This window comes from Athene noctua, chromosome 2 (assembly GCF_965140245.1).
Source record: "Athene noctua chromosome 2, bAthNoc1.hap1.1, whole genome shotgun sequence".
Taxonomy (NCBI): Eukaryota; Metazoa; Chordata; class Aves; order Strigiformes; family Strigidae; genus Athene; species Athene noctua.
The window spans coordinates 70650299-70722387 of record NC_134038.1 but is presented as its reverse complement, the minus strand read 5'-3'; the positions used below and the strand labels follow the sequence as shown (position 1 = coordinate 70722387).

Sequence of the window (72089 nt, the reverse complement as noted above, 5' to 3'; positions counted from 1 at the left end):
TGTGGAGGATTTCATCAAGGCCTTATATAAGCCTGAAATATATTTATTTCAGTCTGTATTGAAAATATTTTGCTTGGCAAATTATCTTTATTATCTTTACCTGGTCATTTCATAATGCTATGAATCCTGGTTTTGAGTACTACAACCAGATGTAAGTCCCCTAAAATTATGAAGCCATATGTACTGTCAATATTAGTGCTATCCTTAAAAGTAGCTCTATTCTAAAAATCTGCCTCAGGGCCACTGTTCTGTACATTCATATTCAGGTAAAAAGATCTGGAAACTTAAAACATAAATCTATTTTGAATGTCTGTGATATAATATCGTTTAAGTATATCCTATGATTCTAGTTGCAAAACCACACAGTACTAGAGAACAAGAATGAAAAAAATTAAGATAAATGAGTTGGCTTGTTGTTTATACTAACTGATTGGGGTAAGATGGACTAAACAAAGGTGACTTAAAGGTTTAAGAAGCAATACGAACACAGATGCCTCCTATCTCACCCTGGTGTTAAGGAGTTCTGCTCAGTCGTTGAGAGCCACCTGGATCCATATTTCTGTGCTGAGATGGGCAAGGAGTCACCATGGCTCTTCACAGAAGAGACAGGATTGTTTTATTTGGGCTGGAGGGAGAAGGCCATCACTCTGTATCCTCTGTACCATTCTATATCTTCCTAGGACCCTGCCCAAAAGGCAGCTGAGTAGCTTCACAGCCAAGACAAACATCCACCACGGCAGCCTCAAATCTGTGAGAAGGAAGTTGAAATGCCTTTCCTGAGTGGGCTTCATCATCACAGAAGTGAGGTACTGTGATGTGCATTGACATATGAAAAGGTATTACCTCATAACAGCCCTACATCTATCACAGGTGTAGGCTGGTCCGTATCTTTATAGAAAAAGAGCATTTGCCACCTCTAGAATTTTGTATTGACTCTCAGTGTCACTAATGTACTGAATCATAAGTACCTGTACTGGAATATCTACACCCCACCCCGCGCCCCCCAGGCCACACCATCACTTTACCTTCTCTCTGCAACTATATTTCAACACTCTAAGGGACTCCGAAGACTCTCTTTCCTAGGCAATAGGAGCTTACCTTCCCTGAGTCTATTATTTTTTTACACTGAGATGAAACAAACACAGCTATGCTGGGGAACATGAGCTGCATAACAGTGGGAATCCTTTGGCAGCCTGAATATGGGGGTAACAAGATCCTGACATTCTGGAGGAAGTTCCACAAGCATGTCAACTTGTGATCCCTGCCAAGCATCACCTACACACAAAGAGAATGGCAGGCTCTTCAAGCACAAGGGCATCCATGCCTTGCTCACTGACAACTGAGCGGAAGACTCTTCCTGTAGTGACGGGACAAGGGGCAACAGTTTTCAATGGAAAGAGAGATTTAGATTGGATATAAGGAAGAAATTTTTTAAGATGAGGGTGGTGAGATAATGGAAGAGGTTGCCCTGGGGAAGTTGTGTATGTCCCATTGTTAGAAGTGTTCAGTCAGGTTGGAGCAACCTGATCTAGTGAAAGACGTCTCTGTCCTTGGCAGGTGGGTGTGGACTAGATGATCTTTAAAGGCCCATTCCAAACCAAACCAGTCTATGATACTATGTTTCCACATACCAAGTGATTGTGATTCAGGCCTGCTTGTGGGTAGACACTACTAGGATGTGTGACTACATCACTGAGAAATGCATAAATGCTTGTCAAATAAAAGTAATCTCTAAGAAACTTCTGTAGCTGGACATTTCCACAGCCACGTGTGCATGAGATTGCCCATGCTTACTAGGAATACAAGTTCTGTTAGTATAACCATTTGTAGCTAGAATTCTGGAAGTTTAGTGACTGAGCTGAAGTAAATGTTCACGACACTGTGCTCCCACCACTCCCTTTATATTTTGTCACCTCTTTTCCATTCCACTCACTTTTTTCCGCCTTTCATACCCAGTCTGGGAAATCTCCACATATTCTGGTGGTTTCCCTCATCAACAGAAGGCTCGTTTCCTAAGTAGGTTCTAGCACATGACCCATCAAGGTAACAATACATATGTCATTTCAGTCAGCAAGAAAAGGATCATTTGCTGCTTCCTCACAGAGAGCCAGCTGCAGACCCAGGACTGGCATTCGGTATGGCACAGCCAGGAAACATGAGGCTTTTTCCTCTATCCTTGCTCAAGGCTTCTGACCATGAGACACTCTGACCATGGCAACTCAGATGCAGACCTTCCTGGAATAGAAAATACTCTGACTTTACCTGTGGCAGGTGCTCTAGGTTGATGTGCAGCAGTAGGAGTACCCCATGTCTAGCATCCAACATATGCTAGTAGCTCACCAAGCAACACTCCCAGGTATGGCTGAAGAGCTGGATGGTGCCCAGCAGCAGCTCAGCTCACTGATCATCCCAGAAATGCCAGGGAGAGGCACTGAAAATAGCACAAGGGTTCTGATCCATCCACTGCTCAGACTACAAAGTCTAGCATGTCTTGTACAGGTGACATGACCAAGTCTTCTCATCTCCCTTGTCCCTTCTTCTTCAAACAAAACTAATATGTAACTTGTTGCAGAGCTGGAGCCTTTCTGTCATTTGCAGCTATCTCTTTTACTTTAGCTTTTTTACTACCTAAATATATGCATATATTTGTGTATATACTTGTAAAACTTTTCTTCATTGTCTCTTCTCAGCTTTTGTCCAAATAGTTCTTCTAGAAGATTATTCTAGATAGTCTAAGGCAAGAAAGTTTCTTGCATGGACATCCTCATGTACATTCACTAGCTTTGTAGCCTTGCTAGCTTTAGCTTTTTTTAATTGTTTTTAAGTTATATGATATTTTCCTTTTACACCAGAAAAGTGTCAGACCAGAATTCTAATATGATGTCTTCAAAACAAATACCTGCCTCTTGCAAACATTTCTGTTTTAGAAACTTGTTTTAAACTCTTTTTCAAAAGCATCTTTATTTTTATATACTGAAAGTCTAGGGCTTGTTCACTCCCATAGGATGTTGAATTTCAATATATTATGGCTACTATTACACCATGGCCTTTTTCTGTCTTGTGCATTCTCTGACTAACTGCAGCAAGAACCAGTCATCACTTTGTGTCCAAAATTCATTATGCCACTGTGCACAATTCATCCAGTTTACAGAGGGGTAGATGAACTCATCCGTTATTTCCAATTTTTCTCCAAAACTTCTCTAATCTTCCATAGCACATCACCTTTAATGAACATCCTGGTAAGTTGTAATATTGTCCCAATATTGAGTTTTTTAGACAGACATGGAATTCAAATCCTTACATATGTGATATTTAATTATATACTTAGTGACTTGGCCTTATTTAACTCTAACACTTTAAACATAGAAAGCCACTCCTTCACAAGCTAGATTGATCTGCATCTGACTACAATAGCCTACTGATATTTCTTCTACCAGGTAAAATCTGGCAATCCTGATTCATCCCCCTCACTTTTCTTAGAGTTGTATAGAGATACATCAGATTTGGTCTTAGTCTAGTTGTCCATTTTTACATTTCCTAAGAAGGAACTTTATTTATTGACATTGTTCCTGAATTCTACCACCTGTTTTTCATGTATACAGAATGTAGATAGAATTATAGAATCATAGAATCATTTAGGTTGGAAAAGAAATTTAAGATCATTGAGTCCAACCATAAACCCAAAACTGCCAAGTCCGCCACTGAACCATGTCCCTAAGTGCCATGTCTATATGTCTTTTAAATACCTCCAGGTATGGTGACTCAACTACTTCCCTGGGCAGCCTGTTCTAGTGCTTGACAACCCTTTCAGTGAAGAAATGTTTGTGAATATCCAATCTAAACCTCCCTTGTCACAGTTTGAGTCTGTTTCCTCCTTGTCCACTTGTTACCTGGGAAAAGAGACCAATACCCACCTCGTGACAACCTCCTTTTAGGCAGTTGTAGAGAGCAATAATGTCTCCCTTGAGCCTTCTTTTCTCCAGGCTAAACAACCCCAGTTCCCTCAGCCACTGCCAACAGGGCTTGTTCTCTAGACCCTACACCAGCTTCACTGCTCTTTGGATGCTCTTCTTTGACATCCTCTTCTTGAACGAAGAGGACATGTCACCCTGAAAGTGTTTTCTTTTGCATCTGCTGGTATTTTCTCTCCACTTTCCGACAATTTTCCTGACCATAAAAAATACATAATTGTAACTTCCAGCCAGTGGTTCTTTTTCCTTATAGAGATGGAACTTACATGGGAAATAAAATGTTTGTAAAAACGATGTTTTATCTGTAGATAGTTCATATCCAGGCTTACTATTATTGCTAATATTATTACTTTGCCACAAAAAGTTCCTTAATTTCTGAGAGTAGAGGCTGTTATACACTGAAGAAACTGAAACATACAGTCCATCAATAGCTCCAGGGCAATTTTTCACCAGAGGTAGTTGTCTGGAACATACTTTTTTCCTCTCTTCAGATTTTTTATTTTATTTTGGCAATTACATGAAACATTACTTCATCCCTTATTATTCTCTTGCCATTCCTAATAAGCTGTGTTTTAATTTAAAACAGCAATTTACAATTCAATTAATATATAACAACACAATCCATTGTAATCACAATGCGATAAATTTGTGTTTTAAGTAATTTTTAATGGTCATAGCAGCTGGATCTGTGAAGTGTGGAAATAGCTACCATTTTTCACCATGTGCAATACTGCCTGTGCAAAGCACCACTTTTTAATTATATCACCACCAACGCCCAGTGTATGGAAAATGGAGCAACTGTAATTGCAAAGGAAGAAAGTCTTGCTTATAATACACAGTTAATACAGAAAATATAAAAGTAATGTCAAGATATAATGAGTAAAACTGATATAAAGTGAATTACCTCATATAATCATTATTTAAAGATGTGTTTCAGACCGATATCTTTCAAAAAGTAAAGGGCTGTGATTAACTTACCTCAGCCAACAAAGAATTACAAGATTACTACATCTGACCAGAAACTTATTATTTAAAAATTGTAAATAATTCCTTAGTACTTTACTGGTGGATGTTTTTTTCCCTTTTCTTTTGTGATAGTCATATACTTTTTCAAATTTATGCACTTCTATATTATGCAGATAAAAACTCTCAAAGGACTAAGTCCTCGGCAAGTCGACGGTTCCTTTGACTTCAGTGAAACTACATTAATTCTGACATTTATTACCTATATTTGCCTGTAATTTAGATGTTAGATATGAACCATCATATGCCATCTGGAAAAAGTATATAAACCTTCTTCCAAGTTCCACTCGAAAAAAGGAGTGTGACTCCTCCAGGTAAATCCTCTCTTCTGCTCCTACCAAGGCCATTAGGACTTGCTGTGAACACAAGCTCTTGCTGCTACAGAGATTTATCAGGACGAGAGACTTTTCACACTTTCATCAATGTTTTTACTCTTTAAATCAGGAATAATCCTATTTTATTGAAAGGAACTGTAGTGCTGTAAATGTAAAATCATAAAAAGGTCTCACTATGTTTTCCCCTCTTCTGTTTAATATTCTGTAACCCCGGTTTACTTCTAAAGGAACTTCAAGATATCAGCTTTCCTTTCATTTCCCATCCCAATAACGTGCTCTATATCAGTTTGCTCCTGGTCACATGGAGAGTACTCATGAGCATTAATAATTCTGCTAATGAAACCTGCAATATAAGTGCTTGAGGATTACTGCTTTTGAAAATGGGAATTAAGTTGCTTTCACCAACCTTCCATTTGATTTAGCTGTATTTTTTTTTTAACTTTTAAGCTGTAGAAAAATGTTCCCAGAATTATGAAAGATATTATATGCAAAAAAATATATGGAATAGATATCCTCTCGTAAGTTACTGGATAACCAAGATCTTTCTTAACTAATAGACTTTGACATTTCTGAAGGCCAATAGGAAAAGGTAACAGTAAAAATCAGAAAATATATATTATATCCTGTAGCCAAAAGAGAATATACTGAAAATTGTCAGATGGGAAAGTGTGTCTATAAATCAGTTATTTTCAAAAGAAACATTTTTACATGGGCCATTTCCATGCTGAGCCTGTACAAATGTATATAAAATAAACATTCATATTCCTTTATGAATATTATACTAATTGAAAAATATGGTGTAAATGAAATGTAAATCTTTAATTACTGGAAACCTCTCCTGTATCATAGAAGTCAGTTTGAGTTTAGAAACTGGATTTACTTGGAACAGAATCATGACCAGGACCCCAAAAATGTAAATTTCCTACTATTCTTTATTCAAATGAAAAGATACTGTCTCTGGAAATTGCACCATAGAGAAAAAAAATGCTGGTTTTTGTATGTTATTACTGGCTTTTCAATTCTTACATTTGTCATTGATATATGTGGCATGAAAGTAAAAAATGCATACATAACATAAAGGCTGAGTAAATATACATTAAGGAGAACTAACCTATCAAGTGATTTTACCCTTATCTGCATTTGCAGGTTGGTTAGATCCATCAATGTATGTACCGCCAAACTCTATAATTCCATTATAGTGGTAGGAGGAAGAAGGTGGAAGCCTTTGAGGTGACGCCATGTATTGTATAGTAAAATCCAGCAAAGTTTCATTTTCAAATATCTGGTGGAGAAGGGGCAAAGTATCTCCAGTAATTTTAAGGACATTTTCCAAATGTTTATTTAGATAAAAGATAGATAACAGTAAAACTATAAAACCTGAAGCCAGATAACTAGGTTTTATTAATGACCTGCCATATACCGTGGCCGGATAATTAAAGTTCTCCCTCCCTCCTAACCCCCTCCTCCCAGAAAAGGAGCGAGTGGACAAATTTATTTGATAGTTTGATAACCAGGGGACACTGGTTGAAAACTATTGATATAATCAGGGTCCATTCAATTTGCTCACGACAGACACTCCTATCTGCTAATTTCACCTGTGAATAGTTAATTATGCCCTGGATGCATATGGTCGAGCCATTAATAAAATTTGTCTGTCATACATTTCTGTATTTTCCTTTTTTGTCATCTTCATGTGCATTTTATCTATGGGAATCTTTCCCCCCCCCTTTTGTTTTTTTTTCTTTTAACATTGCACAAGACAGATGTTAGTGGTATGGGTATTTCAGCAAGGCTACGTTATAGATGGCATGCAGCATGGATCAGGATTGCTCTTTTAGCCTGTGAAAGACTGGGCCTGTGTACATAATGAAGTTGCTGAAGCATGAATGATAATGGAGTTCTTAACCATTTCACATTTTCAAGCTATGCTTAGGGATTTTGCTTTCAACTAAACAAATGCAAGGGAAAATATGTCTTTTTTTTTTTTTTTTTGGCAGGCTCATGAAGATTTTACATATATAGGATGGTTGGTTTTACTTTGTTTTCTTTAAGTCTGGCTGCTGTCACTTTTCTAAGACATTTCTTTGCGTGAATGCAGGTATCAAACCCCAGATTTTCTCCCTCCAGTCATCTGAATTTAATAAAGTGAATATTGTATGCCAAGGCAATTTGTTTTAATCTCTGGAAAGCCTCTCAGGACTCAGAAAGCTTCTAAAATTCACATCAAATTTCCCTAATTCTGCCATTTCTTTCATTCGGGACAGTTTTCCTTCAGTCTTCCCTACTTTATAAAGAGATTGCTCAGTTCATCAAAAATCGTTTGTTTATTCATAATACTGCAGGCTAGAACATGCAGCTTTGTCTAGCATCTCTGAATAAAAGTATCTAAAGAATAGTAATAAAATTATCAGTAAGTAATTCTTCCCCAACTTTTGCTTCATATTTTTTTCTCCAAATACAGATTATTTAGTTCACATTCCAAATTCAGTCTTGAAAATTTCTGAGGGCTACTTTCTCCTTTGAGATAACACCTCTTTCCAGATAAATCCTCCTGGTTTCCTTGTCCAGCAGTTTTATTGGTTTCCCTGACCTATGCATTACCAGTAAAACCATGTCGTCTTCTTACTTGGGAAGATCAAGATGAAGATCACCAACAAAGGACAAAGGCTCTGGGCCTTGCTGGCCTCTCCAGCAGTGGACATCGTTCCAACATAGTCATAAATCCTAGCTGTACTTTAAACAATTTAACAGAAGATCACCCAGTTTTGATAGGGGTTGGTGTCTGACCTCCACAAGGACTGGTGAGTCTTCAAACCTTAACTTCAGCTTTACTTCTTAGGTCTTCTTGGCCCAGTCTTCTATATGATGACTGTGATTATCATGGTGTGGTTTTCTTAACAATTTTTTCTCTCTGCTAGGCTGCCTCAAGACTGAGTGAGTTTTTAATCTTTCTCTTACAAAGGGCTGAGCTGGCTTCTTGCGCTTTATGTTTTAGGAATTCTTTACTTCAGAAAAAAATCTAGAGATTCTTGCTACCAAGTTTTCCCTAGGTATACTTTTCATCCCTTCTTTTAAGGTTTCTAAGAACACTCTTTGCTGGTTGGAAGCTGAATGGTAAGGAGAAGCTTTGATTTTTTGCTTCTCTCATCACCCAGTCTCACTGGATGACAGTGCTAGATAGGTTTGGTAGGTTGCCTTGCTGTGTTCATCACAGGGGTGATCATCAGTGGGGGTGGGCACAGGAGAGCTGGAGAGAAGACATGGGGAAAGGACTGCTATTTATGAGTGTGTACAATGCCTAGAGCAAAGTAATTAGAGCCACACAACATCACAGACATAAAACTAAATTATTAAAGCTAGCTGGAATCTCTCTTTATGATTTTGGTCAAAATTGCATTTAAAGTTAAAAGTTTGGCAAAAGTAGTCCAGTTCTGACAGTAAAATTTTTCTAGTCAAATAAATGAAAACAATAACTCTCAGAAAAATGGAAATTAAGGAAATTTTAAGATGTCCTCATTTTCTTGAGTGGAAAACTGAGTTTCCTTCTGTGAAATAATTATTGATCTTGAGTTGAGTCACAAACGCAATTGACATTTTAGTGAAGGGTTTTTTTGTTTGAATTTCAGAGCTCTAACAGTAATTGTAGTTGGTGACAATGTAAATTGTCACCCTGAATACTGTAGTAGAGTCCATCTGAGATGTCTGAGAAGGTGCCTTGAGTTTCATAGGTAAAACTGTTTTGTTTGATCCCACTTCTAGGAACAGTTGGTACAGAAGGAGAAATGAACAAGTCAAGTATTTGCCCTCCACCATCCCACTTATTTCTGTGGAACTGCTTTGGGTCTTCCTGCTATTGCTGCTGTTGTTTTGGGGAAGGTTTCTGCTCAACTCCTAAAGGCTTGTTACCAAGCCCTAACCTGTTTTTTGTGGCATGGCATTAACAAGAGAAATTCAAATTAATGAGTTATCTTGCTCAGACATAATAACTTTGGCTTAAAAACTAATGGGCTGGATGGAAGAAGAAGCTAGGGTTTACCCACAGTCTAGTTTTGGAAACTTTAGGGTGAACTGAGGACACACTTAACTCAGTTCCCATAGTATGAGGCATAGAAATGTACTTGTTAAGATTGAGATTCTCACATGGCCTCATGCCTCCAGATGCCCAAACCTGGACTATGGTGCCTCTGCATTGGACCTGGAGAAAAAAACAGTCTCCTGGAGAAGCTTCCCTTCTGATCTGCTCACACTTCTGTATGCAGGGTGGACATAATGACAGTGAGTTATGCAGAAATTCAACCTGAAGGTCAGAAAAAGGACACTAAAGTGTGGTATACCACCTTCCAGCTTTCTGTTCCTTTCCTGTTTACTTGTAAAGTTAAATATGTTATTTCATATCTCTGTAACACACACCTTGATTATGTTAATCTGGATCCAAATATTATGTAAGTACTGGGACAACTATTCTGAGAAGTTTCATGATGCTTAAGGGCCTTCAATATGCTCTCAAGTAGATCTTACAGATTTTTGATAATGACCTTTTTAGACTCCTGGACCAAGCCTGGCCTAAGAACGTTTTTTTCCTTCCTAAATACTTTGCTGAACTTATTACTGATTGCTTCCCCTTTGTATACTGTAGATGGAGGTCCTAATAAGATACTTTCTATGTGAAATAGTTTGCTCTGGAAAGCATTTCTAGTCCAGAACAGTCTTATTTGTCTAGGCAGAAATATGGGTTTGTTTTGGCTGGACCTTGAAGAGAGACAAATGGAATTATGCAACGAAACGCATATAGCACTTGATTAGGTGTTGCTGTTTAACAGAAAGTAGAGTAAGTATATTTTTTGTGTGTTTTTTTCTAAATTGGCAAAATATCCAGACAGGAAGCAAGAGTGATGTTCTAGAAAAATGAGGAGTTGTTGGAGACGGAAGTGAGACCTCTTCTCTCCAGAAAGAGTCTTAAATCATGTCTCAATGTCTCATAAAATGAACATGACACCACAGACTGTATGGTCACCATCTTCTCTGGCTGAGCTCTTCAAAAGCTCGTACTGAATAAATCTCACACAATTGCTGGGATGGACAAGGAGTTATATTGTGCTGGAAATCTTTGGCCAAGGACTCACCTGAACTGCCCATGATGGCAGATCAACCTGAGTCCAGGAGGCTCATTGGTTTTGCATGTCGGGGTGCCAAAGAATTGCAGTTTTCACAGAGTTCTCAGTTAAAGGTGTTGAATATTTTAATGAAAAGTCGTAAGTATGAACTTAATACCAACACCTGTAATAATACATGTGCTTTCTTGCTTAATCAGAATCTTTCACTTCAGTGAATTCATAATATGAGCAGGAAGAACACAGACGACAGTGCACATGAAACATCTAGAATGACATTTTGAATGCTCAAGATTTAGAGATTGGTAGATGGATATAATAATTTTGCCCAACCTTAGTGAATGGCCAAAAAAATATTCCAGAAAAAAATATTAACTCATTTGTATTTTAAGCACTGTACTGTGCAAGACTTTCTTTTCGTTGCTGGACAAAGAGAAAATTTACACCTTTGTAATTAAACACAAATAACTCTTCTGTTTTGCCTGTTGTTTTGGGGGGATTTGTTGTTTATTTTTTTGAATATGTGTTAGTGATAAAGTGATTTTGTGGTAGATTTCTAGGGACATCTGCTCAGAACTTAGCTCTTATCAAAAGGCAAGTAGAACAGTAGGAACTGTTGGGACAGAAATAGAGAACAACATAGAAAGCATTATCATGTCATTATATAAAACACTGGTGTACAAAGGGATATTCTGTTAAGGTCTGGTCCTCTTCATCATAAAAAAAGGATATTATAAAACTAGAAAGTGTGCAGAGAACAGTGACAGGAATGGAATCCAAAGTAAGGAGTTATTTTTATGTAAGAAGAGATTAAATAGCCTTGTTCTGCAAATTGTTGGAAACTGGATGAGATAACTGCAGGGAGATACTACCCCATGCTTTTCTTTGATGCTTTTGCTCTAAACATCCATTCGTGGCCACAGTTAGAGGCACAATACAGAGTGAAATGGGCCTTTGGTATGACACTCTGCAGATGTTCTTATGAGTAGAAAGTCTCCTTGCACAGCCTTCCTCACCTATGGGGGGAAATGTGTGTGTTTTCATGTAACACAGAAGATCAGATCAAAGTGTGTAGGCTGTGAAAGGGGAGTATGCAGTGATAGCAACTGGAGAAGCTTTTGGCAGATGCTGAGTATTTGGTAGCTGTTGTGAATACTGTGAGCAATGACACTGGGCCTCCTTCCAGGATTAATTTTCATTATGCTGTGTAAGTGCAGCCATTTGTCTGTGCATCCTGCTCCATTAGGGAAGCGGGATACCAAACTGCTAGCAATGGGGCTCTTTCCTTCACCCCCTCTGCTAGCTGGGTTTTAGGTATGTTTGGTTTGAACATACCTAAGACTGAAGCAACTGCAAGTAATAGCTGGCACTTCTCTGGAGAGCAGAGCTGCCAGTAGTCAGCTGTGGAGAAAGCAGATGCTGCCTGTTAGAGGGCTCCAGCAACACAAACCCATTATCAAACCGCAAGACAATGCGATCTTTCTTTATATGAGCTCCTGTGCAGCCCTGAAACAGTGGCATTTGTCATGGGAAAATACTGAAATACACTTGTGCCAGCAAATGCCAGCAGTGAACTTGACTGGCTGCCAGATGCCAGAGAAAGGTCTGGCTAGAGGTCTGTGAGCCATGGGTGGTCTTGAAATTGAAAGGAACAGAGTAGAAGTGATCAAATAAACAGCAGTTAACATCAGCATTGACTGAGAAGTTTTAGTCTGGGAAAGTCAGAGGTATCAGGCCAGAAAGATGTCATACTCTAAGGGACAAAGAGGGGAAACTGAATTACCATAACCAGAAGTGTCTAGGTCATGTAGAGCTGACTCTTGGAGGCATGACATCTCAGCCTACCCATCTATGTCTTGCTCTGTTAGCTGGTTCGTGAAGCCAGACTACTGTCTATGGGGGGAAGTCCCATGTTTGGAAATACATCATACCGCTGCAGTACACCCTGCGAGACCCCCTCCCTTCAGGCAGACAGGCCTTCCTTTCCAGGAGGCTGCCAGATTTCCAGATGAGTCCTCCCTCTGGCTGAGGTCAAGTGACATGAAAAACTCATAGAAGATCATCTTCAGAGCTATTTTTGTGAGCAAGTGCTCCCCATGATGGGTGAAGATGAAGGATGGAGTGTCAGTGAGTACCTTCTTGAGTTTCTCAGCCTGGCCAAGGCATATGTGAGAAGCTGGCTGTGGGGCAGAAATGTGGGGCACTGAACATAGCAGCAAGAAGGCATGGGCATGATCAGGGTCAGTAAATGTCCTCAAATCCATGCTAGCATCCTCATCCCTGCAGAGCTTGTTCCCATCCCATTGGCCTCTTTATCCTTTCAGGAAGGTGATATGGTCTGTCTGCACCTCCTGAGAGCACATAACACGGCCATGGTAGGATGTCATACTTTAATATCCTTCCTTTGCATGAAGAGGGGTAAGAAAAGGCAGAAAGATCTGGCACTGTGCTCAGGACGTTTTTTTCTTAGCAGGGCTGCATTTCCTACAAAGAATGTGGCAATAAATTTTAAATGTAACAAATGTTCTCTCTCACTGAGATGGATTATGTCCTGAATAAAAAGTTAGGCTGAAAAAATTTGAATATTTATACTAAAAGATTGAGGAATCACTCTTTAGCAAATACAAATGAAAAAAACCCCTCCTCTTTCACACATGGCATTTGAAGGCTGCCCATAAACAACTCGAATTGTAAGACAAAACTTTGGCTTACCTTTACATGCACAGGTAGAGATGTAATTGATTTTTATGAGATACAGTTAATAAAACAAGTGATAATTCTGTTGAACAGTGAACTGCTTGCACACAACGTAGACAGACATGTTATATTTTGAACTAAAGCAAAACCCAACAATTAGATTGTAGATATAATTGTCCTAGGAAGAGTCAAAGAGGGAGTTTTTCCTATGAGCTGTTGTTAGGAGATTGGGATCTTCCCTTTCTCTACAAGATGCATTAACCTCTGCTGCAACTCGTTGTGCAAGTACAATTCTTCTTTTGATCCATTAGCAGAATATGCAGCAAGTAGGTCTATCTCACTGCCAGGCTTAGTCACATTAATCCTGGCACTTGTCATTAGGCATTTACATGCAATGTTATCCATCCTCTGCGTGTTTTGCTAGACGACAGAGGGTCCGAATACATATTTATCACCAAGGATAAGCAAATTCTTCCTCTGTTGAGCACTACTGTAGTTGAAATGAACCCTGTGAGACACATGCCTAACTTGATTGCAGTGCAGGTAGACATTGCAAATATCTTGTTGGACAAATCAGACTGGTTTCTTGAGACAAATTCTGTTACTATTTGTAATATTGTTTTAAAGTTTCTGTTAGTGCTAAGGAAAAGTGATGGTCAAAACTTTTGGATTCAAAGAATAACTCACCAGGCAGTATGAACAAAAGGTGCCTGCCTATAGTAACCCTGGTGTCAGTGGCAGCACTAGGATGAAATTCTTACAGTTGTCTTTCTTTTAGTTATTTCTGTAATCTAATCATTCTGTAAAATATAAAGTTTTTCACCACTAAAGAAAGGATTTCCCATTATCTCCAAATAGTTTGATTACATTTTAAAGCCATCTTAATATTTCTTTTAGCTCAAATAATAATAATAATAATAATAATAAAAAAAAACAAACAAGAGGAAGTGTTGCAACAGAACAGTATTAATCTCTGTATTTCTGAAAGCAGATTTTATGTATAAGCATCACAGCTGCAGAAATGGGTGAAATTTAGATGTGGCATCCCAGTGCACCACTTTGCATTGACTTATGCCTATTTGAAAGAAGAGCATCTTTGGAAGTGTTTACAGCCAAAATCCTTTCCTTTGTAAGTACAACTATCATGTGGCCAGTTATTAGCATTCAGAGGGGGAAAAGCATAAAACCTTTGTAGAAATGTCAGGTGTTACCAAATAGCTGGGTAACCAACTTTGTTCTGTAACAAAGTTCCCTGTGCCTGTGATATTTTAGATCAGAAGCTTTGATTTCTGGTAGTTTAATACGGCCTTAAAAAAAAAAAAAAAAAAAGCCAAAGATATTTTTATTAACTTGCAGATTAAATATTTTACGTATTTTGGTATTTAAATTGCTTTATATCGTCGCTGCTTCAGCAATACACAGTGCGCAACATGCACTTTGTGCAGGGTAACTGAGACACCCACCCATCAGATTTCTTTTCCAAAACCATAGTAGAGCCCCTGTCTCCTTCCAGGTTGCTTTGTTTCAGAGATATTTTCTTGGTTTGCTGGTGGGCTTTAACCATTCTTCTATAACAGAAAACCTTTACAAAGTGAAGGAAGCTGAGTTCATGTTGGCATAACCGTGCAGTGCTGCTGGCCAAAGTGACTCAGACTGGTCCTGTATCAAAGATGTGTCTCCAGTGTGTTCATTCTTTTGTTCCTTATTGATAATACTCCCACACCAATGGCTATGTTACTATGCCTGGTATCAACATCAGACTTAATAGTCTGTATTTATTCAGATCATTAGATTTTCCCTTTGAAAATAACCATACAACAGTGGTTTTCCCTCCATTCCCAGAACTTTTGTTACAGTTTCAGTAATTAAAATTATTAAAACAGTGTCAGCCTTTGCTCTCCAGGCACTGCCTTGAAATCTTGTGTAAATTATACAGAGCTGCTGATTTAATGCTTAAGTTCAGTAAGATACTATTTTTAATGTTGTCTTTAGGTAATGTTAAAAATAAGGACATGAACTCAAAAATCTGATAAGTATTTCTCTCTGCTTTTAAAACAAAGTTGTTAAGTGTCATACTTCTGACTATTCCTTGACATTTCCAAATTCCGTCACTTGATAGAAATGGATTTGTAATGGTTACTGGGATTTCTTTTGCTACTGTTGGATAGTTAGAATTGTAAGTTTTTCTCCTGAAACCAGATTGTGGAATAAATAAAACCTTCATTGATACATTCTTAGTATACCTGCACTCCTTGGCAGGTAAATTTCTTAGTGTAAAAATCCACATTATTAATTAAATAGATATTTTAAAATACTTTAAAATTAGTTTTTATAGTGTATTGATGATTTTGTCATTTAAAACAGCAGGACTATTTCATTACTGATTAATTATGGTTTTTTGATGGTATTTTGGGTATCAATTTTCATTCATACTTACTTACTGGAATTCTTTCTTCCAAACTTTTTTGTTCAAAATTATTTCTAGCTTTAGGATGCTAGCCTTTTTTACTATTTGCCTAATTAAAGTATCAAATGATTTAAATATGTGCTTAATTTGAGATATATAATATAACATGTAAATGAAGTTGAGTGTTTATGTGCTTTGTAGGCCAGAAGAGGGGCTGCTGAACTAGGCCAAGATGAGCAGTATGAATTAGTCTGGTGAAATCTGTGGTGGTTAATTAGCATCTTCTGGCAAGATGGTGCTTCAAGAACTATTTTGCTGCATGCTATATGATGAATCACAAACTTTCTATTTCTTGTTATCTCCATCTCAGAAATGCACAGTGAAAAAGGCCTGAACCCTTCTGAATTCCTTTTTGTGTGTTTGGAGAGTAGTTAAGCTTCATTTTACTCTTGATAAAAGAAAGCTATTCTTTAAAATGTTGCCTTTTATATTACACTTTATTGACAGAAAAGTCTATCAGGTTATAAAATAAGAAAGAAACATGATGTTACAAAAACATCTCTAGAACTGACCTAAGTTGTAAAATGTTAAATTATACTTAGTTCATTTGTCCAGATAAGATTTGTAAGTAATATTATTTATTAGAGCAGTGGATTTAGACTAATTTATATTACTTCCACAAACCTTGTTAGGCTGTTAAGGTTACAGAAAAGTATCATTTGGGTTTAAATAGTGTTCTTGGTTGGTTTTAAGTTTAAAGTTTAAATTTGAAGTTTTAAATACTTATTAAACTATTCACTATTTTTAAATTTTATTTCATTAAATATAAAAAGAAGAACATTTTTTGAGCCGTCCATGGGAGCAAATGTGTTATGGTCATGATGTAGGAAGAGAAAGTATTCAGTTTTCAAACGAATAATGCAATTAATTACTGGGCAGTTGAGGTTTGTTAAACTGTTAGACTGAATGCTACACAGTGTAAATGGATGGATGTTTTAAATGCCAAAATTTTGCACAGGTTCAAAAAGTTTTTAGACATAGTCATGGAGAAAAAATCTCACAGGGGCTATTAAATAAAAAAATTATCACCTCTAGCTCATGAAGCTTCTGAGCTGTAAATTTGAAGATATCAGGGAAATATTAAGGGGAAACATCACTAGGCAGTTGCTAGCCAGATACCACAATAACATGACTGCATGGTTCCAGGACTCACCATGTACATCCATGCTGACACTCCTGTCGGGTAACTCAGGGCTGTGAGCTTGGCTCACTCCCTGTTTCACTGTCCGACTCTGCTCCCATCATCATCCGTACTGCCCTCTTTTCTCCTGGGATCCCTTCTGGATGAGGCAGTGGTACTCTCACAGAGATATGGGTCAACTGTAAGGAAAACCAGTGCCAGACTCAGAAACACTTTGCGTAGGGCAGCTCCAGGATTTACGGTGGGAGGAAGGTAGGGTTGAGGAGAAAGGAGTGGAGATGTTGACTCTTGGTGATGCATGGTTAATGCCCACAGTCTTACTCTCGGAGTGGGATGAGCCTCTTGATTAGGGACAACCTGCACACGCCTTCTGTGACTAATGGTTTTTCAATGGACAGTCACTGCCTGCCCAGATAATGTGTGGGGAAAGAGGAACAGACTCTCATTACCTGTGTGAAGTGAGTGCAGGGAAAGGGAAGAAAAGCAGATGCAAATCATCTTTTTTGAATTTTGTAAGGGCAAGAGTCTGCTGAAATTCTGCTATGATTCTCTTTTGGCACTTGCTGGCCTCTCGTGTTTTGTTTGACATCTTACCTTCCAGATCCAGTGATGATGATGGTGCCAGACTGGGCACACAGAAATCAGAGGGCTGCAGCCTCTGGCCTTCCAAGTCTCTGGAAAGAGTAGTCTGTGTCCCAGAAGTGTTAGGCTAATGTTCCTACCAATCAGACACATGCCTTCATTGAGTGATGCTCCACCCTGGAGAAAGAATGCGTGGAAGCAGTGTGAGAAGATATCAATTATGACCACAGCAGCAAATGCAGGGTCAGAAGATGGGCAGCAGTGGGCAGGGTATTGACAGAAGGAGCATTAAAGAGACCCACGTGTCACCTTCTGGAGTCTGGAACAGTGGTTGTATGCAAGGCGCAGGGTACCTAGTCTTGACAATGATATGCCAGGTCTGCTGGTGAGCAAGCAAAAGGGACACCGGGGATATGTACTAAGGTGGATAAGGCTCCAAATGCTATGGCATGTGGAGAGGAACAGTCTTCAGAGACATGCAGGTTATGCTGTATTACTTGGCCTAGGAGGCAGAGATCACTCAATTCCCTATAGGTCACTATGTCGGGTTTATGCTTCCTGAAACAACCCAGCATGCACCCGATCAGCCCAGATTCATCTTTCTGGGATACAGACACAAAATTCCAAGTAACATTTCAGTAGTAGCACAGTGGGACTTGAAATTATCTATAACTAAATAACGCTATACTCTTTGTTTAACTAGAATGTCTTCTGCATGCCATTGGCATGTGAAGTTTGGAGGAAATATGAAAGAAAGCTGTTATTGTAATTTATATTGAAAGTTAGGAAAATTATTAATGAGCAATTTTATGAGTAAAATTCCTCCAAGAAATGTATAGATTGGTCAAGCTTTTAAAGAGCTTCATTTAAAAATGACCAGCATACCAAGTTTTAATTTATTTTTTAAATATGCAAAAGTTACTCTTTTTTTGAATTAAGAAATAACAACATTCAACTAAAATAAGTAGTCAAGGACAATATTACAAAGAAGTATACATACAGCTTTATAACGAAAACTGACTGCTATGTAAATAGAAAGGTTTCTGTCTTTCCTTAATCTCCAGAGAGTTTTATATTTCTATTAAAAAACAGAATTAAGGAACAGTTGTGCATCTTCTTAATTAATTGTCTCTTTAAACAATACTCCTGTTTCCTGTTTCACTCTATTTTCTTTCAGTGTTTATCTTGACCCTTGAAATTCCTTAGTATCTTGAAAAGAAACTAAGAAAAAGCAACTACTCCAAAAAACTCCATCAAACTGCCAAGGACGAGTTTTTAACTACTCACAACTTCTCAAAACGTCTAGGCTGAGTAAGACTAATTCTTGCATGAGTAACAGCTTTTTGATGCATGAAAACTTTTTCTTTACTCATTCTCTTAACCTCCTAGAATGAAAATAAAGACCCCATTTCAATTCTACCCCAAAACCACATTCATGAAAAGTTAAAGTTGAGAGTATAATTAATACACTAAAAGGATATAATAACGAAAACAAGCATTATAAACTTAAAATACTTAATTGCCACTATCATATGTGAAATAAACTCAGATGTCTAAAGGCATGGAAATGTACAGTCAATGCCACAAACCTTTGCTGGGGTCTGTATTACAGTATCATGATAGAGCTGAGATTAATTTTTCACGTTATGTTGAACATCACTATAAGCTATATAGTTTCACAAATTCTTTTTCAAAGTCAACAAAAACCTAGAAAGAAACTATACTATCAAACACATGATGCCAGGTTTTGCAAAAGGTCTTTGCAACAATCAGGAACCATTTTTCTCCTTGCTAGTTTAACTAAAATCAGTGTAGAGATTGCAGGTGTTTCCTCTGAGCTTACTTTGATGTTGGAGTTGATATTTCTAGGTTTAACAAAATATATAAATAAAAGTTAGTTTCAAAAGCTTTGTAAATGAAAATATTAACAAAGAAAAATGTCTGGTTCCTCTTTAAGGAGATAGACCAGACTAAACTGAACAAAACAAGCGAAAGACTCTATAGCGTAGCTTCAGCAGGCTTCATTTACATATGTTATAATTCTCCCCCCACCCTGTCATTTCTCCATAGTGCAGTCTCATCCTGTGCTGAGATTAGGAACAGTAATCAGATGAAGAAAGGATATCATGGACATAGCAAAATAGTTATGAAGTTCATGTATAACCATCATTTGTATATTAAGGATATCAAAATAATAAAAAGTCTGATTATACTGTCAGTTGTTCTGTTAAAAGCTAATAAAACCCTCTGCTGAAGCTGATTCATTCTTATATAACTAACTGGAAGCAGATTTTAACTATAAAGAAGTGTTATTAGTAATATTTATAATACAAGACAATAGTAATTTTGTATTCTTCATATGGAACTGTACGTATTTTTATTCTTCAGAACATCTGTCACAGATGAATATACTCCATTTTATGGATGAAATAAGGTTTCACATAATAGCTACATTATAATTATGATAAAACTTAGCATAAGATCTTAGAATTATGAAATAATGTAGGTCAGAAAGGACCTCTAGTGCCATCTGGCCTAAAACCCTGCTCAGAGCATGGCTGACTTTGAAGTGAGATCTAGCTCTGGAATTTGATCAGATTGGGTATGGCCTTTTCTGGTTGAGTTTGGAGCATTCCCCAAAGAAGGAAATTCCATGGACTCCTTGGGCAACCTCTTCTGATGTCTGATCACCTCATTGTGAAATTGTTTTCCTAATATCAAATCGGAATTTTCCTTCTTTCCGCTTAAGCCTGTTGCCCATTGTCCTTTTGCTGTCCACCTCCAAGTGGAGCCTGGATCTGCCTTCTCTGTAACGTCCCGGTAGGTAGGTGAGGACAGTGATAGTTCCCCTCTTAGCCCTCTCTTTTTAAGAGATCCCTTGATGCTTCATACATGCGAAGAGAGAATGATTGTTCCTAACTTCTTCTGAGCATACATGTTTCCAAAACTACACTTTGCAAGCCTTCCTACTTTAAATATCAGGTGGTACAGACCGTTCTATTAAACTTGTGAATCCCTAAAAGTGTGTAGAGCTAAGTAAATTCCCTTTAGTCCCATATTGGTAATCTAATGATGGTGCACTCAGTAGCATGCTAAACTTTGATGGCTGTACCTCATTTTGTGTTCAATAAAAGATAACATGAGAGATCATTAGAGTAACTATGTCAGATTAAATGTATTTTCTTGTACAAAAGTCAAGTCCCTTCAGGAATCATTGCAATTTACTTTGTCTCACGGAGAACAATATTTTCCCGCTAGACCTCAACACAAAGGGCCATTACAAAATGTAATTCATATTTCATATGTTCAGAAATGTTCAGCACAAATTACAAATGGAGACTTTAGTGAAGTATTTATGTTCTGTTACCAACAAGATATGTATAAGTAATATGTGTCCCAGGGCTCCAGCCTACAACACTTACATTTATTTGTTACATTCTGCACTTATGCTTTGCAGTTAAACATAAGGTAAGTCATGTTGCTTCTCTGAAAACATAGAAAAGTGCAGCGGACAAAAACATTATTGTTTCTGAGATTTTCCAACAGCTGCAGAATGAAGAAGGTGCTGTACATTGCTTAACTGTTAAAACAGCAATATCCTACCCAGACTTCAAAAGACTCTTCACAGAACTTCACCTCTTTCACCCTGAAAAACTTGAGGCTGTGTGGGTGCATTTAGAGACTAAAATGAAGTCCTTAGAGAGGGCCAGTGAAAATCATTCTGCTCTGTTTTGAGTACTGGCACAGTACTGGTAGTGGTACTTGAGTACTGGTAAGGAAGTGACTCACAGCTCTTGCAATGACACCCCCTTCCAGGTGGCATTTCCACTAGAAGGGGTTAGTCAGAGTTGAGTTTTTTGTTTGTGAGGATGCATTTTCAGTGTGGGGACAGCTTTCTGTAGTGTCTAGAACATGCAAACACGATGTCTTAAGTATTGAAAAGTGTATAGATCTTGTGGTCTTCGAAACAAAAACTACAGGTCAATAAAAAATTCCATATGACAAAGTTTTCCTTCTAAAGGGTTTAAACTCTACTGCATATATTGATAATTTTACCCCGTTAAACCTACTAGAGAAGCCCAGAGTGTTATCTTCTCTTGTAAAAGTTTCTACTTGATAGAATAGTAATATTCTGATAGACAGAATGGTTTTCTGTTTCAGGATTATTCTATACTTTTTATTACGCTTTCCTAAATTCACAGTTTATATAGTCTTACTAACAGGGCAGTCTGAAACTCCATTGACATTTGAGTTTTTCAGTTCTTGAATTTCACAATTCTTGAATTTCAATTTCAAACAATTTGTGAGCACTGAAAATTATAGCAAGACCAAGTCAGGAAAAGCAGAGTATCTGACAATTATAATCTCATATTTTCATTGCTAAGCAATTATAAATTCAAGAAAGTAGACATCTCATCTTGCAATATTAATTTTGACTCACAGTTACTTGCAGTTACTGTCACAGTTATTTTTCCTTCATTCAGGTGAGTCACCTATCAGGGACCACATTAATGTTTCTCTTCTAAGAATATGATAGTTAGCAGTGCAGCCAAGCAGCAGAGTGGTGCAGTGTCTAATTCCTAAATTTAATTCCTCATTTTACATTCATATTGCAAAAGAGAGAGAGACAATCCCTTCTGAGTTACGCCCCACTCCCACTCTGCTCCTTCTTCCCAAGGCAGCAGTAGTGTCTGTGCATGTGTGTGCATGTGAAATTACACATGTTCATGCACCATTTTGAAAATAAATCTCAGAGAGTCTGGATCAGCGTGGAAGCACAGCACAGCAGCACCATTTGTGACTGATATTTTTCATTTCGTGGGTGGATAAGGCCAAAATAATACCACTCTTTTTACCTGGGCATGCTGACAATTCTAGTGCTCCCCTCCCACACACATGCCAATAGTGGTAATGACTTGTTAATCTCCTATGAATCTTCCAGGAAAAATAAGAGCTAATAAGGCTGTTCAGTATAAATGAATAGGAAAGGAGCAAGTTGCACTAGAAATGGAAGTAGAACTAAGATTCATACCAAATTATTACCTCCACTCACACTGTCCATATTTTAAAAAAAGATGTGGGAAAACTGGAGAAAACAAGCAAATTCAAGAGCAGGAAAGAATACTGTAAAATATGAACTTTGAAGGGCTCAATTAGTTTACCAAAAAGAAGACTGACAATTGATATGAAGGCAGTATGATTAAAGGGAAAAAAAATCCAATAAAGGATTTTGCAAAATTCGGTGTGTATAATCAGGGAACAAAAAATGGGAGTTAAAATAGGCAAATTAATATTGCCATGGGAAGCAATGGATTATTCATCTTCAAAACTATAAAGGAGTGGTATTAGTCATATTTATAATACAAGACAATAGTGATTTTGTATTCTTCATATGGAACTGTACTGTATTTTTATTCTTCAGAACATCTGTCAGATTAATATACTCCAAAATTTATGGATTCCTTAAAAATATTCTGTTTTTACACAGGAAACATCTTGGGAGAGAGTTAAGTGGATCAAATTTCAGCGCTTTATGTTACAGGTGGAGTGGGAACAACATGATCTTCTCTTAGTCCCCCATAGTCTTAACATTTCTGACGCTGATAGAGTTGAGAAAGCTCAGTTGTTCCTATGCAACTGAAGTTGGAATATTTTAAAAAACATCACGGGTTACAGTTGTAAATTAAACGTGTTTACATTTTAATAACAGTAAATTAAAATGTGCTTACACTTCAGTACAATTTTCTTACTGAACTACAGTACCTATGCACAACTGCTACAGTGTAAATCCTAGTGCAACATCACAGTGGTGATTTCTGTCAAGAACATGAGATACAGACGTGAGATGAAACAGAAGAGGAAGATAAACAACAAAAATGTAGAAATAGCTAAAAAGTATGGTATGATACAGATATTCCATGTTACATGGAAACAAGCAATATCTTCCACCAAAGTGTCACTGCTAAAACAGGAGATGACACGATTTTAAGCTTCATTTTGGTTAGTGATAAGGACATGAAAGTGAAATAGAAAACACAAAGAAAAGTTTGTTCAGTGATCACAAGACAATTTATTTTTAGCTAAATGTAAGGCTAAATATGAACATACCTTTAGCTAAGAAGGTAAACCTGAACAAACAAAGGTTTGTTGTTTGTTCAAAGATAGTGAATCCAGGTAGAATGAAGTCTCAGGGCCTTCAACATCAAACCCAAGGTGCCAATGTTATTAAACATGGTTAGAGACAAATGGAAAAATATTCCTGGGAAAGAACTCTGTAGCTAATTGGATAAATAGTAATTTCAGGAAGGATGTTAAGGACAAGCAGAGACTTCACATGAAGAAGATCTTGCAAAGAACAGTAAAACAAATGACAAAAGACTAAAGAAGCAGCAAGCTGCTACACAGTGACTATTTAACCTCTAGATGGAGGACATTTTAAGTTTAGCCTCAAAACTAAGTGAATACTGTGATTCAGTTTCAAATAATATGGTGTTTTAGTGGGAGCAAAAGGAAGATGGAAAATGTTAATAAAATTATTGAAATATAAATAACTTCTACTGAGACAGGAGTAATACTCAAGAAATGTTATTGCATTCAGTCTGGGGGAGATCAAATAATCTCAAAGAACTAGCAAAGGAATCTCCAGTTAAAGCACTGCAGGAGAGACTTTTCAACAGTCTTGCAACCAGATGAGGATATTGGGGTATGAACTGGTGTTGGGATGACTGAGGATATGATAAAAAAATAGTGAATGTAGTGCCTGTTTTACAGAATGAAAAAAATGTGACCTAAACCTATTGCAGGCCTGGAAGCCTCTTCTCAGGGGTATATTATACTTTATGAGAATTTCTGAAAGAACAGATGAAAAAATATAAAAAGAAAAAATTATATAAAGTGCAATAAGAACGAATCAAAATAAAGTCTTATGGGACTGGCTTGTTGAGATTGACATACAGACAAACAGACGGAGTAGATTTTGTCAATTTGATTTGCATTAGTAGACCTGAAGAAGTGCCACCATGTAGGAAACCTCAAGCAAAATTGAGAAAATGGGAGTTATTGCAGAAAATTTAAGGGAGAGAGGAAGCAAGGAAAATATGTGAGCAAGGACTGGAACAAGTAGTGCTGAAAGGGGAAGGTTGAAATAAAAGGCTGAAATATTACTGGTTAGGCTCATGAACTTTGGAGTCGATCTTATTTAGTATTTTTGTGATTGAACATCACAATTGTGTCAGACTTATTCTGATGACACTGGTACAAAGTTAAAAGCTCCATCAATACTGACTACTTCTAGAATACTACAGGGATGGACAGTAGAGATGGAGAAGGGCTAGTGACATTGCATGTGGACATTGCATTTTGACTTTGCAAGGCTTCACGTAACATACTGCAGGCAATTCTTGTCACCCACGCCCAGAAGCAATGAATGGAAGCTCGAGGTGCACAGAGGGGCTACTAAGAAGACTAGAAAAACAGAGAACTCACCTTTATGGAAAGGACATTGCAGAAGGTTGACTTGTTTATCTAAGTAGATTGTAGTGTGGAGGAGGTTATAATTGTGATCTATAAAAATATCGAGGGTATAACCACAGAAAGATGAAATAACTATTTAAATTAACAAGCATTGTTAGTATACGAAGAAATAGACATAAAAAAGATTATAAATGCATTTAGACCTGAAATGAAAAGGTTCCTAAGCATGATCCTAGTTCTTCCAGAGAAGTCACTGCAGTTAACTTTGAAATGAAACCAAATACACTTATGAAATCAGTTTTAGGATACAGTTTGTGATATCAAGGACCAGGACTCAAGGAAGGTCCTAGTCCTGTGTTCCAGTGAACTGTATTTCAGATCTTTTGCGGTTACAGGAACAGAGTTATGGCTACAGGACAGCATTTATATGCACCTTCCTCTGTGTTTCTAGGAGTATCAGCACCTGCTATTACTGAGGGGAAGAAAGTAGATTTTTTTCCCCAGGGTGCTAAAGGCTAAAGGCTTAAGGCTAAAAAAAGCGCATTTATTACCAAAGGCATGTAGTCTCTGCCACGCTTTCTGCCAACTGCAGTTTATGAATGTATTTCTTTACATTTGGAGTTATTTGTAGTAGAAGTTTGTTCCACATGAAGAAAAAATGGCTACAAAGTTAAGACTGGACTGGGGAGCACAAGTGTAATGGTCAGACGGAGACATTTAGTACAGACATACGTTTGGTAGAACGTAGGAACTTCAGGGCCAGTTGTGGCTGATGATGCAGTTCCTGTAACTTTTATAGCAGAACCTAGAGTTTCTAAGTGGCTATTTTAAGATGCTTTTTCAAAATTAATTTCGAATGGATTAGCTTTAATCACTCCAAGGTCTGGCTTAATTCCAATACCACTGGTGCAGACTCACAGAGAAGTCAGAGCAATGCAGCACATGCCATTGTCTCCAGAGATGTGGCTTCTATGTGCACCTTCTCTGCTGGGGAACCAGCAAGGCTTATCCACCACACAGGGACAACATTTCAGTTTGTAGTTTGGTTTTCTCTTTGGGACAACAGCTGGGATGGTGTTGTGCCCTTGGCAGTTATTTGTGAGGAATTAATCCCAAATTCAGAATTGACTTTAAATTAACTAGAGTACTGTTGTTCTGCATTATAGAAGAAACATATCTTTAATCATTACCTGACGTCAGTGTTATGTAGCAAGAGCAAGAAACTGAGAGCCTAGGGAAAAAAAAAAAATGCATGGACCCTTTTCTTTCTTAATTTAGCTATATGGACGTCAGTTGAAATGAATACACCCACACATGGATACACACAAATCTTATATTGTTGTCTACCAGCTTAAATATGATGATATATTTACAATGGTATGTTTAGACAACTCATATGCTACCATTCTTCCTCTCTCAAACTGTTGGGATTTAGGATGGGAAAGTTTTAACTTTTAATAGCAATTATTTTAATTTAATAGTTAAAAGTTTTAACTTTTAATAACAATAATCAGAGATGGAGTGGAATTTGTCAGTCAATCACACAACACCAAGTTGCTGTTTCCTTCCAAAAGAGACAATACTGTTCTTGTATATGGAAAAGATGTTAGAGGCAGAGCATTAATCTGGTAATGCCAAGATGTAAAAAGAAACATGTTTGGTTAAATGACAGGTATTGTGGAAGGAGAAAATAGGTAAAAGAAAGTTTTGATGGAATAAATAACTAGGATTCAAGTGATTTACCTTTTCATATATCCCCTTCTTGAAGAAAAAGTTAATCTGAAGATGTTACTATTGAAAAGAATATGGGGAAGAAATTATTACATGGGGGAATGTGTGATTTTCCCATCTGAAAAATGTTTTGGTGTTGTTTCTCCACAGTTACCACATTTGTATTTTAATTTCTAGCTGAACTTTCTGCTTAAATTGTTAATGTAGTCCAAGCACGTGTTTGAGGACATCCGAATCATCAACAGTTTTAAAGGCAAGTTACTTATTTCGGTATTGAAATATGGGATTAAAAGACTATCTGTGGGCACATATGAAGAAAAGCAGGAACTAGACCTTGTCTTACACCAACCACAGGCTTTTGATTCTGCTCAAAACATTTCAAGCACTATTCTACTAAAGCTGCTATCTCTCAGGGCTACTGTACTCCCTCCCCCTCAGCCATATGCCATGCATTCCCTTCCACTCCTTTGCACGTGCAGAAGCGACCCTTTTCTGCAAGCTGATCTGCCCAAAATGTAATCACTGTTTTTGTAAAGTTTCAGCTGGAACTGGCTGTTCACCTGTTTGCATTAGTGACAGTGCAAGGCACACTGGCAGGAAGATACTCTCCGTTCTGCACCAGCACCAGGTCTGTTGAAATGTCCATGGACCCCTATTTGCACTGGTTCAGTCGTTCCCTTTGGCAACTGGTCATGTTCACACAATTGCCTTCTCTTACCATGTACAGACAAATCTCACTCTTAAACATTGTCTTAATCACTAAGAGCAGAAATAATTGGGAAATGGAGAAAGGACAAATTCTTGATTTATTCTCTTTACAGCATTTTTTTTTTCTAGCATAATCAAAAATTTTTAAATGCAGGTGAGAATGCTATGAACACTATGTATAGTTTGACTATGCAGGCAAGCACCCTCTATACCAAGCAGTGGAGGGATTCTCACAGGTTTATTCTTTATCACAGTGATTTCCCACAAAGTGGAACTGCTCCAACTGGGCACATGGAGAAAGCGGTGCCTCAGAGTGAATTGTAGGCTAATGGTTAAGATGTTCTTCAGTTGAGCACAAAATTCTAACTCATATACTTCACACATTAATACAGCAGGTGGTTATATAAAGTGCCTCATCTTTCTAAACAGTGCAAATATAATGACTCTTTTGTTTAGCACCCAAATCCAATGAACTATTCATTCTTTGTGAAATCATGATTGTAACAGGGCTAGGTGGGGAAAAATATTTCATGTGACTTTCAGCAAAATCAGCAGTGAGTTGTTTTGTTTTGTTTTGGGTTTTGTTTTTTGTTTTTTTTTTTTTTTTTTAAATGCCTCTTTTTTGTTCTGCTTTAGTGAAGAAGTGGCCTAATAGTGAAAAATGATCAGCTCGAAGGCAGCAAAATTAGAAGATTAAAAAAAATAAACGCTCCCTAAAAGATAAAAGCATATCTTTATGTTGGGAATGACTACAAGGATTTCAAAAGCATGGTCTGAAAAAGAGGAGCCAAACTATAAAGAACAACAGGGCACCTGTTTCAATCTAAATGATATAATGAGAAATGTAGAATATATTCCCATTATTGCCAAGGGAAGTAGTGAAGAAAGTGATATCAAAACTGGTTTCCTGGAGTAGCAGGGAGATGTTTGAGGTTTTTGGATTCTTCATTTAGTGTTCTGTGATCATTAGGTTGTGTAGATATGTTTAGGAGATGGTCTAAATTGATTCCTGCTATCTCAAGTATACAGAGGGTAAGAAGGAACAGGTAAAAAGCCAACTCACGTCAACGGAAAGAGTTCTACTGACTGCAGTGGCCTTCAGGTTAAACTCCAAAAATTTCTTTTAGGTGCAAAAAGAAATAGTTTATTTGGTAGATATTTTTGTCAATTTAGGTCTATAATGTGTAACAAAATGTTTGTAACTTTTTTCATTGTTATACTAATGAAATATTTCCCAGGTTGCGTACAACCTACCCAAATAAAGTAAAGACTTTTATGTATTCTGTGTGTTTAATGTTTCTCCTGCATGCCCTGCCCTCAGTATGTAAAATTGGTGCTAGATGTCCAAAATGACTGCCTCTAACTCTTCACGTGGCAGTCATAAGAACCAGGGATAACTGTGCACTGCTGCTCACTAGAGAATGCTCTCAAATCTCCCTGGTAAGACAGATAGTGGTGTAGTTACGTTACTAGAACTTGGGACCCTGTAATACAGAATGATGAAGTAACTGGGGTTTATTCTTAACAAAATTATAGTGAAAAAAAAATCAATTACTAGTTCTGCACCATTCATTCTGATCCAAATTGATTTTTTGTTACTTCTTACAGAAAGATCAGAATAAAGCAAAACTTTATTGAATAAATGCAGATTCCAGTAAATAATTCAATAAGCCTTGTTTCAGTCTCATGTGCATCTGCTGTATTAGTGTAGGGCCGAATCCTTTTGATTTTATCTAAGTGAAGCCAATTTTGGTTAGCTCACTGGGGCTATTTATCCCAGATTTCCCTCAGAATATATAATAAATGCAAAGTTCAACCTGATTTGAATGAACCATTCCTATTGGGAACTGGGAAACATGAAAAAAGTGAAAATTCAGTTCTTTGAAGGAAGAAAAAGAACATCTTAATTTTTTTGTTACATTCTTTGATTCAAATTACAGAGCTGTAATTAAGAATTATATTTTTTTAATCTGAAAATGAGTGTCTCTTTCAATGACATAAAGCAGTGCATGGTTTAAAGTGTGTGCTAAGAGTTCGTTTCATTGCATCACATATTTTAAAGCCTTTCTGTGTGAGTCTGTTTACTTCACACTTGTCCTCTTTCCCCTGCCTTTTTTGCATAATATATTGGTAAGTAATAAGAAGCAGCACTGTTTATTGAACCAGATACCCATTATTAATTTAACAACTGAATACAAACGCTTCTGGCAATCAGTGCAATAATTCTGTTTCCTTGATTACTTAAGGTTTGCCATTGGTTTCAGTGGAAGCTTAATCCAGCCCTCAGAGGGGAGAGGTGCTGCTTTTTAACACTCGTAAAGAAAGAACAAGTACCAGCCTAATTTGGTTACCCTGCGTGCATTCCCTCTGTCATATTTTATAGACATACACATCTCTCACATGGCTCTAGGAAGAGATTAAAACTGTTCTCTTTGTCATCATTTTCCTAATATTTTACAAGTCAGTTGGAATGAGAAATATGTGCAGTAAAGAGGCTAAAAGCAATTTTTTTGTAATGAGTTATCAGACCTCATGATAAGAGAAGAAAATTCCCATCTTTGTCTTGAAATTGTATTACCCACTTTTTCAAGCAAGCATTGTATCATTCAGATTGGAGCACTGCATAACGGGGCCTGTGAAGATGTGTGCATTTCAAAGCTAATCTGGGAAGAGAGGAGTTACACCATAGATTAATTTGGCCCAATGAGACTCTAGAGGGCAGTCTTGGTATAGTAAAAGAAATATATATTTTTCTGTCAATAGAAACTTCAATCATGTACAGTCAGTACAAGTGTTATTACACAGTTTAAAAACGCAACTATTTTTAAAGAGGGTTTTAACAGACTTGTTTAATTTTTTATGAAGTATGAATACTTTTTGATATAAGATAATAAATCACAATAATATAATGCAATTAAAAATTCAGTATATTTTTTTATATTGTTGAGTAGGATATCCATAGGGTATAATGAATGCCTCAGAACAAAAAGTATTATAAACATGGTTTGCATCTCAGTTTTAGCTGGTTCAAGCACTAGTCAATTCATACAATGCATTTCCTCAGCATTTTAAAGCTCTACCAAAAATCCACCAGAAGTCCTTTGCTTAAAGAGAGTAGAATAAAATCCAACATACAGTGTAGATGCAAATTTAATGTTAGTTTTTAAAAGATGTGTTTTACTTTATAAGTAATTAATCTTTATACACAAATTTTGACTATTGTTGGCAGAAATCAAAATTGCGTGCCTTTTAAATTTTTAATTGAGCAATTCTTAGATTGAAAAAATGCATTAGTCACTTTGACTATGTTTAATATTTTAGAAGAAGTTGTTCTGCAAGAAAACAAATCATTGGTAATGAAAAACAATGTGCAGCTTGTAAGTACTTACTATGCAAACTTTTTCAACATGTAACCTTTGTTTATTTACAGGTAAACAACATTTCAGACTTGTTTCAAAATAGGGCCTTACTTCCTCTCTAAGACTTTCATCTGCATATTTCAATGCATTTAGAAGGGAAAAGAGAATCATTATTCCCATTTTACAGAGGGGCTTTTCTTTCTCTGCTGCTTACAGCAGTCATATTGCAAACTAGTTGGTGTAACAAGGTTAGTCAAGTGACTGTAGCTTTAGCTGCTTTGGGTCACACACACAAGAAGGATGAAAGATTGGAAGAGGTGCTAGACAGATGAAAAGCCAAGCCGCAATCCCGTAAACTTCTGCTCAGCTGTCCTTTACTCCTCAAGCAATTAAACTTCCTAGAGTCCCCTGTCTTTGACCTTGAAAATTTTGAGGAGCAAAAAGTCTGTCTTCTGGTGATTCTCAAAGCAGGAGGTACTTCTGCTCCAGCTCTGCTTTTTTATGCTCATGCTTGAGCTCGACTGTGAACCTATTTGCTTCCTTGCCCATGTTACATGGGAAATTGATCAGTTTAGTCTTGCGACCTCTTTATGGATGGGATTTGGTAGCCAAAAACATAGCTTCATCCACTTAAAACACAGTCAGACAAAAAAGAAGCCACAGTTAAGAAAAATTGCCACCTGTTTCAGTGTCACATGCATCTGCTGTATTAGTGTAGGGCCGAATCCTTTTGATTTTATCTAAGTGAAGCCAATTTTGGTTAGCTTGCTAGGGCTATTTATCCCAGATTTCCCTCAGAATACATAATAAATGCAAAGTTCAACCTGATTTGAATGAATCATTCCTACTGGGAACTGGGAAACGTGAAAAAAGTGAAAATTCAGTTCTTTGAAGGAAGAAAAAGAACTTTTTTTTTTTTTAATTATATTCTTTGATTCAAATTTTAGAGTTGTAATTAAGAAATGCATTCTTTTAATCTGAAAATGAGTCTCTCAATGTGAAGTGGTGCATGGTTTAAAGTGACTTTTTTATAATCTGGAAAGTAGAGCATTCACCCGGTACAAAGAAGTTGGATTCAGTTCCCTCTCTGCCCAGGAGGCTTTAAAACAACTTTTTGTGCAAGCTTATTCTTCCTTTTTTAGTGGGATGTCAACCTACACTCAAAAAAAAGAAAAAAAAAAGAAAAAAGAGAGAGAAGATTCATAGGGCTGGTGGGAGAAATAGGGAAGAGCTTGAAGAAGGACTCATTGTAGGGATCTCTGTGCTAACCATAGGCAGGCTGGGACGCCCTACTTACCAGACCAGGTAAGAAGTATTTGTTGAACAATTCTGCCTTTTCTATGGTGTTAGTACCATTTTTAACACTGTAAGTCTATCCTTGGCCTATGCTGATGCAATGCATTAAAATAATAGTAATAATGATTTGGTATCTTGGAAGTCCTATTATTTTTTTCTGCTTGCGGATGTCTTCCACCTCTCCCTGGAAGTATGCAGAGAAGCTTTCCCAAGTTATGCGTATTTTTGGTTTGGTATTTGAATTCCAAAACTGGATCCACAGTTCCTGGTGACCACTGCTTAAGCTGTTTTGCAGTCTCTCTGAAACTATGCTTCTTTCTCTCATAAATTAAAAATATATTAAAAAAACCCACCAAACAAACAACAACTATGCCATTCTTTGCCTACTATAAAATGCCTTCAGAGTCCTATTGATGAAAAGGGCCCTCACAGAGATTTTCTTCTGATATCCAATTTCTTAATTCAAATTGCCATTGATTTTGTGTAATGCTTGATTAAGATTAATACAAAAGAGCATAATGTTTAAAATAAAAACAAGCTTGCAAAGTCTTCTCTGTTCTCAATTTTCTGCAAAGTTTGCTACAGACTGGAAGTGTAAGCAACTTCAGATACACTTACAGTTTTGAAATACATATATCACATGAAGCTACTAATGCTTCTTTTAAAACATAATGATTTAAAAAACAATGTAAGTAAGTTTTTATGTGCAAGTCTCCTCCAGTGAATAAAGAAAAAGATCTGTAGGAATATTTATAATTTTCACTTAGATAATTAACTGAATTTTTAAAAAAATACAATCCAGGAAAGCAATCTGTGTTTCATGAAAATTTACTTTTCTGTTACAATTCATATAATTACTACTAGTGCTAATAACTCTCACAGAAATTTAAATAGTTGAATACTAAAAGCAATTCTTATTCTAGAGAAACATAGCAGACAGTAGAGTACCCGGAAAACAGTTTCCTTTAAACAAATACTACATTGTCATTATGTAAGTCTTCATTCTTAAAGAATGTTAAAACAGAGAAACTTCCTTCAAAGAATAAAAATTATTAGTTTAAAAAAGTGATGCCTTCATCCAAACCAGAGCTTATTGCCTTATTCTCAGTTTACATAACATGTTTGTGAACCACACTGTGAATTTTTAACTGACAGTCTCAGTAGTAGTACTACCTGAATTTCACTGTAGTGAAAATTCAAGTGGAAAAATATAGAATTCAGAAGTTACTTTATTTTCTTTTGTGGGAAAACTGTCAACATAATAAAATCACTGTATTTATCATTCACAGTCTTAAAATATAGACTTAGAAATATAGATTATTTTTGCCTCTCACAAGCTTCCTGTTGATCTTTCCCTGCCAAAGGGAGCTCATGTACCGTAAGAAAAATCAGCTGGGCTAGCACAGCACAGATGAGATGGCAAGACAGCATACAGCAAGGGAAAGAAATGGGGAAGATCCTGAAACCAGTACCACCACTGGACTCTTCCAGTGGAGGCATCAAAGCAGAACAGCAGTTGTGTTCCTTGTGAAGTTTGTTGGGGGCTTTGTTGCTTCTTGTCAGACCTGGATGGAGGGTTCAAGACAGAAGATGTCAGTTGTCTCCAATCGTTTCAGCTGGTCCATTAAGACATATCACCTTTATTTACTAGTCTTAGTGGCAGATATATATCAATTATATAACAATTTAGACATCAAAAAAATCCCTAAATACATATGTAGTTTGCCTTAGATATATATATAATCATGAAATTCATAGATTTATTTCACCCAGATTAATCTTCAGTTCTTTTCCTTGTAAGTCTGTCTTGTGTAGGACACACTAATGTCTAATGGCAAAATTCATGGAAGTCTACAGGCCTCTAGGTGCCATAAATTCCTATAGATGGAAACTGAAATGCCTAAATCCTGATCATTCACAGCTCTAGGCATCCTCCTACCACCTGTCAAAATATCCAGAAAGGGAAGGCATATACTCCACTAGTCCCTTAAAATGAAAAAAAAAAAAAAAAAAAAAAAAGCATTTAGATACACTGAATTAATGATGAAAATGTGAAAGAGCTTAATCATATCTGAAGTAAAGGCAGAATTCCTTGAAAGTACTTCATCCTAAAGCAGCAGATGATGTGACAAATTTTGATGTGTATGGGGGGGGTGGGGTGTTTGTGCTGCATTCCAGACCCTTTGAAGAAGGGTTAGTTGTTTGTAGCAACAGCTAGACACAGTTTCTTGTAAAGAGGTTAATATGAAACTAAATCAGTACAACAGTAGTAAAAGAATTGATTAGAGTCTGTTGATCTCAAGTGGTAATTGTAAATGACAATACATAATCTAATGGTTATATTCTCCAAGTTACGTCTGTATTGATGGAACTGTAAACAATATGGTGCCTACATGGAACAATTGGATTTCTTACAAATTTGGTTTCAAACTATCATTATATGTTTTGGTTGACGAAGTGAATACACATCACTTATCACATACAATATGATAGGGAGGATACAGTGTCATTTTAAGGGAAAGGAAAATGCTGTGCATTAGAAAGCACCAGCTGAGAAGCATTCATATTTGACAAGAATAACCAATTGAACTTGAACACTCCTGTCCAATGTTGGGGATAAGAGTATATTTTTATAGAACTTCACAGACAGATATTAGACATACCACTTAGCCCATGTTCCAAACCAAGCAAAAATCAGTTAGCACCAAAATACTTGCTTAACAAAGTAGTAACTAGAGCCATGTGGCCACAAAATGCATTAGAAAGTGGAGCTGAGCTTGCTCATCCTCGCCTGAAAAATTAGAATATAATGGTACCCTACAGACAGTTAATCCGATCTTGGAGGGAGAGATCTACTTTTTCAATATATGTAAAAGAGGAAGAGATATTCAGTAAGTTTAAGGAGGTGCAATTTGAGACCACCCTCCAGCTGACAGCATCTGCATTCTAGTGCTCCATGGTCTCAAAAGGTGTGTTGATAAACCGAATAATAGAAATTTCTTCAAACATCATTTCTGTAAAATCAATGGTGCCCTATAAGGCAGTCAGCCCCTGCTTTAGCCTCTCCTCCAATACGAAACACCGTTCAGCAAAGTTTGCAGCAGTTGCAGATGTTTCTGCGTTTTGCTGGATTAGGAGCCAGTCCTTCCGGAGACAGCATCTCCAGGTAAGGGAAAGTACAACTTTGCAGGGTTGCGGTGCTGAACATTGTGTGTGTACACTGTCAGAGTACACTGAATAATTTTAACCACAGTTGGTTGTAATTGCATCAGCCTTTGCAAGAATTTCATTAAGCATAACCTTGAACTCCCAACATTTTTTCTAGTCATTATACAAAAATCACATGAATATAAACACTGTTGACTGCCTCTACGAGGGGGAGATCCTGTTTCTTCTCTTTTCAGGGAGGAACAGGAATATTTTAGAGACCTAGGTCCTCAAAGAGGAATGGAAACAGAATACACAATGCACCTGACTTCTATTATACACACACTTGGATACTAACATGGGCTGAAAAAATGGGTGCTTTTAGTCAAGGTCATTTACACAGTTGGGTGTGCTGAGACCTTGAGCTGCGGCAATGAATCCACGGTTTCCCCTCCTGAGTGGAATAACTAACAAATATCTACAGCTGAAGATATTCCAGTATGAATTAAGAGAGATGTAAATCACTGTCAAATTAACAAGGTTGACAAAGTGGTTCAGAAGTTCAGCACTGCTCTCCGAAAAGTGTGAAAACATAGCGCAGAGAATACAAATGAAACCTGCAGGACTTCTCTTAAGGGTCATTAATCTTCATACCATGTTAAAGCTCTACTCAAAGTGTGTTTACAAAAACTGCAAATAGACATTAGCTTTGATCTGTAGAAAACCTCAAAAAATATTTAGATATGCTTTTCTTTAAGATACTGGGGCAGGGGGCACCCAACAGACATTTAAGGGGCATTTGGGCCTGGACAAATACAACATGCTGGATCTAAAATGCAAGGGTTATTACTGGAGTTGAGACCTCTAGTTGGCTTTTCTCTGTACAAGGGGAACCTTAGCTGGCAAAGGGCTAAGGAATAATCTCTTCAAGTATAAAAGAACTGTCTCAGATAATGATTAATTGGGAAGGAGTGGCAATTCTTCTATCATGAACATGCTAGAGGATTAGGTGTCTTGCTCTTCCCTGTAAGGATGGAAGATTATTCGCGGTTGAAAAGACTTGAGTGCTAGCAAGGTCAGCATTATTACTTTTGTTAATCTTGATGTGGTGCGATGTTTCTTATTTAATGCTTGTTATTTGTATATCTTTATGCTGTGTAAAAAGGAGCTGCTGCCTTAACTTCCAATTGTGTGTGACTAAGATAATGTGAATGGGACGATGGGAGTGGGAGTACGGCAGCACTGATGAGTTCTTTCTGCCTTTTGCTGCTAAGCAGTTGTCATCTTGTTTATTCTCTAAAATTACTAATTGCCACACTGCAATCACATAAAAGCCAAATGAAAACAACACCCAATCACTTCCACAATTTTCTTTTGCTGGTGCATTCAACAGATGCATGAGTTAAGGCTCAAGATATTTTAGGGTCCCCTGACAGAGATTACAGTGCCTCCAAAGGAAGGGGTATTTTTAGAGCCATAAACATATGATGCTCTTCCATAGGCATTTATCTGTGACGCTCACTGCTGTAAACTCTGTGCCACACCTTAGAGTGGTCGTCCAAGCAGAAACAGTAAAGCATACCATTTAGTTCATTTTACGAACAGAAAGGTCATAACAAGGCACACAGCCATCTTATTAAGGGGAAGTAACACTCACTTTGCCACCAAAATGGGTAATTTTCCTGTCAAAGTGAACTAAAATGTCTGGACAGGAGAAAGTGGTGTAACCCATACAAAACAGTTGTTCTGTGAAGAAATTCCATTAATAAATTCTATTTTTCTAAGAGCAGACATAATTATAATTAACAATTTACTTCAATTTCTTAGTTGCTGTCTCAAAATAATGGAAAACCACTGTCATTCTAAATAAATTTGTGTCTTTTTGCTTATAAGAATTTTCAAGCATGTGTACAGGAAAGAACGTGTGCTAAATAGTGTAAGTGTGGCTTCAAATCATTAATATATTATGTGGAGAAGTTCTGACCTAGAAATTTTTAAAAGTGTTTACATATATGTGTGTCTATATATTTAAAAGTAACATTTTTTGAACCCGCCCAGAAATCATCTTTGTTCACTGACAAATTAATCAGATTTTTAATGCACATTCAAACGTGGCTGTTGAACAGTAAGAAAAACACCTGTGGGTATTCCTCATGATGATGCCACAGAGAAGCCCGAGGCCTTGAACATGCAGCAATCAGCACTTCAAGCCTAATGACTGTAAGTGGGAGCACAACCTGTTTGATATTCCATTAAATCAAAGAAGGAGTAGCTGATATGTTAATGAGGCCAACTATTATAGACAGAAAAATCTTTCTTTTCTTCTTTGTTTTTAATTACTACTATGGGATCATGATCAGGGAAAACACATGTGCTTCCTTCTGTTCTATACCGGTACCATCAGTGAAATAGTACTTTATTTTAATTCTGAAGCAATTAGTTCACAAGAAAAAATAAAGATAAAACCTACATTTTCTAGTCTTGTTTGAAGCATTTCAACTAAGTTCTGTATAGGCGGTTGGTTTGCTTTTTTTATTCTGCTGTATTAAAGTAATTTTATTTTAGGTTTTTAATGCTGCTGTTATTTGTAGCTTTGCTTCTGTTACTATCATATTTTCTCTATTTTTAAATTGTTACTTATTGGGATCCTTGGTGTTTCTTTGTTTATCTGCTCTTTGTCATTGTTTTTCAGTGTGTTCTTCAAAACCTAATTGAAACCAAGACTTAGACAATATTTCAATAATAACTGCCGGAATTTTACATTTATTTAAGATGTATCTATGTCAAATACCTTCAGAAATTTCTTGCAATTCCACTCTAGGTAGAAAACAGGCAGGATGCTTTGTAGCTGAAGAGGGAAAGTTGAGGATAATTTAATTATCATAGGGAAAAAAAGATGTTATGCAGCAGTCAAAGGGAGCAAACCAGAAGAAAGTATCCTATCTGTATTTTATCCTTTGCTCTGGAGAAGTGCTGGTATATCATACAACAGATATTAGAGAGGGAATAGGTATCTACATCTATGGAAATCATTCTGTTGTGCAAACAACAGAAGTCTCAAGTCTCACCTCTGCCCTGCTCCTTCTCCCCAGCACTGCCCTCACCATCTCCCCTTTCAACTGCCTTTAGCTCAGCTGCAGGGGGGTTTCCCCCACAGGCAGGTCCATGCAGACACCAACAGTGCAGAGGGATGCTGTGCTGTTCCTCTCCGTGGCTCCTCAGATGGAACCAGCTCAGGAGAGCACTTGTCTCCCAAAACATGCATGAGGGCAGTGGACCATGGATGTCCTCCCTACGAGGACGAGGGTGCCAGCAATGACTGGAAGAGGCTATAAGAAATTATGAGATCAGGCTGTCTGAAGGAGTAAGACCATTTTGCCCTGCATCCTGTTGTTGGCTCACTGCTTCCAGATCTTCTGATAACAAATGCAGAGACTTCATCTTCCCGGCAAAGCAAGGAAAGCACAAACCAGGGCTCAGTTTCCCTCGATTTTGGAGAGAGAATTATCCCGCACAGCAGCTGAGGGAGATACTGGGCCTTCTGCCACACACCTTAATGCGATGCACCAAGCCAAGCTGGCCAAGGCATTGCTGTAGTTCCCCCACTGGAGTCCTGTGAAGAGGAGACTTTGAAGAAGGACCCTCACTGCTGTCTTGGTACCCCAGTGACCCAGTGTGACCAGGATTACTTGAAGGGACTACTTCCCTCTCAGACCAAACACTTGGAGGTATTCTCTTGGGTGCTCACTTGTAAATCCCTGAGTACTAACCGTGGACCTTCAGCCCAGGGCACCTCATGTTCCCAACCAGGAAGTCCTCAGGAAACTGCGTGCTCCTTCTTGCAGGGAGCTGGGCTGTGCTCACTCTGCAGTTGAAGGCCAGCATTCATGAGCTGACTGAGTGACAAATATGACTTCTTGGCATAATTTTTAAGACTATAGAGACGTCATGTCACTACAGCATGGATACAGTTTGGGGAATGTGATCCATTCAGGCCGAACCTGTACTTTCTCAACCACAACTATTTTGATGATCTGTGCTGCTTCTAAGATCTTTCCTAACTGACTTACCAGGATAATTTGTCATTCAGCCATCTAGCCTTTGACCAAAAGAAAGTGATGGACAGGCTGAACCATGACTATTTTATGAGCATCTCTTCAGTCTCCAAGGGCTCTGCTATAATTAGCATCTCTTTTACATCCACCACAGGGTTTTCTAAGAGACCTTTCCAAGCTGCCCCCCTTTTATCAGGACTTCCTCAGATCCTGGAAATCCTTTTCTGTGATCAGGTCCACTATGACAACTGAGACAGGAGATTAAGGATTTCAAACAAAAAGTAAAGTATTCAGTGTAATGAAGTAGAACATTTTGGTATCAGAAACAAGTGTACATAAAATTCCTAATAATATGTAGACTCAAGCAAAAATTATACAGCTAATCCTTTAATATTTTTTTTTTACATTATGCTGTATATATTTTGTCTTTATTTCAAGGGGAAGGGGTGGGAAATGAGAAGAAAAGAGGAAATTTCTGATATTTTAACTTCAGAAAAATGTTGTTGAGATACTTTTCGCCTTGAATGAGTTTTATTTTTCTTGACTGTGGATTCATTAGATTTGGGGTCAATCGAGTTTCTGAAGGAAGAGAATTCCACATAAAAAACACTCTTCTTTGCTTGAGAAAGGCTTTTAACGCTTCTGTACTGTCAGCTATAAAATATGGAGCAAAAGGGTGGGAACATTTAATATACTGGAGCTGAAACTAAAACATGGACAATGAAGCATGAAATGAAGTATGCTTGATATCACAGAGAAACAGAATTAACAAATAGGTAAGACAGAGAAAGTATGTAAAAGAACAATCTTTATGAATAAAAGGACACTAGGATGATTGTATCTTGAAGAGGACAAAATTAAAGATGGAATGCGTTTATGGAGAAATAGGTTACAGCATGCGTAATCATCGGAACACTTAAGGATGTATCATAAAAATCTCTCTTCTCCTCTGAAATATTTCAAAAGTGATACATGACTGGATTGCATGAAGAACACTGAGTGCTTCAGTGGTGTAGGAATCTGAAGTATTATAAAACAAATAAAAATTACATTCATTACACTGTGCTGTTTGATGGCATTATATACTTGCCTCTTTTGAAGGAAGGATGCTCTTCTGTTTCCAGTGACAAGCTTTCTTAAGGAGAAACCATAACAACAAGAGAAACATAAAGAGTTTCTATAACCTTGTAATCACACATGTCATACACAATGTACTATTTTCCCTCTTTATAGCAGAAATGCTCAGAAACAATATATAGTAGATTCTTCAAATTATGTTTTCTGTGACAGAAGTTAATTCTGAAGTAAGTATTCCCTGAAAGAGAAACAGAGAAAACATTTTTACATGTCTATCATTTGTCCTTAGAGGACACAAAACAAATATGTTTTTTAAAGCTTGACACTGGTATTATTCTGTGTGGCCTCCGGCTATATGCTTTTTCCAGTTTGTAGAATTGAAGGGATAAGAAAACAGCTTTGCATTAAGAGGAACACATTGTACAGGTTAATCATAACCATGCAGAAATCAAAATGCTGCCAACAAAATAATGGTGTACTAGTGCCAAGGGAGTCACCAGGATGACTGTGAGGGAAGCTGTGGGAGAATAACAACTCCTTTGCATGTGGGGAAGTATTTCAGGCATGTGCTTCTAAATTAATTATTGATGTGGCTGAAACAGAAGTTTTTACTACTGTCGACAATAGCAAATACTCGTAAAAATTTAATTGGCTAAAAGTTAATTTCAGTGTTCCTCAATCATCAAATGCATTAATTGAGAAGAGCCTTTTTTAAGGTGTTTAAATTTTAAAAGGAAATAAAGCAGAAAAGCAGAGCCAGGCAAGGGAATATAACAAATGTAAAAATGTTGACAGAAGCGAGAGTCATTACTTAGTCAATATTGTATCAATTAACCAAATTAACCGTAGTCCCTGATGAGAACTAAGTAGAAGGGCATAATTTTCTAGTTTGTCTGACTCGTTCACATTATATATTATGTGTGTGTGTTAGTGTATAAAAATCAGACAAACTAAAAGGCAGTGCCACATAAAATGTGGAAGAATTAGACAAAATAGTGTTTGTAAGGATTTTAAGTGTTCTAAATCCATTAAATGATAAATAAATCATACACTGTACTGGTGACAGTTGCTACTTTTGAAGGAGAGTGGCTAGTCTGCTCCCAGCTACAAGCTTTCCTTAGGCAGCCATGAGAACATCAGAGAATCACTTGTCTATTCTCTAAACAAATAGCATCCCAAGCCATTTGTAGAAGTACTTAGAGCTTTTCAGTTTAACTAGTTAAAGTATAAAAAATAAGAAAAATGAACACAAATTCTTTGTTAAGATGTGTGACATCAGGCTGGGACTGACATGTGCAACAACAGTCTTTTTAGGTAATACTGACACTTTTTAATTCAGCATAGTTGAATAGCAGGGGTAGACATATTTCAATGATTGAAATAGAAACCTACATATCTTATTGGGGGGCAAAGACTGTAAAACATTTTCTTTTCACTTACTGAGTTTATGTTTTTAGCCCTGAGCATGTAACAACTCTATACCTCTGAGAAGCTGTTGAAAAGAATCTGTTGAGAGGAGACAACATAGAAGATAATAGCATGCAATTTTATCACTGGAGTAACAGGACAGCCTTCAGTTCCCTTTGAATATAGGGACTTGTGGGTAACCCAGGAAAAGCTCATGTATTTTCTATGCCTGCCAAGTGTCTGAACACAGCAATAAATTCACAGAAATACCTGAGAAGGCCACTCGCACTCCAGATTCCTCATATGGGAAGCTGTGCAGTAAAGCTTCCTTTGACACTGGTATGGAAACCATGGAGGAGCATAAGAGAAAGTGTTCACAACACTATGAAATTCACTGGAACTTCTGTATTTTCTCTTTCTGGATGGCAATGAGAGTGAAACGCTTCAGTGAGCAATGTTGCTGGCACACAGGATCATTTGATAATGTTGTGTCACCACTGTTTATATGGTAGTATCCAACAGTAAAAAATGTAAAAATTGTTTTATTTAGTCTTTTTAATATTAAGTCATAGATAGGGAGCCTAAAAGCTAACAATCTTATCATATTCTTACTGAACTTTCTCTGTTAAAAAGAATATAAAAAATATTATTAATTGGTAAGGCCCAGCTTTTCGCTCCGAGTTATAATTATTCATGAAAAAAAAAAATGTTTGGATTAAATTGTACAGAAAATTGTCCTAAAATCATTTCAGCGATGAGATTTACATAGATAAAAGACAACCCCCTCTAATGCTGAATTTTTTGGTGACAACTATGATCATCTAGCAGGTGCCACAATGCTCCTTCCCATTGTAGCTTATTCAAATTGATTACTGCAATGTACTACAGTTAATTTGCCCAAAGAATACCTAGATCACAGTCAGGTATGAGTCTTGTTCACTTTCATCCTACGGTTTGGAGACTTGCACATATGTTTATTTGTATTTAAAAATATAAAATTATAATTAAATATATTTATTTGAGTTAAAAAATTCAAACGATGTAAAAAACTACAAAAGAAGAATCAACGGACAATCTTTTGTTTGTATAGTTTTACCAACACTTATATCACTATAACTAGATCTAATCAATAATATTAACCATTGAAAATAAACTATGTACAGTGTGAAGTTTGGATTTTTTCAGAGCAAATTTTTCTTATGAAAAAGGCTACAATATATATATAGCCAGTGGTAAAAGCGTTAGGCAATATGTGTTTCTGTTTAACTGAGGCTGGATTACTTATTAAAAGAAAAGTCTCTGAAGGAGCTTGTTTGTACGGAAGCTCAAGATTTGGTCTGAAAAGGCTGCTTCATGGGTTAATGTATTCACCTATAAATAAAAGCAGTGACAGCTCTCCTGTCAGTACATGCTGATGGACGGTTCCTTTTTCCACCATTACAGCCTTGTGAATGTGGGAAAATTAATTTAAGTGGTAGTTAATTTCTAATGAATTCCATTCAAGCGGTTAATATGGTCCCTTGATGTTATGGTAACCTTCATGGATCATTGCATTATGTAAATAAATTCTACTTTATGCTGGTTTATTAAAAAAAAAGGAAGATTGGTGAGTCCAGTCAAACCTTCACATATACAAACACGCATAAAATTTCTGAAGAAATCACTAAAAATAGGATGTTGAAGAGGACTACACTTGATCTCCTACAAAGCATACCATTCATCTTTATAAGACATCTAATTTTTATATAATTTGGCAGGATCATCTATTATTTGGAGCTGAGAATAAGAAGACTTTTGGAAAGGAAACCCTCTTCACTCAAAATTGTATTAGAAATGCAGCTTGTGTGTCCTTGAGGGACTCTCCAAGCCCTTAGATCAGCTGTTTTGCACAGGCATGAATCACCAGACAGGCTTCACACATCTCAGCTCCCATCTTATCCCCTCTTCTGGGGAGAGACCTCTGACAGGGTGTGCTCTGCCAAGAACATATACACGGCATCTTTCTCCTCGAAGTCACTCAGCTTCTTCTCACTTACTTCAGTGGGGTTTACATCTGGCCTATGCTATTTTACTGAAATTCTAAAATCTTTTATTAAAAAAATAGCGTGTCATATACATTTTAAAATATAAATATATTTCTGTATCCAAATTCATGTACATGTACCTTTTAAAAGGTAACAAAGGGTTCTTTTTACTGTGTCATACATAATACTTGAAGGATATAAAACCCCTTGTGTAAGCACAGAGACTTCTGTGGTGTATGCACTGGGTAGCTAAGAAATGCCTGGAGTTTTTGACACCCCCAGTAATATGCAAAGAAACTAAACTTTTCTTGTTCTCATGAGTAACTGAGTATTTTAAAGGCACGTTGTTTTCCCTTGTGAAAACATGATGCCTTATATATGTCTAAATTGGGGGGGGGGGGGAAGAAAAGACAGCAAAATAGCCTTTGTTGTTATTTGCTGTTTAAAAAAACCCCAGCCCAACAGATAAGCTGTTGTTCAGTCATTTGATAGCCTTATGCAATCAAACCACTTGCTGACTGACAATTAGCGTGCACATAGGCATAAATACATCACAGCAGCTGGTCCAGATAACTTTTGGCCAGGAGACTTTAAGAGCTGGCTCAGGATACTTTTGGCCTACTGATTTCATATATTTTTTTTTAAATACTGAAATACCAGCAGTTGAAAGTGAATACCACAAGTCTGTAAGCTAAATTCCGCAATGTAAAAGGGTTTTGATATGGAACAAAAGTAATGATATGAAAATTAGCAGAAAATGGGATTATATGAAACACTATGTAGCATGTATACATCGTGTCAAATGAAAGTATCTTTCTCTGACTTTTTCTAAGAGATAAAAATACAGTAGACCTAATCTATCAGGACTTCAGGAAGACATGTGACAGTGCATTTATTCAGTTAATTAAAACAGAGAAAAGGAAGATTACCTAACGAATTTTAAGGTTGGTGAGGAAGTGACTAAAAACAAGGTGTTAGATGGGTGTGCCAAAACCCCAAACATTTATTGAGAAGTCAGTTGCATGTCCCTTCTGACCTAGCACAAAAAGCAGGATGTTTAATCAAACATGCAGGCAAGGTAGCAGTACGAAACCAATATGGAGGAAAATCAAAATATTGTATAGGATGAATAAAATCACCCATGAACTGAAGGAATGTAGACTGCTGGCTACTTGTAGGACCAAAACCGGTGCAGATGGGCATCACAAGTAAAGATGCTGAGGCACCAGTGTAAACTGGCCCATGAGTTGTTCAAAAGCAATCCTAAAATATCTAGGGTGATGCGTCTTTCCAAGAAACACAGAAATAGACATTCATCTGTCATACTGGCAAAACCAGAAATATTTGGGAGGACAGAATTGTATAAAATATTTCAGGAAAGATTAACTCAAAAGTTGTATGGTGTAGCAAATAATGTCTAAGAATGTATGAGAGGAAATGCTTGTAGGCAGAGGCAGTATCTTTTATTAGACAATTGAGACAGTTGGAAAAAAGCTGGTAAGCTTCAGGCATACATGAGAAGGACTTGTATACTCAAAAGTTCCAGCATTTTAACCTCAGTGTTCAGCATCGCTAAGCTTGATTCTGCCCACAGTTCCTGCGTCTGTATTTTTAAAAAGAAATGAGAGGAGGATATGGAAAACAGAATTATCCAAAAGAAAGAATATTTTATAGTGAGAAAACTAAGATGATTCTTCTGACTAGCTTATCAAAAGACTAAAGGGTGACTCAATTTAGTGACTCTGTACCTTCTGAAGAAAAAAATGCAGCACTAACAATGAAAGACACAACAAAATTCAGTAACTGCAAATTAAAGCAAATGAAGTCACATTTTTAACAGTGAAGTGACCGTATTTTGGACAAGACTCACCTATCCACCACATGGTCTCTGGCTGCAGCCCTCTTTTAGGCTTCATTCCTTTACCTCTGGTAGGACAGAATTCTTCAGCCTTCAGATCGAGCCCTGGGCTACCTTTTCAGATTTACTGTATTGTCATTCACTTAAATACCACAACTAGGTTCCCTTTTTATGACTATGCAACTGGTGATCAGGATGAATGACCAGACAACTTTCTTAAAACCAGCTTGGTATTTAATAGCAGAATGAGGATTCAAAACAAAACTGAAGTACTTGGCACACAATCTACATGCAGTGGTTCTTATCTAAAGCCCAGTGAAAGGGACCTGTTTTAAATATCCCAGTCACTGCTTTTATAAAGATTATCTTAGGTTATTTCCTTCATAGTCATGAGTCCCTTTTTAAACTGTATAGGCTCTGAGACCGCTTGTTCCCAGCCTTTTCCTAGGCACTGTCTATATCAATGTACATTATAATGTACAACAGAGAAGCTTACGCTATTTCCTGCTTGTTCCTTTGCTTACTTTCAAACACTAAATGGATTCAATGTATTTTTATAACAAACAACTTCACAAAGTTCACTTTTTTTTTTTTTTTCCTTTTTGCTTGACGTAGTACGTAAAAACAGGTGGATTCTTGAAAAATACTGTATTCACATTTACAGACCATGGATTTCAAAGTCTGATGCACAAGCTTCTAGGTGAAATGGTGAATCTTCCATTTCTGGAGGCAGGTGGATAACTCCAGCAAGTGACAGCTTCATCTTGGGTGCCAATATTCTCCCTGTACCCACTTTCATCATTTTTAGATCAGGTTCAATGTCTTCACTGTGATGAAGCTCTTATAAAGATTGCTGCCTCCACTACGAGTGGGATACTGAGCAATAACGAAACTGCTGCAGTTTATCTCCCAGAGGTATAGAAGTAAAACACCACCACTTACCGAAATAAACTGGGCTGTAAAGTGTGACAGTTCAATAACAGCTTCGTGGGCAGTTTAGCTATTCCTACAGGAAGACAAATTCAGTCTTAGAGAGCAGAGGAGACTGGACAGGCGAGGGCATGACCCCCTATAGGTGTGGTGAGTTAAACTGTCCCGGCTAGTTGGAAAGACCCCAGACCCTTCTCAGCCTCTGGGACTAACATGTTCGGCTGCATGCCCACCCCCTCCTCCCCGTGTAAACTACTGGTACAGATTTCAAGCTCCAAGTTAATAATCTGATGAGCTGCAGTGGAATGAATGCATGTACTTAAGTGTATAATCACCCTTATTAAACTGAATGGGACTGTTTTATCCTTAATTTGCATCTTAAGAGTAATTTGATAGTTTTCAGCAGTGTATACCAAGGTATGTCCATTCTTGCTGATTCAGAACTTTGGGGACACTGCAGCTACATGTAAACTAGCTTTGGTAATGAAACCTCATTAACAGCCGGTGCATGGAGCTCACTGAAACCCAGACAGACCTTGAAGTTACAGAGAACATATTCTGAACAGTACCTGCAATAGCATGTTGTGTTCATTTGCCCTGTTAAATAAATAAGAGAAAGCAATCTGCTTCTCACTTTCTTTTCCCTTAAGAGTATCTACACTTTTATTTTTCTTGTAAAATAATACTTCCAACTATTAATTTTCCTTTGTCAAGTTATAGACTCATGGATACTACAGAACAGAAGTCATCTACTTCACCTCTGCAAATAATGGAAAGTTTCCAATGTTAATACTTTGCAAAAGCATTAGCAATTGCTCTTAAGGTTTGCTCTTTCTTGTGCTTTTTTTCTGGTTATCTACATAGTATGATAAAATAATTGAAAAAGCAACATGCGGTGTCTACAGAGCCAAAAAATAGCTATTATTTTAACTGAGTCTGGGAAACTAGCTTTGGTGGTGTCAGAATCTAGAAAAGTCACCTGTTGGTCAGCTAACCCCATCATGTATGGCCTCAGTCTGAGCAGACACATCTCCCCCAGTACTACTGTTCCCAAAGACTTCTCCCTCACCTGTCATTACTGAAGAGCTATTGTCCTGAATTCAGCAACCAGTACTGTAATTCCCATACACGCAACCACAAAGTCTGTCAGTCATTAATGTACATGAGCTCTAAGATTCATCCTCCAGTTGACCTAAATACATCTCTACTTGTTGCATATGAGGAATCTGACAGTCTCATTTCTTAAAACAGTTCTGAGGAGTTAATAAGTTCAGTCACTCACAACTGTAAATTATTTTCATAACTGTATGATAGAGACAGTCATAGGAGGCATCAGTTGTCATGTTTCTTCTCCACTGTGGGGATTTAAGAATGGAGAATTTCTGGAAGGGGTAACCTAGACACAAAACGAGCAGGAAACCAGAAGCTGAAAAATGTAATTGGAGCCTGGATCTTATGTCAGTTTTCAGTGTATGGATTCCTCTTGCTGTGTAATTTGGTCCTATTTCTCCCCTAAATCATTTTACATTCTAGCTGCACTCTCTTTATCGTTCCCCTTCCTTTCATCTTCTGCCCACACAACATCTGTGGAGTGGGAAGAAATAAAAAGAAACACATATGATTGTGGAACTAATATAGATAGGTATTTTTAGTACTCCAGGACTACATTTTTGGCCTGGATAGCTTAAGTAGTATGTGTACCCTATCCTCTGAAAACAACTGTTTCAGTAGCACAACATTCAGAAAATCTGTAATGAAGGATGTGAATCCTTAGCTTACAACTACTAGCCTACTGGCTGACATTATTTCACCTTCTTATTTTGTAACTGTTGTAAACAAACCTAAAGTAAACATGTATCACCACCAGCTCCAGCCACTTTCCTCATGTCACCCAAATTACAGAAATCTATACAATCTGATTTTTTTTCAGAAAACCTCTGTGACAGTTTGCGGACATCAACTAATGTAAAAGGTACTTAGAAGTGTGAGATTTCAGTACTACTGCCTAACAGATAGAGAAATTGAAACAAAGGCAAAATTACTTTTTCAAGATTATACAGCAACTCAATGGCAGAGTACAATTACAATTCAGAGTATTCTAGTTTCTAATCCTATAATCCTCTTTCCAAAATCTATTAGCACAACCAAATACGCTGTTTCAGTGACGGCCATGAATGCTCCATTCTTTCGAACGCTCCACCCCAGGTATCACAAACTGACCATTCACATGACAACACATGAATAATTTATAGGCATATTAAACATCTGAATTCAAATTACTACACATCCCAAGTTTCTGACCAGCAGGACTAAACTCAATGGCTTTAATCGTGCAACAATTTTTCTTAATTATAAGTTGTTGAAATAGGTTGCTGAGTCAGCACTGTATAAAAACTTAAAAGTCTTAGGCTAAAGGAGGAGATTAAAACACAGTAATTTGTGCCCCCCTCTGCTGTATGGTAATCCTACCCCTAAATTTCACTCCCTGATGATGAGAGTAGACTGCATTTAACAGATACCAGCCTGGCATGAGTAAATCTGTCCGAGTCCCAGACACTACTGCATTCAAAACTCTGGCCAGAAACCACCTACTGCCCCTAGCCCTGGCCACACATGCTCACAGCTCTCTTCACCATCTTATGCTGCCCTTGGCAAGCAAGTCCTGGTTTGAACATCACCCCAGCGACCCACTGGCACACTCTGTCCTGTACCTGAGAGCTGCCTTTTTTCCTGACAGAACCAAGGGGCTGGACGAACTGTGAGGGGTGCAATAAGACCAGCTGTCAATTATACTTCCTAAAAAAATCACCTGCAGACCCTCACTTCTGATGGCTGACTCATTCAATCCACAGCTCAGTCCCTGCACAGTCCTCATCATCCTCCAGGAAAGTGGGTGGGCCTGGAGGGTTTTCTGGACATACATATAGTGTTTACCTTAAAGGTGTACTAATAGCTACACTCACAAGGTATCACAGGGGTTCACAGCACATAGGTCATAGGCTGGAAGAAAACACACCTAGAAATGTGTACCATTAATCCTAATCTAAGAATTAAAGCTTTTAAAATCTCCAGTTGTTTAGGCTGCTTAACTGGCAAAGTGGGTTAAAGGCGTAAAACTTTTCCAAGAAATTTCTCTGCTTACGTTTTATTTACACGCAAGGATATTTAGAAGCTGCAGATATTCAGAAAGTAGAAATTTCTATTTGTGAGTGCCTACATTTCAACTAAACCTTTTGAAGTACAGCAAGTTTTCCACTACTTCAAGGTTCTTTGGTTTTGAGGAAGCTTTTACATTTTGAAGTAGTCTCTCTCTAGTTAGATGAAGCTAGCCATTCCTCTCCCCCTTCACTGCCATGAACTTCTTTGATGTCCCCCTAAAATGGATGTGCATGTTAACTAACCTGCTCCTCTCTGCAAACCCACATTCCTGGTGATGAGATAGATGAGTGAAAAGACAAACTGCCTGACACATGGGAACCAGTCAGTAACTATTGCCTCTGGGTTGCTTAGACAGAGCTTTCCAGGCTTAGCTTCTCACTGTCCACCAAACACCTAGTAAAAAAGAGATGTAGTTATAACAGTTACTGCAATTTTAAAGTTGTGGGCTTATAACTGGGCAGAAATGTTCTTCAAGTCATCATACTATCCAATGTTACAGCAACCTCACCTTGCTCATCAATTTCACCCCTTCCAAGCTGGGGGCACTTACAGTACTCTGGCAAACCTGTAGCAGTAACTTGACAGTTGTCCAAAGGTTTAGTTTGGTACTTTCTGTTGAGAACTTGCGTTTCACAGGAAGACTGAAGACTCCTGCCTCAAACACAGCCCTATTCAGAAGCATGAGGAACACCTCTGGGGCTTGAAGCAATTTTGGCAGTCTAACTATAATCCATGGGTACCAGTCCATTAGTTTGCATCCAACAGTGTGCTTGGCTACGTGACCTCTGAGGTGTTACTGCCATGCTCCCCACACCTCTATTAAGATAGAGTTGTTCTACTGGACACAGGAAAAGTTGTATAAAGAAAAAAAAAAGGGTAATTCTAAAGCCTCATGATTTACATGAGGGAGCCTAAAGCTTTGCAGAAACTTAAGGCAAATTAGCCGGAATCAGAAATTACTACCTCCTTTGCTGTAAACACGTACACAAAATGGTTTACAAACTTCACCCAAAAGATAATGATTCCTAGGTAGTGCCTTGTTATTTGGGTTAAGGTTTGGGAAACTGTGGAACAGGAGGTACACTGGAAACATCAGAAGGGACCTGTCTGAAGGCAGATGAGGCTAAGAATACTTCCAAATACACTGTGAAGGGTCAATTTATCATTAAATGATGATTTTAGGCACTAAAACTTAAAAAAAGTGTTGATTACTTTATACTAATTAAAATACCAGCATCTCCCCTCAAGAGCTGCAGTGATAAGCAGCAAGGATTTTTTACATTTGCGTTACAGAAGCTACACAGGAATACAGAATCACAGAATCATCTAGGTTGGCGAAGACCTTAAAGATCATCCAGTCCAACCATTAACCTAACACCGACAGTTCCCAACTACACCATATCCCTAAGTGCTACGTTGACCCTACTCTTAAAACACCTCCAGGGATGGGGACTCCACCACCTTCATGGGCAGCCCATTCCAACGCCTAACAACCTGTTCTGTAAAGAAATAACTTCCTAATATCTAGTCTAAACCTTCCCCGGTGCAACATAAGGCCATTCCCTCTTGTCCTGTCACTTATTGCTTGGTTAAAGAGGCTCATCCCCAGCTCTCTGCAACCTCCTTTCAGGGAGCTGTAGAGGGTGATGAGGTCTCCCCTCAGCCTCCTCTTCTCCAGACTAAACACCCCCAGTTCCCTCAGCCGCTCCTCGTACGACCTGTGCTCCAGAGCCTGCACCAGCTTCGTTGCCCTTCTCTGGACACGCTCGAGTCATTCAATGTCCTTTTTGTAGTGAGGGGCCCAAAACTGAACAAGGAATCGAGGTGCGGCCTCACCAGTGCCAAGTACAGGGATAAGATCCCTTCCCTGTCCCTGCTGGCCACGCTATTTCTGATTACATCTGCTGCAATTCAACAGTCAAAAGACATTTCTACCTCACCAATGAGCCGAGTCAAAAGCTAGAACGTTATCTTTCAATGTAATATAGTATTATTTGCCACCTAGAAGCCCACCTGAGTTTGAAACTCTCGGTTGTTATCACAGCTTTCAACACCTAGGTTTGGGTTTTTTTAAGAACGATTCATTATATGTGGCAATAATGCACAATTACCAGCGTTTATTTTTATTTTGCTTTAATTAAACACAAAGGCATCTCCGATTATTCAGCTTTGCCCTTGCCAACTGAAGAGCGCGGCGATTCCGAGTAAGGCTTCATGGCCGAGATGACAAAAGGTCCTAAAATCCGCGGCTTCCCATTCCGGCTCCCAGCACCCGTGGCTTGCAGCTGCGGCCAGGGCCGTGAGGAACCCCGCCTGGCTCCACCTGAAGATGAGACCCCGCTACCCACGCCGTTCCGCGACCTGCGTGCCCAGCGGTTAGCGCTCGGAAGCCGCGGGGCAGCCCGACCGCGGCACTCGAGAGCCGGCACCGCGTTAACGCTCTCCCCGGCGGGAGAGCCCCCGCGGGGCTACAGCTTCCGCTGCTTGTGCCGGGGGTTGGTCTTGCAGTAGACGTAGAGCCGGCCGCGCCGCCGGACGATGAAGCAGTCCTTGCAGCGTCTCTTCAGCGAGGTCTTCGTCTTCAGCCCCGCCAGGAGCGGCGGCAGCGGCAGCCCGGGCGGCGGCGGGACGGCCAGCAGGGCGCGGGGGGCGGCCGCCTCGCACCACAGCGGCAGGGCCCGGCTCAGCGGCGCGGCCAGGGAAGAGAAGGGCGAGCGGCCCAGCGAGCGGAGCGGCCCGGCGGCGGCCCTGGCTAGGAAGGACAACATGCTCCGCGCCCTGCCGGGACAGCGTGCCGATGAGAACACCCGCCCCGCTGCCCTCCTCCCGTCCGCCGCCTCCGCGCCACCGCCCGCCCCCAGCCCCTGAGGGGAGACCCCGGGCACTGACCGGTCCCACGGCCGCTGCCCTCCTCGGAGACCCGCTCGCCGGCTACGCGCATGCGCGCCCGCCGCGGCCCGCCGGAAGCGCGCGGGCGCCAGCGAGGGGCGGGGCAGTGGCTGCGCCTGCGCCCGCCCGCCCGCCCCGCTGGGGGTCACGTGGCCGCCCTAAGATGGCGGCGCCCGGCGCGACCTTCCGCCGCCTGCTGCCGCTGCTGAGCCGCCCGCGGGCGGTGGCTGCTGCTCGGCCCTACGGGGTGCGGGCCGCTGATACCGGGGAGCTGGTGACGCACACGGGGCAGGTGAGCGTGTGGGGCCGAGGCGAGAGGAGGGCGGCTTGGGGGCCGGTGCTGCCCTTCCGCTTCCCGGGGAGGGCGGGCGCGTCCGGGCCGCGTGTCCCGGTGGGGCAGCCCGCTGGTGCGCTTCTTCAGGCAGTGCGCGCTGTCGGAATTAGTGTTCTTGGACGGCACGTAGGCAGCAGGTACGCGCGGCTTCAGAAGGACGGCTGTTAATTAGGAACAGGGTCGTTCCCCTCACCAGGCGTTGTGGTCTCGATCCGACATTTGGCACCGCCGAAGAGTTGGCGGGTAGGAGGTACCCTCCTGTCAGTGCCTCGTAACTCCCGTTTGTCTGTGCCTTAATGCAAAAACTGACCGTTGCGGACTAGGGAGGTTGGCGGAGACGTGAAAGAGGCATGGCTGGTGGAGCTAAGGCAGGAACATTCTCCCTGTGGTTACTTGACTTGAACGTAAATAAGTATATAACTTGAATTTTTTAGTTTAGTTCACCTTCCAGATGGCAGTGTGGGATCAAGGAACAGCATTATAAGTAATAAATCTTTGCCTCTGTGGTCAGAGCTAAGGCTTCTGTTTACTGGCTTTAACACCACATCACTCCTCCTTTTCTTTCCCACTTTCCAACCTAAAATTTATTTTCCTGTGTGAGAAGTGGAAACTACTTTTTCTGTGCAGTACATACTTGTGAAATGATGGTAATACTTGAAACTGAGGAAAATATTTAAACTATTTAGTCTTGACGGTGTTGTAAGCCTTTGTGTTCTATGTTTATGGTCATTACTTTTTAAATAAGATGAGGTTTATTTTGTGCTTTAGGTATATGAAGAAAAGGATTACAGAAGAATTAGGTTTGTTGGGCGACAAAAGGAGGTAACTCATTCTACTTTTAGTTATGGGAAAGGGGGTGGTTTGTGGGTTTTTTTAATACCCAATATTGACGTCCTCAACTCGATTGTCATTAAAAAACCCCAAAAAGCGAACAAACCAACAAACAAACAAAAAAATCCTACCAAAACCAAATTGTTTTGGATTTTGGGTTTCAGTGTTGCTTTCACTAGAGTGAAAAATATTATTTTCACTATTCTCTATTTTCTATTCTCTTTCAGTTTATAGAAGCTTCTGTGTACCTCCCTACTTTTGGCAAATTTGTGAAATTCAAGACTTGTCTTGTACCTGTTAAGTCCTTACATCTAGGCTGTGGAAGTTGTAGGCATTTGAGCATCTTAAACTTGTACCACTTTTTGTGCTAAGCGTGTGTTTCAAGAAAATTTTAAGCATGTTTTTAGTGCCATTTGTCTTCAGAAAAATCCCATCATTAAACGCTCTCCTGAATTTTGCATCTATATATCTGTCTAAATGTGCGTTTTGAAGCTTATTTTGCTTCTGCATAGTTAAAATCTTGATTTTTTTTACCCAAAATGAGTTTTTAATGAGGCCATTTCCAGAGCCTGGGAAGCATTTGCTGGATTAGTGAAGTAACAAAATTTAGAGTAGTCTGAAATAATGAAGCCTCAAAGGCAGAGTCTAGTAGCACTACCACTAGCCAAATGTGCTACTGTGAATTATCTTGTGGGCCCTGTTGCTGCTGTTTGTCAGTAGACTGGGTAATGTGAAATTTTAAGTCTTTTAACAGCAAGATTTTTCCAATGATCGAGCACCACAGCTCCATGAGGGATCTGCTGGCCTTTGGGAGAGAAAAAGATTGTTTCAGATAAATTGTATTCCTCAATGCCTGAGCATCTTATTAGTGCCTTAGTTATATAGATATATACATAATAATGTTATAAATGTGTATGTGTAGTAGAGGCATTAAATATAAGGTGTGGTAGATTTTTAATGTAGTTGACTGTAATTATTCCCTTCCTAAATTAAACTGAACTAATTTATTTATACTGATTTCTGAGTTTTTGTATTGAGTTTACCTCATTGTATCATGGATACAATTTAATTCACGTTGTGTGTCAAAAATGGGGATTCCACATGGGAAGCAGTTAAATGAAAATGTCACTTAAAATGCTGAAGTAGTTTACTTCTAGGAGAATAGTGGCAAAGTAGGTCCCTCCCAAATGCAGTAGCTGTTTTTGTGCTACTTCTGAAACTTTGAAGGAAATGCTCCTTAAGCCTAATTCTCCACAGGGCACTGGTCCCTCTGATATGCCTTTGCCAGCAGCTGGTTTCAGACTCTGTGGTGACAGAGTTTTAATTGTGGAATTGGAACAAAATTTACATGTTAAATACTAAAGCAATCTTCATCTGTACTTATTAACAGGATCTCTCTCTAGGAGTTTTGCCATTATCCCCCAGTGTGATTCAGCTGCTAGTATTAGCATTTCACACCCGTGTCTCTAGTCTGAATGTTGTCTTGTTTCTGAAGGTAAAGCTGGCCTGCGAAGTTGGTGACTCTACTTTCTTGGTTGTTTCTTCTCTTTGTCTTGAGTACGCTCCAAATGGTTGAGTCTGGCTTGTGACCAGCCCAGTCCAGTGTCAGCAGCTTTCTTGACTGGGGATGCAGACTCTGGACGCAGATGCCCTCATTGAGAATGTCTGGGCCCATGCCTGGGTGCTGCACATGGCCTCTCCGGGCAGTGGCTAGGCCTGGGGGCATGGCCCAGAGTTATTGTCCTCCTTGGTTCTGCCAGCCTAATTGTTAATGAAATCCATGTGTTTTAGCTAAAAATCATTGTTCTCCGTGCTGGATGTAGAGAACTGGGAGACTAGTGATCTCTGGCAAGGGCCTAAAACAAGTAGATGTGAGAAAATTGAGCATGGCAGCTGTCAAACTGCATCCCCCATGGTTCGACTGGGGTCATCCTGCCCTTTTACCACAGGACCTAATTCAACACCGCTGTTCCTGCTTTGGCTCTGCCCTTTCTGTTAGGCTGGTGCAGCAGCGGAAGCTGTGAGGAGAACTGATCTCAGAGCTGGTTCAGTTTAAGTATAACCTCCTGCCTTCTCTCTGGATCTTTGGACCTGGGTCAATTCCAAGTTTGGTTTTATCTCTCAGCTTCCCAGACCATGTACTGGTACAGGCGAGTAGGTGGAGAGAAGCAGCAATGGGATTGTCAAACTGGCACTACAGCCAGGAAAAAAATTGCTCACTGAATTATACATTTGGCAAGGAGCATTTGGATGTGCTGAGGGAAACAGCCCCTTCCTGCTAACTAGCGCTGTGCTTTAATTGAAGGGACACGATGTAACTGAACCACTACTTTTTTTTATTTCTCAGTCTCTTTGTTTTCTGTCATGTTTTCCCGGCAAATGCCTAGATTCTCTTGTTTGGCTGAAGCACAGACAAGTTGTAGCTGTACAGTAGATGATAGGTTCTTGCTTCCCCCATCCCCACAAATACCTTTGTGGTTAAGAAATGTTGGGAAGAGTGGAGTTCTGCTTCTGTTCTTGAAGCAGAGGTGCATCATGGTGGTGTATCCCTCCTTTATCATGAAATGAAGGACGCACACTTTTGAGCATTATTAAAAGCAGCAGTAAAAATCCTTGCAGCCTGGCAAAGATTACGTGAGACTTGAGGACACAGGCCCCAGGCAATGAGTTGCCAATTTGCTTCAATACTGAAAGTTAATTTTTCGTTAACTTTATTTAGCTGTCATCATCTCTAAGTAAAGAAAATCCGGTTGTTGGCAAAACTTGACTTTTCCACTGCTATACCAAAAATGCAAATTTTGGGGGGACTGAATTGGAGGCTTGGTGAAAAATCCAAAGTTGCTGTGTACTAAAACTGTATAAAAATACCATTGTAGTTCTTAGCTAAGTGTCCATTAAATGGATCCCTATCTTTTCCCTAAGAATGTCATCTGCATTCAAATACCAGCATATTTATGAACCTTATCTACTGCTCTGTCTGTAGTGCCTTCTTTGGGTCTTCAAGTGTGCATATTTTATGTTCTCATGCGTATAACATTGCCTTTGAAAAAACTGGCCCCTCCTGCAGCATGTTTACCTGAGGGGTTGGGTTGGTTGCCCAGCACTGGCACAGACCGTGTTGGAAGAGGCTGGTGTGGATGAGGGAGGGAAGCACTGTGCCTGAGTGCTGTAGGTCCTGCTGAGGCACAAGGTGCTGCATCACAGGCCTGTCTGGAGGTGGATATGTTTGCCAGGCCACTTAGACGTGCTCTAGGAAAAAGCCCTACTCGGTCAGTGATGTGCATATTCAGGAAGTGTGTGTAAGATAGATATACAGAATGATGTAGTGACATTTAGATGTTTGGGGTTTTTTTTTTCTAATGCTGAACAATTTGCCTTTCTGACTCTGTTGTTACACACCATGTTTATGTTTTCCTGAGGTTCCTGTGCAGCAATAGAATAAGGTGCATGGTGAGAGGCTCTAAATTACCAGCAGTTGTTTTATCTCACTCCTGACCTTACTTGTCCCACCATTATTTTTGAGTTTATCAGCAGTGAGTCTTTTGCAATTTTATCATGTAGTCACTAAAGCACAATACAGAGGCAGTGTCAGTTAAATATCTTCTGTTTTGGGTTGCTTGTTCCTGCTCACCTCTGCTGAATCTGCTTAAGGTCATGTTGTAAACCTGAGCACTGATGTGGCCTGTGTATCAGGGGATGGGGTTTACTTCTGCAGAGTTTAACATCCTTAATTCACTGATCTGGCTTATAGCACAGCCTAAGAATTGGTGGAGGAGGTGGGAGAAAACATGCAGCAACTTCTCAAGATGACTGTAGTGGAACTGCTTGGGGAGGTGGCAAATAGCAATTGCTTTCTGTTTGAGTGGGAGAGGTATCTGAAAGCTTTTTTTCTTTCTCTTACAGGTGAACAAGAATTTTGCGATTGATTTGATAGCAGAGCAGCCTGTGAGTGAAGTTGAAAGCAGAGTGATATCATGTGATGGTGGTGGTGGTGCTTTGGGACATCCTAAAGTATACATAAACTTGGTAATATATTTTGATCTGTGTATAGCGTGTTTTGCCTGCCAGTTCTTGTTTGTAAGATCATTTGCTTTTTGGCATGTTAGTTTAACAAAGTAAATGGATTTACCACCTGAGGGGTTAATTTTATTTGTTATCTAATACAAAATTAAGACTTCTACTCAGAAGAGCTAGAGGGCTTCCATTTGAGGTTACCAGGCATTTCTTGCTCTTGATTGTTTGATGGGACAATCCTTTTTTTTTTTTAAAAAAAAAGAAAACCTATGAAATAATTTGAGCAAGCAGTGCCTTGTGAGCAAAAAATGATATGATAGCTGTGTTTTGGGAAATTAATTGTTTAAATGTTACAGTATAGATTGAGGATACATTTTCAGTATTTTTAGGATTATGCAATTTATTTTGAATCCTGTACATTTAATTAAAAAACCCACAATAAAACTCTTTCAGTCTTTGAGAATCTTGGTAGTTCTGAAGGTTTCCATCAGTTTTGATGTTTCTGATGAAGTTTCCATCAGGATTGGAGAATCAGTGAAGAATAAAAGTCTTACAGTCTTTGTGTTTACACTGACAGTAGTGATAGTTTCCAGTGTATTTGTATTCTAGAGAGTAGTACTGTCATATGGCCTTGGTGGAATCAACGATGACCTGCTGTTTAGGTACTGGTCTCAAGTAGACCCTGACTGCACGTGTCTTAAAATCTTTGCTTGCTCACTTCAACTTTGACATTTGCTTAATACCCAAAAGAATGGTGGGGGAGAGCTGGTGTCCCTTAGAGTCAGTGTTGTTGCAAGTCCTAACTGTAATCACAAGCATTTCTATTTTAGAACAAAGTAAGCACTTTATAATGATTGGTTTTACTTTATTTAAAGTCAAATGCTTGGCAGTTATAATTTATAAGACTTGGGAAGCTTGTGTTCTTCAGTCTTCAGTTAACTTCTTGCATTTATGTTGATTTGTTTGACCTGTGTCATGCTCTCCTTGAGGAATGCTTTTGTGAATTTTGAGATCTTTTTGTGTTAACAATCAAATTACAAGACGTCTGTGGTTTCGTTCTTGAAAGCTAATGTCTGTAAGGAGAGAATGGTATTAGACCAGTTTGTTTCCCCTGTTGAAATTCAGGCTTTCAGGGGTGGAGGGTAGTCTGGAATTTTCACTTCTAATCCTGTATTAAGGAAGGGGAACCATGAGTTTACTTCACTTGATGTCTACAAATAGTCATGTTGCTAAATAACAGAAGATCCTTTAGTGTTTATCTAACTGTCTTGTCTTTTGCCATGTTAAAGAGGACTACAACAGTGGCTGGCAGTCACACTGCTAAATTAAAAAAAAAAAAAAATTAAATGTATCTTTTGGAGATAAGAATAAAATTTTATACAGTAGTAACTGCTACTTTTCTCTAAAATGTTCTTTTAGAATTCCTCCTGGAATCCTACTAAAATTTCCTCCTTCCTGTAACTAACAGTTTACATTACTGGCCAAAATTCCTTTCTAGATATAACTTGGGAATGTGAAATCCTATTCTGTGTTAGAATATGAAATGATCTTTTCAGAACATTGGAATAGGTCTAACTGAACTGACTTAAGATGTTCAGTTCAGTAAGAGGATCCTTTATTGCTGAAGAGATGTCACTTGGCTGACTTTAAAATGATATGGTTGAGATTAGGCCTGCTAACTAAAAGACTGGCAGAAAGGAAGCTCCATAGGATACAGAAATCAAGCATGAACCTCATATCATCATTCTTACTTCCAGTGTTTCAAATAAGATTAAACTCTGTACTTCAGCTATTGAAACATCTGTTTTAAGATGGCACATATAAATAAGAGAAAATCTGTAATTTCTAGAAGTTTTGTAAAGTGAAACTAGCAGTTGTTGTATTTTTATATTTTTGCAGGACAAAGATACAAAGACTGGAACATGTGGCTACTGTGGACTTCAGTTTAAACAGAAACATCACTGAAAGATCATTCCTGTGTGCTTGTAGATTTCTGTTCAGATGTTAAAGTTTAACTATAAATAAACAATATATTTAGAAACCCAAGATTAGTGTTTGTGTTTATCTTGACTGTGGAAAGTCCAGTCTGTACCTTTTTAAAACCCAGCTTGTCAGGTATTTGAGAGTGGAATGGTATTATAATATCTGTTTGTACTTAATTTGATTTTCATGGAACAAATGCCTTGCCTTGTTTGGCAGACTTCTTGCATGCTTGGAAGTGGTGTTTGGCTGCAGCATAGATTCGGTTTGTACTGGGTAGATTTATATTCTTTTCAACACTGAATTAGATGTAAATGTTGACTGATGTTTGTCTTTTGGCATTGTTTGTCACTTAATTTGCTTTGTGGACTAGTATCTTTAGCTAGATTTACAAATGGAAGCACAAAGATACCATGATATTCAGCATTACAACGGTTACTCCTGGAAGCAAGATTGTCATCCCTGAATTAAGTAGCTACACTTGCTATTTGTTTAAAAAAAACAGTCAGTGCCTTTAGAATGGTAATCAGTGTGAGCTGGAGAACTACCTAAGCTGGCACAAGTGAAAGGTGAGGACACAAACATTTGTCCTCCAGTTGAGAGGCTCAGAGATGTAAATATCTGATTCTGCTTGGGATTCACACTCTTGAAATCTCTTCAGGAACTGAGTTTTGTTAGACTCAAAGTAGGGATTGCTCCATTGCAGGTAGCAGCTTCTGCTCCTTCAACACAGATAATCTGACAATGAGAGCATCCACCTACCTGTGACACCACCTAGACTGTGTGAGGCTGGCTGTAGGACATCATCTACCTTGCTTAATTTCACTTACATATCATTCCATCATATAAGCGTGACTCTCGGGGTCTCTGTCTGGAGAAGGGTCTGAACTTTGGTCTTTGCTCCAGAGAGCATTTTAATCTGTTGTCAGTAAGTTACTCTTTTTTTTTTAAATGCTCAGGATGGAACATGGTCCCAGGTGATAATTGCTGCTTGGCCAAAGTTTACTTAGGCATGATTCTAAATCTGCTCTTTATATCACATAGTTAAATTGATGTGGTGATAACAAATTATGTGAGCGCACAACTGCTTAACTTGCTTGTGTCAATTTATAGACGAAGTTGAACCAACAGAGTCAGGCTTAAAGCAAGGCCTGAACTATTCTGTCTGTAGAAGTTGTGTGTTTGGAGGCTATACTGCAATTACTCACAAGCACATACACCCCTCGTCTTTTTTCATTCATTCCACCTTCAAGAACTTAACCTCTCTTTCTGTCTCTTCCCCTTCTTTTTCCTTCCATCCTTTTTTCTCCTTTCCATTGCTGCTGGTTTCAGTGATCATCTGACTGGCCTTCAATTGATTCTTCGTAATGACCTAGATTTAGGAAGTTAATGTTAGTTATGCATTGTAAGTTCAGTGTAGGTTACTGAGCACTGACATTTTTATAAGCTCAGGGTCTAACTGAGGCTAGATGGCTGTTACGATATTTGTAGTTTTGTAGTGTTAGAGAGAGCAGTGGCTAAGTTCAAGAAGACTTATGTTGCGTTTTGAGTAGCACCTGAGCATGTACAAAGATGGTAAAGGATCTTTCATAAAACCCAATAACTTGCATTCAGCCTATCTGACCTCATGCAAATGATCTGTCAACTGAACATAAATATATTATAAATGGTCTTCTGTAAGTCCATCTCCAGCTCTAAATATAAAGTAATTGAACTTACAGTGTCTGTCTTTAAGCATAAATCTGATTGCTTTGTAGTCTGACTCTACCAGTTTGTAGAGCATCTTGGCTGGCACTGTTCTCTGATGCTGCAAAGAGACCTGAAATAAGTAATTGTATGTGGTCTTCTTCCTTGGGCCTTTGATTTTCTTATGAATAATACATCTGCTTGCATCACTGCTGCTCATAATAAATTAACAGTGTTTAAATTGGCACAGCATCTACTGAGGACCCAGACAAATCCCATCTCACTGGTCTCAACTATGGAATGCTGTTCTTGGATATTCTCCCTAAAGTACTTCTGATATGTGAAGCTGTTAACACCAGTGAAACAAAGAAGGTCTCTGCTTTGCTCTGGTGGTCTTCATAGGAAAACTTCAGACTTTGCTCCTTAATGTTTCCTGTGTGCTGTGTTTATATATCTAGTTGGGAATGGCTGTTTATATGAAGTCTTGCACTTTGAGCCACACCATCCACATACTTGTGGAAATGCCAACCTTGATCCGCAGAAAAAAGAAGTGTGGGAAAGCAGAAACTTTCAATGTGGTGTGGTCATAAGCATATACATGCGAAAATGGATCTCTGAGGACACACTAAAACACATCAGTATCAAAGCAAGGACAGACTAAAACATGTAAGTACCAAATCAGCATAACAGTTTTCAGGCAACAAATTCAGACTAGGGAGCAATATGGAATAAAACTCATTCTTAAATTCTTATCAGTCACTGTTCTGTTCTTTGTAGATAATTTATTCCAGGCTGGAACTATAGTCTCTTACACTGATTACCAGAGTACAAGCCATAGTTTATCACTATGGAAATATGAAGTAGTCTATATTGATGTGTAGCTTGTCTTGACACATACATCTTGCCTTTACCTACTAAAAGCAAATAGGCTCTTTTCCATTTACTGCCACATATGTTAAGCTTTTCTTGGTGAAAATCACTGTGTATTTAAACTTCCAAAATAAGGACCATCCATCCTTTTCCCCACGTTACTTGGTAGCTCTCTGTCCTCTAATTAAAAAGTAACAAAAATAAATTTACAAGGCAAGTCCTGTTTGCTCACAAGAGCACAAAGCACTCCTATGGCTACAGCATAATGGGCAAGGTGCACCTTTTTTAAAACTTCAGTCACGTGGCATTTGATAATGCTCTGGAAGTTGCTATTGTAACAGGCTTCTCCAAATCAGCAAATAGTATCCCTATACTTACTCTCTGACCTGCTAGTGATCCTTGCACTTTTTATTTAATGCTATTGCGAGTATCAGATAAGAGTATCAGCTAAAATACAGCATAATGTAACAGCAATAGAAATGCTTGGTTTGTAATATCCATGTTGTTGCCATTCTTTAATGTGTTCCTTGTTATTGGTCTACGTTGTTTTGAGAGGCAATTCAGTCTTTTATGTGGTGGTCTCAGTATGTCATCTAAATTTAGAAAGTCTGGGATCCTTGAGGAGCACATCTGACAACTCAGTCTTGCCAGTGGAATAGATTGATCAGGGAAAAATGACCCTCCATTCACCTTGTCATAAAATTCATGGTGCAAATTGTCATGTGTCTCCCTCTCCAGAGGTCAGCTGGGACTTGTGTAACTAGAGAAGAATAGCAGTTTCAATTTTCATAATCGGAGGCAACATAGTAGAGGAAAAAAAAGGAGAATTAAAAACATGATATGTATCATTGCCGTAAATGTCACTCTGATGTGAATGATGACCCTTTCACATGCTGTTATTTTTGTTGGGCATTGCCCGGTGCTAGTAGCCTGTGCAGCAAGCTACATGTTGAAGATCTTGCATACCCAGGTAGTGACAGCTTTTGCTCCAGGCTTTCTGAATCCCAAATAATTTTCTACTGACTGATTGCAGTGGAGGGGTTGCAAGTGGAACATGATGATTATCAGTTTTTCCATACACAAAGCAGCTTGTGCAGCTCAGATATCTTTGAGAGATGGTGGATTTAACTGGCAGTTACTGGAAGTTATTTTTCTGCACCTGAAAGTTATGCAGTCATTATTGATTGTTCCAGGTTTGCATTGCTATCCAGTCACTTGATGCTGATTTCACCATCCAAAATCCTCAGCATTCAGGTGTCAAAAATTAAGATGACAAAGCAAAAATTGCCATGTGAAAGAACAAATTATGGAAATGCAATGGAGGAAGCAGGAATGTAATCTGTGCAGTATGGAAATGATGTGATGCAGCGCTGGGAACACTGCCTTAAAGTGCCTCCCTTATTTTAAAGGGGCTGTTAGTTTCCCATAGTGTGACGCAAATGCTGTGAGAATATGCATAACTGCACTTATCCATACATCTTCTGCTGATACAACATCCTGCTTTAGGAAGTCCTCCCTGTCAGCCTGCTGTGCACACGTTTTTACTGACGTTCTGGCAGCTGTATGCCAGACAAATGCTATCAACAGGACTTTCTAGTGGAGAAGTCATTGTAGTGAGAGCTAGAATGCAAGCAAAAAGTTCTTATCCCTAAGCAGTGTAAGCAGGGTGACTCCAGTTGTGAAATGAAAATATACTCAAACATTATGGAATTTGTAAAACTAGCCGCAGTTTTGTAGGTATTTTCCCATCTTTTGTTAACTTTCATATTTCCTTTACATTTTTTAACTTTCTTCCTATTTTAATTTTTGTACTCTTCCATGTTTCTGTTGCATCTCTCCCACCCTATCCCTTTGTTAAGAACTAGGTCTTTGACAAAAGCAATGGTTATCATGATAAATTTGTCTCACTGGAACAGCCTGTAATGCTTATCTCCTGCTTCAGTAAGAGTGCCTAACTTGAAAGCCTGTTCTTTCTGCAACTGTCACTTGGTCTAAGGCATAAATCGAAGTGATGTAAGTAGGCGAGCATTTGGCTAGGCTTTCTCTTAATGTTGTGTGGATCGTGAAATCTAGACTGCTTTCACTATGGTCATTAATGATTAAAATAAGATCTCTTTATTTTGGACTAATTACAAACATAGGAGAAAGATCTAAGAGACTTTGTAGTATAGCAACCTGGTAAAATACTGCATAAACTCTACTTTTTTTGAGTGCTTCATATGGGTAGTTAGGCTGTACAGAAAAATAACTTGGGCAGCATATGAATGTGTGAAGCAGAAAACAGTTATGCTAACTTTTTACTCACCTCTTGTATTTTCTGTACAGTTCTGGTCCCCCTATTAAAAAAAAAAATAGAATGGGAAAAAGCTTAGAGAAAGGTAAAAAGATAAAAGATAAACCTTATCACCCTCTACAGCTACCTGAAAGGAAGCTGCAGAGAGCTGGGGATGAGCCTCTTTAACCAATTAATAAGCGACAGGACAAGAGGTAATGGCCTCAAGTTGCACCAGGGAAGGTTTAGACTGGATATTAGGAAGCATTTCTTTACAGAACGGGTTGTGAGGCGTTGGAATGGGCTGCCCAGGGAGGTGGTGGAGTCCCCATCCCTGGAGGTGTTTAAGAGTCGAGTTGACAAAGCACTGAGGGATATGGTGTAGTTGGGAACTGTCAGTGCTAGGTGAATGGTTGGACTGGATGATCTTCAAGGTCCTTTCCAACCTAGATTATTCTGTGATAAAGACTGCTGTAGAAGGAAGGACAGATCGAGTAGTCTGGGACTCCTAGTCTGTTTCGGTTTATGATAGAGGTCTACAAAATCCCAAATGGTAGGGAAGAGGTTGATTGACTGTTTTAAAGGTCAAATCACAGGTATTTGTAAAAGGTAGAAAATAATAATGAGCTGGTTGTTTTGTGAGTATTTAGTCAGGTTAAAAAGAAAAAGTTTTTTAAAAAAAGTTGGGTGTGCTATATGGGAATTTTACTTGGTGGCTTAGATCCACGACTAAAGGAGGTCACATGGGTTGAAAACATGTTCAGAGGACAGCTAGCAGAGCTGTAAAATTAAGTAATACATATATTGTAAAAGGCTGAAGACAACAGAAGAGAAAGAAGACCAACAGCAAGCATAACTAAGGTTGATAAGAAACACTGAATTACCTTAGAATCGGATAGAGTCTTAACAGATGTATTAGTCTAATGTGAGAAGAATGTGGTGAAATTGTTAAGCAATGTAAAAAGATAGAAAAACTAAAAGATGTATGTGTTATATTATGTAATTGTATAATGGGAAGTCAATGAAATAATTTCCAGTAATAGGCACTCAAGGGGTTGCTCTTTACTAGGTTCTAAATTTAGACATTTTTAAATTAGCATGCCCAGATAATTAGTTTCAACAGGGCTGTCCAATGAACTTCCTGTATCATTAATGTTGATTTTTGATAAGCTTTGAAATACTGGAGAAAGAGCACAAAAATGGCTAACGTGCCAACAGTCAAAGAGGGTAAAAGGCATGACCTGGATAATTACATGTCTGTCAGCTTGACAACACTTCTGGGCAAAATAATAAGGGACCTAATTAATAATGAATTAAAGAAGAGTTGTATAATTAGTGCCAATCAACATGAGTTATAGGAAAACCAGACCATGTCAAGCTAGCATGATGTATTTTTGATGAAATTAGAAGTACTGGTTGATAAAGCCAAAAGTTAATGTAATATCCTCTGATTTCAGTAAAGATTAGACTTAGTAGTCCATATTTTTATTCAGAAATGAAAGTCTTGTGTGATCAGCCAGCAACACTTCACATGTTTTACCTGTATTAAAGGGTAGCTAATTCTTAGGTGTGAAAATGTCAGTGTAAAGTGAGACTCACTGCTGAAAGGATGCATTCCTCTTGGATTCTTGATGGCATCCTTTCTCAGCCCTATGGCACTTAGCTTCTTATCAATGTCCTAAAAAACCCACGTAATAGCTACTGATGGTTTGCCGAGGATTGGAAAGATGAAGCACTGTTAAGGAAGAGGATTCAGCAGTGATACTCTTTGCTGCCGCTTACCCAACCAAAGTTGACACAAAGCTGAATGTGTTCCAGTGCAATGAAATGTACAGGAAAAATAAAATGATGTCTGTATTTATTGCAAAACTTCTGTGAAGTGATTACTGTAACAGCCTGAGTGGCAATTTATCCTGTGTGAGTAGCAGCCTTAACTTCACGTAACAGAAACCATTGCCTATTATGTTTGTCTGGGGGAGTTTGTTGATCATTGTATCGCTATGAATTTCCAGTTCAATTCTGTATCTTAAATTTCTTTAATGAACTTTTGGGGAATAAATAGAGGTGTATTGAGTAGGTAGATCTTTCTGAATTTCACATGAGTGCATTTGTTACTTGAATACTGTGTCCGGTTTGAGGTCTGTGGTTCATTAATTAGTATGGCTAAATTAGACAAAGTTCAGGGAAAGCCATGGCACTAATTACTAGAGTAGAAAATGTGTTGTGTAGTGAAAGATCTAACAAGCTTCATCTTTGCACTTCCTTATAAATGAGGTTAAGGGATGACTTGATCAGAGCCTACCAGTACAAATGCAGGGAACAAAACCCTCATAATGGGATCTTTAGTCTGGCTGAAAAGGGTAAGATCTAGTGGCTGGAAGCTATAGACAAGCAGATTCAGACCAGGAGAAATGGGGCTTCACAGTGTGATTTACCAAGCACTGCAGTAGATTCTGCAGCGTTCCTGATTCTGTTTTTAAGGTTGATATTTTGTAAAATGTGTATTAATTGAAACAAGGCTGGAATCTGGAAGCCATTATGGATTGTGTTATCAGGCCAGAGACACTGGTTCTGTTGAACAGTGGTGCTGTTAAAAATGTCCTCCAGACCTTGTTCTGAATAAGGCACAGAAAGGACTTGAACTTTGTTTTCCCACAAAAATACTCTAGCAGTCTGAGAGATGGGGACTTGAACTCTGCTGTTGCAAAAGAATCTCTGGCTTTGTAGCAATGTGGGAAAAGATCAAACCTTAGAACTTGATGGTTATCATGATGAGGAATTGTCATCATCTGCTCAGGGCCCAACAAATGCAGACTAACTAAAATTAAGAAGTCAGTGCTTTAGGACAATTAGAGGAATTAATATCTGTTCTTACTTTCTCAGTTAAAATATGTGAAATCTGCACTATTTATTGGGATGAAAATGAAAAAGGATTGTTTCCATTAAAACTTAAGTCCCAGCTCCCAAAGGTTACCATAATTTTATTTTTCTCAATATCGCTTTTGTGGTCCTCTTGATACTACACCAGATTCCGGAATGAAGAGGCTTATACTTTTCTAAGCTTTGCTTACCCTCTTAAATGCCACTCTGGATTACAGTGGCTTCCAGGTTTTCCATGGCTTTGTATTCAGCATGTCCTGTGTTGGATAACAGTATCTTCCTCAAGAACAGCCATGGAATAAAGTGTTTACTGTTTAATCATGAAATGTCTGATGTTTCTGACAATCAGCATAAATTAGAAGTCATCATACTGAGACATTTTGGAGGAGCCTAGCAGTGAAATATCTATCTTTTTTTTAATGCTAAGAGCAGTTGGAAGGGCTTTTAAGGTATAGTTTAAAAATCCCTAAACAACCAAACCAAAAAACAAACAACAAAAAAACCCCAAACAATAATCCTTGAGAGTGGTCTACATTAAAGAGATGAAAATACCAGAAATATTAAAAGGAGATAAAATATTTAATAATGTTCTGTGATTGGAAAACAGATGATACTTGTATTGAACAATGGTGAAATATATTCTATTCCATCAGTAGATGGAAAGGATGTGAGGCATATACTCCCAGTAAAAACCTTTACATTTGCAGGACTGGATAACATTGAAAACAATTGGCTGAAGAGCTTTCCCTGTCACAGATATTGACAAATCTAACCTCTTGGAACACAAGTAAGCCTTCAGAAAACAGTAAGAAAGCTAATATGGTAATGTTTAAAGATGCTGTTGATGGCAGCATCTTGCTGCTCATTCTTGTTGTTTCCTGCTCCATTAAAAGAAAGTGATTAGTGTCTGTTATTTTACCTCCATGAAGGTTTTATATACTTTATCCTATAACTTTTCTTTTGCTGAGGTGCACAGAATGGGTTGTTTTGGTTTGTTTTTTGTTTTTGGGTTTTCTTTGTGACTCAGCAACTTTTCAGCACCTTTAAAATATGATTAGCTACAGTGAATGTAATAGCTTAGCATTAAGCACATTGCTGCTGTATGCAGAAAGTCAATGTTGGGGAGGGAATCCCCTTCGTATACAAGGGAACACATTCACCTTCTTGGATAGCATAGTGCTGGAAGTTTATGCAGACTTGGTTGTCCTCTATGCCCTTTAGATCCTAGCAGTTCCTATGCTATAGATTTGTTCTGTATGCTAGTTCTGTTTCTGACTGTGTGACCTTGCACTTGGTTGTATGAAATTTCATTGAGCTTAGATGTGCTCAGCTGAGTGGTTCAAATCGCTTTGTATGCAGTTCTGTCTCTGTCTTATTTTTACTCCTCTGCAAATATTTGCATAGCCAGATGTGGTTTTGTATTTCTTTCTAATTCTGGATATCAGTTTTGCTTGGTATCAGGCCTTCCCTAATAAGGAACATCCTTGTTTGACAAGGATTTCCTCATTTGAAGCAGCTTTCTGAAATCTGCCACCTAGCTATTTCTAATTTCATCTAATGACAGAAATATAACAATAGTGTAAAACTTTTCATAATGTACACAAAACATTTACTGGCCTTATATCTTTTACAATATGCATTTTTCCTTGTGTCCTCTGTTCTTTGAGTTTTGATTAATTTATGGAGAACACTTTCTGTGTTCCCTATTTTCTACTGTTTTTATCTTTTGTTTCATTTGGTTTGTTATGATCTTATGCATCAATAGTTTATGTAGTTATTTGTGACTATAATCTGCTATTCCCTCTTAAAGCAGGCTCTTATCCAAAGTTCTTGACTGGTTGAAAAGTGTTAAAAGTTTCATAATAATAATTTTTTTCTGTGATTGTTTGCTTTGCAAATACGGGTATGTGTGTGTTTGTCGTGGAAGGAGGAATACCCAAGGCAGGGTTCATTTATTTATTTTTTTAATTCATCACATGTGAAACCCCTCATTTTCCAACTTTTCAGTTCTGAAGTTCTATCTGAATACTTGAAAAATATGCTGCAAACCAGAAGTGTTTTGGGAAAAACGAAGTCCCATTCCATTAAGATTTTTTTTTTCAACCTTCTCCACATTATTTTAAGAAGGCTTTTCCAACAGTTCTAATAACACTTCTGTTTATTATTTAATGAACAAAAAAAATGGTTGATTTCTTGAGGTTGCTCACTTTATTTGATGAAGTTAGTCACTTCCACATTTGCTGTTATTAACTCTGTAACTGACTGTATTGCTATGGGAACAGAAAAAAATACTTGGAAATAAAATGTTGTGAATCAAGACACCTGGTCTGCTGTGCTGTACCCATTCAAGTCAAAGAGGAAGAAGCATGTAAAACTTGCTGTCTTGAAATTGCCTCTGTTTCATCCAAGGTCAGAATGATGAATAACCTGATTTTTTATTATCTATGTGGTCATAATCTATGAATTTTTTTTCCTCCTTTCAAAAAGGAAACAAACCTTCATACTCAATGTTCAAATTCTTGTGTTGCTCAAACAGATGATCTTACTGGTCAGTGACAGTTTCTTGGTAGGTAGCTTATTGGTATTTCAGGGAATTCCATTTTGTTCTATTTATTAATTCTGTATACCACCTCTTTCTTAAAATTTTTTTCACATAATCTGATGAAAATCCGTATATTTGGAAGCTGAAAAGAAGCTGATGTTATAAATCTATTACAATCTAGTACAACAAAATGTGAGGTTTTTCTACACTTCTCTATTTCACAGACTCCATCGGCTTGCTTACCTCCATTTGGGCCATTCCATGCAATGCCATGTATGCAGGTAATATGTACTGGTTTACCTGCCACAAATTTATTTGGAATAACCTCAGCCTTTGCTGGTGCCTGTGAGGGGTATCCCTGCTCTGGATGAGTGAGCAGCATGTTGGTTCGGGTGTCACCAGCAAGGAGACCTGGCTGAAGCCAGCCTTGCTGTGTGACCTGAGGGCTGTGCCAGGCCTAAGGAGCCGAGACCGTCTCTTAGCAGGAGCTAACAGTGCCAGCCTGAGCTGGGACTAGACAAAACTAAAACTGCTACACCTGCACATACACCAAAGGTGCAGATTGACTACGAGTCAGTCACCTGACGCAATAAAAATTCATAGTTCCCTCAAGCCCACCAATCTCTCCTGTGGGGCAGCAGGCTGCTTGGCGGCGATCACCCCCTCAGCAGGGACACTTCTTGGGGTGACTGACTCCTCGTGGCTGAGACACCCCTGACCTGGCATCTGACATCTATACTGAGGTAAGTGATATTTTACATTAGGCCTAATGTATACTAGTGACATTTATCTATATCCAGCTATAGTTTAATTATTACAAGTGTGGTAAGTAGAGTGTTTCACCACTGTCTAAATCACTAGCTTTCAATTATTGCTTAACCACTGTTTGATTTTCATTCAATCATTGATGAATTACCATTTGATCGTTGTTTGATCATTAATGAAACCCTTTGAGCTAATCCCATAATGATGACTTCTCTTAATTCACCTGCTCCATAAGCAAATTAATGGTAAATGAAGTGGGAACCTACATCCACAGTCAAGTGAAAATCATGTGGGAATACATGTTGTGTAGAAATATTTCAGTCTGAAGCTTTTATGGGTTTTGGTGTTAATAGACTAACTAAGGTTCTGTACATCAGCCTCTGAAGAAATGACCTTTTCTATGAATTATAGTTGTGGAGATCAGAAAAAAATAACATAAATTGTAGGAAATGCCTGTTTTATTTCATTTTACTCTCAATCATCCATAGATTATTCTATTCTCCAGACTATGCCTAGTTTGGTGGAGAGGATTTTTCTGATTCAGGGATAATCTAATGAAAACAAACAATGTAAGGAAGTGTGTGCTGGGATCCTAAACCATACTGCACCTAACTGAGTGTCATAGCCTCTTAAGCTAGTGTCTGCTTTCCTCCTGCATGTTTCTTTCTGAGTGCCTGAATTTCTGCTGAATTGGTTGGATGATGGCAAAATGTTGCAAAAAGATGGATATGGCTGCTTTCTTACAGTAAGAGTACTTTGTTGTATACAAGGCTGACAGTGCAAACTTGCAAGTAATGAGCACAGGCATTAGAGCTTTCGTTCCTTGGCAAATAGTCTAACAATCTGGCTATTGTTCCAGTTAGTGTAATGGTAACCAAGGTAGAAACACAAGCAGTGTTTTCTGGACTCTGAATCCAACCACACACACCTTTCTTACCTCTTCCTCCCCGCCCCTTTCTCTTTTTGTCTGTCTTCAGCTCTAACTGTTTTGCTCACTGACTGTTGTCAAGCCAAATCCACATGATTATGAGTTCATCTTTTGTTATATAGGAAATATTACCAGTATGATTTCTGGTCTTGGAGCTGCGCAAGGGATTTTTATGTGCTGTAATTCTGTAATTGCTGTGTTCCTCTGTATCCTGGCCTAGTTTTCCAAATAAGGTCATGTTAAAAAAAGTGAAGAATAATCATCCTTTCTTCCTTTCCTTTATGACTACTTGATATCATTTAAAAAGTGGAGCTGGAGCATATGCCACAAAACCAAACTGGACAGTATGAGAGTCTAAGCTTAGATTATTTTCTTTTTATCCCCACTTTTTACTTTCCGTACTGTCTTCACTGAGTCATATTTATGGCACAAGGATTTCACTATTTATTTTTACAAATATAAAGATGACGTTCCATGTTGGTAAATCCTGACTTAGTTACAAAGCAAACATGATGCAGTACTTCCTTCATTATAAAGGGTGGATGAA

The 72089-nt window shown here is 38.4% G+C and overlaps 2 protein-coding genes across 2 annotated transcripts; one reads left to right on the top strand and one right to left on the bottom strand.

The window, feature by feature from the left end:
* Positions 1 to 51653: 51653 nt before the first annotated feature.
* MRPL36 (mitochondrial ribosomal protein L36) lies at positions 51654 to 52560 on the bottom strand. Its single transcript, XM_074897801.1, has 2 exons — positions 52441 to 52560; positions 51654 to 52329 (listed from the first exon to the last, which is right to left on the bottom strand). The coding sequence occupies exon 2, from the start codon at positions 52317 to 52319 to the stop codon at positions 52020 to 52022; it is 300 nt and encodes a 99-aa protein (XP_074753902.1). The 5' UTR covers positions 52320 to 52329; positions 52441 to 52560; the 3' UTR covers positions 51654 to 52019.
* A 1-nt stretch (position 52561) lies between these two features.
* Positions 52562 to 59665, top strand: NDUFS6 (NADH:ubiquinone oxidoreductase subunit S6). Its single transcript, XM_074897800.1, has 4 exons — positions 52562 to 52732; positions 53543 to 53596; positions 57509 to 57631; positions 59519 to 59665. The coding sequence occupies exons 1-4, from the start codon at positions 52604 to 52606 to the stop codon at positions 59582 to 59584; spliced, it is 372 nt and encodes a 123-aa protein (XP_074753901.1). The 5' UTR covers positions 52562 to 52603; the 3' UTR covers positions 59585 to 59665.
* Positions 59666 to 72089: the final 12424 nt, after the last annotated feature.

Bases quoted from the DNA above. Each gene is read 5' to 3' on its own strand.
- MRPL36 (XM_074897801.1), bottom strand. From the start codon at position 52,319: ATGTTGTCCTTCCTAGCCAGGGCCGCCGCCGGGCCGCTCCGCTCGCTG.
- NDUFS6 (XM_074897800.1), top strand. From the start codon at position 52,604: ATGGCGGCGCCCGGCGCGACCTTCCGCCGCCTGCTGCCGCTGCTGAGC. The intron at 53,597-57,508 runs GTAACTCATTCT...TTTCTCTTACAG, and splicing joins TTGTTGGGCGACAAAAGGAG to GTGAACAAGAATTTTGCGAT. The intron at 57,632-59,518 runs GTAATATATTTT...ATATTTTTGCAG, and splicing joins CTAAAGTATACATAAACTTG to GACAAAGATACAAAGACTGG.